This window comes from Oryctolagus cuniculus, chromosome 6 (assembly GCF_051225735.1).
Source record: "Oryctolagus cuniculus isolate XC-2025 breed Fujian yellow rabbit chromosome 6, ASM5122573v1, whole genome shotgun sequence".
Lineage (NCBI taxonomy): Eukaryota > Metazoa > Chordata > Mammalia > Lagomorpha > Leporidae > Oryctolagus > Oryctolagus cuniculus.
In genome coordinates, this window is record NC_142872.1 from 65,791,435 (window position 1) to 65,863,523 (window position 72,089).

The following is a 72,089-nucleotide window of genomic DNA, read 5'->3' on the forward strand; positions in this document are numbered from 1 at the left end:
AAACTCATACCCAGAATACATTTAGGAAATTGCTGTAAAGAAACCAAGAATCAGATGAGGCACCCAAAACAATGACAGAAACCCAGAATTGGAGCAAGCCAACAGCTTTGCCATGATTGAGAAAGACCATTACTCCCGTACCCTGGACTCCATATTCCAGCCTCAAAACCAAAGTTCACCTCAGAAAGTTCATTACAAACCATGAGAAATAAGAAAAATGTGAAAAAAAAAACAGAAAGAAATCCCATAATCCTTAATGATATTGGGCAAAATTTAGTGACAAGGAAACCGGCTGCTTCCACATTCATCCACCCCTCTCCACTGACTGGCTGTGGAATTCTGATTGAATTAAGCTGAGCACTGCACTCACACTCGATTTGGAGGGAATTAATATCTGCCACCTCAGCAAAAGGGTTCCATTTCATTTTCCAAAACACAAAAACCCCTCTTTGTCGTGTTGCCTGTACATTTCTAAGCATGTAACGCCAATACGTTGTGTTTTTTATATCATAATGGCTACTCTGTCTAAACTCTTGTTGTATTGCGTCAGAATACAAAATTTGTGAACGAAGAAGGCAAAGCAAACTCATACCCAGGATACATTTAGGAAATTGCCACTCAGGAAACCAAAAATCGGCTGAGGCCCCCAAAACAATGACAGAAACCAGAACTGGAGCAAGGCAACAGCTGTGCCCTGACTGCAAAAGACCATACCTCCCATGGCCTGAATTCCATATTCCAGCCTCAAAACCAAAGCTCACATCAGAAAGTTCATTACAAACCATGAGAAATAAGAAAAAATGTGAAAAAAAAGAAAAGAAATCCAAGATTCCTTAGTGCTACTGGGCTAAATTTTGTCACAAGGAAACCGGCTTCTTCTGGATTCATCCACCCCTCTGCACTGAGTGGCTGTGGAAATCTGATTGAATTCACCTGAAAACTGCACTCACATGATATGGAGGGAATGAATATCTGCCCCCTCAGCAAAAGGGTTCCATTTCATTATCCAAAACACAAAAACTACTCTTGGTCGTGTTGCCTGTACATTTCTAAGCATGAAATGCAAATTTCTTGTGTTTTTTATTTCATAATGGTTAATCTGTCTAAACTCTTGTTTGTATTGTGCCAGAATACAAAATTTAAGAAGGAAGAAGGGAAAACACAATGAGACACAGAAACAATTTAGGAAATTGCCACTCAAGAAACCAAAATTTTGATGAGGCACACAAAACAATGACAGAAAGCCAGAATTGGAGCAAGCCAACAGCTGGGCCCTGATGGAAAAAGACCATATCTCCCGTGGCCTGAATTCCATATTCCAGCTTCAAAACCAAAGCTCACAAACCATCAGAAATAAGACAAATGTGCAAAAAAAAAAAAAAAAAAAGAAATCCAAGCGTCCTTAGTGATATTGGGCTTGATTTAGTCACAAGGAAACCAGCTGCTTCCAGATTCATCCACCAATCCCCGCTGACTAGCTGTGAAAATCCGATTGATTAACCTGAAAACCACACTCACACTCAATTTGGAGGAAATTAATATCTGCCCCCTCAGCAAAAGGGTTCCATTTCATTTTCCAAAACACAAAAATCCTCTCGGTCGTGTTGCCTATAGATTTCTAAGCATGAAACACCAATGTGTTGTGTTTTTTATTTCATAATGGCTTCTCTGACTAAACTTTTGTTAGTATTTTGTCAGAATACAAAATTTGGAAAGGATTAAGACAAAAACAAACTCATACCCAGATACATTTAGGAAATTGCCAAGAAGAAACCAAAAATTGGCTGAGAACCCAAAACAATGACAGAAAGCCAGAACTGGAGCAAGCCAACAGCTGTACCTGATTGAAAAAGACCATTCCTCCCGTGCCCTGAACTCCATATTCTAGCTTCAATACCAAACCACACATCAGAAAGTTCATTTCAAACCATGAGAAATAAGACAAATGTGCAAAAAAAATATACAAGAGTCCTTAGTGATATTGGGCTTGATTTAGTCACAAGGAAACCGGCTGCTTCTGGAATCATCCACCCCTCCCAGCAGACTGGCTGTGGAATTCTGATTGAATTAACCTGAAAATGGCACTCTCACTGAATTTGGAGGGAATTAATATCTGCCCCCTCAGCCAAAGAGTTCCTTTTCACCTTCCAAAACACAAAAACTCCACTTGGTCATGTTGCCTGTAGATTTCCAAACTTGTAATGCCAATGTGTTGTGTTTTTTATTTCATAATGGCTACTCTGTCTAAACTCTTGTTGGTATTGCATCAGAATACAACATTTGGGAAGGAAGAAGGCAAAAACAAAGTCAGACCCAGAAGCAATTTAGGAAACTGCCACTCCGGAAACCAAAAATGAGCTGAGGCACCCAAAACCATGACAGACAGCCAGAATTGGAGCAAGCCAACAGCTTTGCCATGATTGAGAAAGACCATTACTCCCGTGCCCTGAACTCCATATTCCAGCCTCAAAACCAAAGATCACATCAGAAAGTTCATTACAAACCAAGAGAAATAAGACAAATGTGAAAAAAATCCAAGAGTCTTTACTGATATTGGGCTAAATTTAGTGACAAGGAATCTGGCTGCTTCCGAATTCATCCACACCTCCAAGCTGACCGGCTGTGGAATTCTGATTGAATTAACCTGAAACCGCACTCAAACTCAATTTGGAGGGAATAAATATCTGTCCCCTCAGCAAAAGGTTTCCATTCCTTTTTCCAAAACACAAAAACTCCTCTTGGTCGAGTTGCCTGTACATTTCTAAGCATGTAACGCCAATTTGTTGTGTTTTTTATTTCATAATGGCTACTCTGCCTAAACTCTTGTTTGTATTGTGTCAGAATACAAAATTTGGGAATGAAGAAGGCAAAGCAAACTCACACACAGAATACATTTAGGAAATTGCCTCAAAAGAAACCAGAAATGAGCTGAGGCACCCAAAACAATGACAGAAAGGAAACTGGAACAAGTCAACAGCTGTGCCCTGATTGAAAAAGACCACACCTCCTGTGGCCTGAATTCCATATTCCAGCCTCAAAACCAAAGCTCACATCACAAAGTTCATTGCAAACCAGGAGAAATAAAACAAATGTGCAAAAAAAATAAAAACAAAGAAATCCCAGAGTCTTTAGTGATACTGGGGTAAATTTAGTGACAAGGAAACCAGCTGCTTCCGGATTCATCCACCCCTCCCTGCTGACTGGCTGTGGAATTCTGAATGAATTCACCTGAAAACCGAAATCACACTCGATTTGAAGGGAATTAATATCTACCCCCTCAGAAAAAGGATTCTATTTCATTTTCCAAAACACAAAATCTTCTCTGGGTCATGTAGACTGTACATTTCTAAGCATGTCATGCAAATTTGTTGTGATTTTTATTTCATAATGGCTACTCTGTCTAAACTCTTGTTTGTATTTTGTCCGAATACAAAATTTGGGAATGAAGAAGGCAAAACAAACTCATACCCAGAATACATTTAGGAAATTGCCACAAAAGAAACCAAAAATCAGCTGAGGCACCCAAAACAATCACAGAAACCCAGAATTGGAGCAAGGCAACAGCTGTGCCCTGATTGAAAAACACCATACCTCCCATGGCCTGAATTCCATATTCCAGCCTCAAAACCAAAGCTCACATCAGAAAGTTCATTTCAAACCATGAGAAATAAGACAAATGTGTAAAAAAAACACACAAAGAAATGCAATATCCCTTAGTGCTACTGGGCTAAATTTTGTCACAAGGAAACCAGCTGCTGCTGGATTCATCCACCCCTCTCCGCTGACTGGCTGTGGAATCCTGATTGAATTCACCTGAAAACTGCACTCACACGAGTTGGATGGAGTTAATATCTGCCCCTCATCAAAAGGGTTCCATTTTATTATCCAGAACAGAAAAACTCCTCTTGGTCAGGTTGCCTGTACATTTCTAAGCATGTAACGCCAATTTGTTATTTTTATTTCATAATGGCTACTCTGGCTAAACTCTTGTTTATATTGTGTCAGAATACAAAATTTGGGAAGGAAGAAGGCAAAACAAACTCATCCCCAGAATACATTTAGGTAATTGCCACTCAAGAACCAAAAAATCAGCTGAGGCTCCCAAAACCATGACACAAAGCCAGAATTGGAGCAAGCCAACAGTTGTGCCCTGATTGAAAAGGAGCATTCCTCCCGTGCCCTGAACTCCACATTCCAGTCCCAAATCCAAAGCTTACATCAGAAAATATATTACAAACCATGATAAATAAGAAAAATATGAAAAAGCCCAAAAAATCCAAGAGTCCTTAGTGATATTTTTCTTGATTCAATCTCAAGGAAACCAGCTGCTTCCGGATTAATCCACCCCTCCCCACTGACTGGCTGTGGAATTCTGATTGAATTAACCTGAACATCGCACTCACACTCAATTTGGAGGGAATTAATATCTGCCAACTCAGCAAAAGGGTTCCATTTCATTTTCAAAAAAAAAAAAAACAAAAAAAAAATACTCCTTTAGGTCGTGTTGCCTGTATATTTCTAAGCATGAAAAGCCAATTTGTTGTGTTTTTTATTTCCTAATAGATACCCTGTCTAAATTCTTGTTTCTATTGTGATAGAATAAAATATTTGGGAGGGATAAGGCAAAAACAACTCAGACCCCGAAGCAATTTAGGAAATTGCCACTCAACAAACCAAAAATCATCTTAGGCACCCAAAACAATGACAGAAAGCCAGAATTGTAGCAAGCCAACAGCTGTGCACTGATTGTAAAAGACCATACCTCCCATGCCCTGAAATCCATTTTCCAGCCTCAAAACCAAAGCTCACATCAGAAACTTCATTACAAACCATGATAAGCAAGAAAAACGTGAAAAAGCCAAAGAAACCCAAGAGTCCTTAGTGATATTGGGCTTGATTGAGTCACAAGGAAACTGGTTGCTTCCGGATTCATCCACACCTCCAAGCTGACTGGCTGTGGAATTCTGATTGAATTAACCTGAAGATCGAACTCACACCCAATTTAGAGGGAATTAATGTCTGTCCCCTTAGCAAAAGGTTTGCATTTCTTTTTCCAAAACACAGAAACTCCTCTTGGTCATATTGCCTGTAGATTTCTTAGCATGAAATGCCAATTTGTTGTGTTTTTTTATTTTCTAATGGATACTCTGTCTAAACTCTTGTTTGTATTGCGTCAGAATACAAAATTTGGCAAGGAAGAAGGCAAAACCCACTCAGACCCAGAATACATTTAGGAAATTCCCACTCAAAAACCCAAAAATTGGCTGAGGCACCCAAAAGAGTGACAGAAAGCCAGAATTGGAGCAAGCCAATAGTTGTGCCATGATTGAAAAAGACCATTCCTCCCATGCCCTAAACTCCATATTCCAGCCTCAAATCCAAAGCTCACATCAGAAAATTCATTAGGAACCATGATAAATAAGAAAAATATGAAAAAGCCCAAGAAATCCAAGATATTGGGCTTGATTTTGTCACAAGGAAACCTGCTGCTTCCGGATTCATCCACACCTCACCGCTGACTAGCTGTGGAATTCTGATTGAATTAACCTGAAAACCGCACTCACACTCGATTTGGAGGGTATTAATATTTCCCCCCCTCAGCAAAAGGGTTCCATTCTGGTGGAATAGTGTCGCTCCCCCTCTTCGTGGAGGAGCAACACAGGACCCTGCGCTGTTCTTTCGTCTGCTCGGCCCTCCCCGGGTTTGCTGCTGGTTCTTCCCGGGTTGGCTACTATCCCTTCCACCTCCGTGGAAGGGCAGTTCCCCCTGGCCACATTCCCCACTTCCGCAGGGGAGCGGCACACCGCCGGCCGGCTCTCTGGGGGGCTGCACAGGTGTTCCTTCAGCTAGATGTTCCCCTTAGATGTTCCTCATGCATGCCGTCTCTCTCCTCCTTTATAGTCCTCCTCCGCCAATCCCAACTCGGCTGCCCACACGCCGAGTACGCTGCTCTCCAATCAGGAGCAAGTCCTACAGTTTATTGGTTGAACTGGAGGCAGCTGTGCGGAAGCTGTTTACTTCTCTCCCAGCGCCATATTGTGGGAGAGCAGATGCATAGAATAAGTCTTAATTCCAGTAACTCAGTCTAGTCCGGATTGCTCCCCACAGAATAGGAAAAACAAAATTGCTTGTGAGTGAGAAACCCTCAATCAGAGTCCTACACTTGGAACAGAATAAAATTTTCTAGTCCTTGTCCGAAGTTCACATGAAAAAATGAAGAGGTTAGTTAATTGACATAGTTTCTCCCAGCTCATATACACTATTGTTTGATAGTCTGTCTCTCTTTCATGTTCCAGGAAACCTATATGAGAAAAGCAACACTAAATTAGGATAATTTCCACTTCCAAATAGGAACTCAAATAATGAAATACTTTTCTTTTTTGATAAAACATGAGCCCACATTATTTTATTGCTTCCCAAACTTATCATCTGCTGGCACCAGGAAGAACATAGCCACAATCTCTTTACTGTGAAGGGAGAACTTCTGCTGGAAGTCTGGGACATTATGACAAGAGACAGAATTTAAAACCATCTTAGTCACAGAATACATTGGCCCTCCTGAAGTTCAACTAAGGGAATAAGGACAGAATTGCCTCCCAGCACTAGAGATGATTGGAACTCCAAATGTCACATTTGGCAACCTGAACCAGGATCTTTGTGTCATGCAAGGATTTTCTATCCCTGAGCAAATTGGAATGACAGAGAGGGGGTGCTATAATTTTCTACACTATTCAGCCACAGAACTTTCTTTTTTAAAAAGATTTGTTTATTTGAAAGGCAGAGTTACAAAGAGGCAGAGGCAGAGGAAGAGAACTTCCACCCATTGGTTTACTCCCCAAATGGCCACAACAGCTCAAGTTGGGCTGATCTCCCACATGGGTACATGTTTGCAAGCACTTGGGCCATCTTTTACTGCTTTCCCAGGCCACAGAAAGAGCTGGGTCAGAAGTAGAGCACCTGGGTCTCAAATGGGCACGCATAATGTATACCAGCACTGCAGGCATTGGCATTAACCACTACACCACAGCACCATCCCTAGAACTTTCTTTAAAATAATGAATGTAAGCAAATGAAAAGTCATTTTTGGTCCATATGGTCCTATAATACACTGAGGCTTCAAAAAGTTCATAGAAAAAAATAGATGGACTTATTTTGGTGCAAAAATTTTGAAATCCATACATAGCTTGTACTTCATTCTATTTGAGCACTACTGCTAGGTAAAATGATGCTGTTTCTGGTCAATAGCCAAAATATGCTTCCAGGTATCCCATGTGGGTGCAGCGACCCAAGCACTTGGGCAATGCTCTGCAACTTTCCCAGGCACATTAGCAGGGGGACAGATCAGAAATGGAATAACTGGGACTCAAATGGGGCACCCATATGAAATGTCAGCAATACAGGAGATGTCTTTACCTGCTACACCAAAATGTCAGCCCCCACTCTTTATATGTTTTATATTTCATCTCTAAATTGTTCATTATAAGTTTAAGCATGGGGTGGCACTGTGGTGTAGCAGGTAAAGCTGCTGCCTGCAGTGCTGGCATCCCATATGTGCACCAGTTCGAGTCCTAGCTGCTCCACTTACAATCCAGTTCATGGCTATAGCCTGGAAAATCAATAGAGGATAGCCCAAATTCTTGGGCCCCTGTATCTATGTGAGAGACCTGGAAGGAGTTCATGGCTCCTGGCCTTGGATAAGCACAGCTCCAGCTATTGCAGCCAATTGGGAAGTGAACCAGCAGATGGAAGACCCCCTGCCTCTGCCTCTGCTTCTCTCTCTGTGTAACTCTGACTTCCATATAAATGAATAAATCTTTTTTTTTGCTTTTTTTAACTTTTATTTAATGAATATAAATTTCCAAAGTACGGCTTATGGATTACAATGGCTTCCCCCCCATAATGTCCCTCCCACCCGCAACCCTCCCCTTTCCCATCCCCTTCCATTCACATGAGGATTCATTTTCAATTCTCTTTATATACAGAAGATCAGTTTAGCATACATTAAGTAAAGATTTCAACAGTTTTCTCCCACACAGAAACATAAAGTGAAAAATAATAGATTATTTTTTAAATGATGATGAAATCAGATCAGACCAATTGTCATGTTTAATCCCAGTGAGAGTCAAGTTGGGAATTGCTAATTTCTTCTTTTTTTTTTTTAACAGAAGATCAGTTTAGTATACATTAAGTAAAGATTTCAACAGTTTGCACCCCCAAAGAAACACAAAGTGAAATATACTGTTTGAGTACTCGTTATAGCATTAAGCCTCAATGTAGAGCACATTAAGGACAGAGATCCTACATGAATAAATCTTTTTAAAAAAACTAAGTTTAACCAAATGCAAAGTCCATAATTTCTAGTAATGTAAGATTTAAATTATAAAAGTGGCTTACTACTCATAAATGCATCCTGCATGATATAAGTACCCTTGTGATTTGGTGCTTACTAATGTAAGAGGAATTTTTTTCCACTTTGATTAGAAGTTTTCAAACTGGCTATATTGTCTATTGAGTTGAATTATTATACACTTTATGTCATTAATTGAAGACTTGCAAATCTGTCAATGGTCTTATTGTCCACAACATGTTCCACCACTAGGGATCCACTGAGATACATCCATAGCTTGATGCTTCATTACTCTTTAACAGAGCATTGAGTTCTCCATTCTAGTGATGTTTATGATTGGAACATGTTAATTACAGCTTGTTTTATCATCTTAAGATTATTTTTGTTTTAAGCAGAAGCACTTTGCCACCAGCTATCAATTAAAAATAAAGTATTTGGGGGAAAAAGTAATAAGTTTAGAGTGGAGGATTCTTAGGAAGTTTAACACTGTTAGCACAATTCCAGCAGAGTATGTAAGCAGCCTACAACTTGTTCTCTTCTGAATGAGATGAATTGCTAGAATTTTATAGCATAACCCAGAATCTTGAAATTCAGATAGACATCTACACCAATGAATACTGACTTACAGTTTAAGGTATATGTTAAGCACTTTCAGCTATAATACACACACACACACACACACACACACACACATATATATATATATATAGAGAGAGAGAGAGCATTTTTATGATCATCCTGATTCTAGGACATAAAACGGTTGATACACATTGCTATATGCAATAAAGACAAAACTGTATATTAAACTTTAATTTTTGGTTTTAAAAATTTGTTCTAAAAGTGAAGAAAGCTTCCAAATGATTCAACTAGCTACAATTATGATAATTTACACCCATGAAAATTAGTTTCCATCTCTGATTAATCTAAAATTAATAACTGTGGCTATAAAGCATTTTAACATAACTATCATTTTAATGCTGATAATATTAACCGAACAGGTGGTTATGGGGGTAAAACAAGAAAGGCTATAAAAAAAGTCTAAATTATGATAGTACTCCAATGAAGCCTTATAATATACTTACATAATTTTGATGATAGTATAACCTGCTATGTCCCTTTCTCTTGAGGAAAATGATCTTTGGCTATTAAACTATACTCTCTTGCCAAACTATTCCCCAGACAATGGACTTTCTAAAATCACTCAAATTGTGGCCACTCTGACTTCATCAACCTATGTCAATATAATATTATCATATCACATGTGCCTTAGAGAAAGAAGGGAGTTTGCCACCCAGAAATAGATTTCACTTTGGGATTTCACTGCATCTACTCTTCCTAACAGTAGCTTTCAAGGCTAAATAACCTTTTCATGCTAATGGCCCTAGCTACAGAAGTATAATCTTTTATTATTAATCAGAAGCGAGGCACAGGTGGTGTGGACACGCCCGCCATGGGCGGGGTCTTTGACATCTCCAACGCCGACCGCCTGGGCTTCTCCGAGGTGGAGCTGGTACAGATGGTGGTGGACGGTGTGAAGCTGCTCATTGAGATGGAGCAGCGGCTGGAGCAAGGCCAGGCCATCGATGACCTCATGCCTGCCCAGAAGTGAAGCCGGCCCGTGCCTGCCACCAGCCACACTTCCTGACTTATTGCCTGGGCAGCACCCACACACACCCCGAAGATCGCCCGGCGGCTGAGCCCTTAGCCTCGCTATAGAGACTTGTGTCGCCCCCGGTAGAGTCTATTTTTTTTTTTTGATGGATAAGATGTTGCTGATGCTGAAATAAACCAGAGTTTTGGCCTGCAAAAAAAAAAAAAAAAAAAAAAAAAAAAAAAAAAGAAAAGAAAAGAAAAATTGCTGTGTCTAAAAAGAAACAGTTGTAAGGCCTAGCCAATATGTATTATCAGGAGTGGCAGAGTGTGCATGAGACTGAGTCCTGAGGGTGGAAGAAAAATTTAGAAAAGGGAGGGTTTCTCAATGTGAGAACACTCATCAACGACAAAGGTTTTAACCCATTGTCAAAGATCCCAAAGGATGATGATAATACTAGTATGACATTTGAAAACTTAAACCAAAAACAGTCCATGCTAAGGGAGGTAGAAATAGCTGAATTTCTGTGATAAAGAAACAATCAAAATCTCACAGGAATTATGCTACAGTTAATAAACTTATACAGCTGAAAAAGTTATGAAATGACTATGTTTTCTACAAGAGGCCCAAAGACATTCCATTTACAAAAGAAATAAAATTGGTGTTGATGTGAAGGGCACTGTTACTGCTGAGAATCACAGAGGTGGATCTTTTCTGTGGGTCATTCCTCATGGTAGGGAATGTCATAAACACTGGGAACTCAGATAGCAACTTGAATGTTAAGATTCCAAAATAATAGCGACTATGGTAGAAAACAGTGCTCTAGTCCAAGGTAAGTTTTCAAAGAGTCTATTGGTTCCCCTAGCCCAACATGGTTAACCTCTGTGCTCTCAAATTGTAAAATGGAGGGAAAATACTTGGTAATGGGAAGGACACAACATTGGTTCCATGACCCACAATGTAAGAGCAGATACAAATGAAACCCTCTAACCATCCTTCCAACAACTATACCTAAGTCATAATCTATGTTACATTGCAGAAACAATGGATATTAGATACTATTAAATTATCAATTTTGAAAGTTGGTATACTGACACTGGATTTATGTTTTAAAGAGTATTATCTGTTTAAGTTCTTTCCTTAAAAATAAATGAGGCAAGAATCAGAGATTGTGAACTCCAACGTATCCAGATTTAATTCAACAGTTTAGATAGTTAAAATGAGACAGATACCGGAGATTGATATTAGACTATCACAAATTCAATGCATGCCAAGGATCAGAAATGGTAAATGAGAGGTGGGGAGGAACAATGCCAGATTTCATGAGAAAACATGTGTCCTGCATTAATAATGTTGACCATGAAATTATCCTAAGTCTGTCAGTGACCCAGCAGGGCTGATGCACTGCAATAATGAATTGAAGAGAGCCTGCCCTATAATTCAGTCTCCAATCAGGCCCCAATTATCTATGTCATGAGCCAGCAAAAGGTGACTGTCATCCAGAGGAGTGCCTGTGGGGTTTCAGACCCAGTATGCCAGTGGGCCTATCACAGGTGACTATCTGGTGACTATATGGGTGGATGAGCCTCATCAGTGTCAAGGAAGGTCCAGAGGAACCCATGAGATTTCCCTGAAATCCATCAACTTAGGAGCCCCTTCAGGACAGCATCAAGTAGAGAGTATTCTGCTTTTGTTGTGGATGGCCAGATTGGGTACCAGCTGGGGGATAATGGATAAAGGGAAATTAGGGAGAACATCACATGGTGGTACACTCAGTAGTGTGGCAGGAAGCTGCTGCTGTGAACGCTTCTTGGATGCTTGTGCTTGGGGATTTTCCAGGGCAGTTTGATAGTGAGAGCCTAATTTCAGGGGCTATTAGACATCAGAGCCAGATTTGGTATGACCTGAGAGTCAAATATATACTTATATTCAAAATCTAGTATTTCAATAGGTTATATTTTGAATATCTATTCTGTACAGTTGTCTCATTCAATAATAAGTGGTTTCTGTTTCCTTGTTGCAGGGCAGGCATTGTTCGTGGTTATGCCATTTGTGTGTAACATTAGCATTTTGTTTTGAAAAATCTGAAAGGACACTGCAGCTGTACTGATAGTGAATATCTGTGTGATTTCTCAACTGATTGTCCACCAACTGACTTTCAGGCCAGGCAGTAATTCTCAATATATTTGCAACAGTGAGACAAATATTGCAAACCAATTGGGAATTTTAGCCTTCTTTAGTGGAATGCAGCAATAACCAGGAATTAGGAGTGAAGTCAATGTGTATAAGGGAATGGAGACACAGGTGTCCTGACATGGGCTGTATGAATCAGCATATGAGGGGAGATAATGGCTACATGTAGAGGAGCTGGAGACTCATGAGGATTGGCATAAGATACAAGCACAGTAGGAGCCACTTGAGGAAAGACGTGGTGTAAACAAAAGTGCTGGAGACCCTGAAGCCAGCCCTTGTTGCAGGCACAAGGATAGGCTACTAAGAGCAGGCTTGGATGTCAAAGATTTTTAAATGCAAGATTACAAGGATGAACATCAGACCCAGCCACATAAAGTGGTAAAATTGCTGATAATATATGGTTTCAGGAGCAAGATCAGAGATACATAAAGTCTGGCATAGCTGGAAGGCACATAGGGCTTGAGACATCACGAGGCAAATAGTTGGCAGAGTGATGGAGGATTGGAAAACACAGAAAGAAATAGAGGAGATGGCATATAAATCAGTGCACAGATACATTTATAGGCTCAAGATATTATGTGAGAAGACAGATACCTAAACATCGTGACATCCTTCTTAAGATCTACGATGAACTATACAGCAATATAGGATAGTGAAAATAGAGAATATCATCAATATAGTAAGTCTGTACAACAGAAACAAAGAATAAAGGAAAAGTGTTTTTAAAACATATGAGCAGACGGTTGGCACAGTGGCGTATCAGGTAAAACTGCCGTCTGCAGCGTTGGCATCCAATATGCGTGCCAGTTCAAGTCCCAACTGCTCCACTTCCAATACAGCTCTCTTCTATGGCCTGGAAAAGCAGTAGAAGATGGCCCACATCCTTGGGCCCCTGAACCCACATGTGAGTGCCAGAAGAGTCTCCTGACTCCTGGTTTCAGGTTTGCCCAGCTCTGGTCATTTCAGCCATTTGGGGAGTAAATCTTGGATGGAATACATCTCTCTCTCTGCCTCTGCTTCTCTGTAACACTTCCTTTCAAATAAATTTATATTTTTTATAAAATGAGTAGAATTAATAAAGACTAGTATAATCTTAAGAAAAAGTAAAAATATGCAACACAGATAACCAGTGAAAGAAATCCAAACAGCACTGTTCTTGACCAAATTAATAAAGTTTAGCAACACAGTTAAAGAATATTCTGAAATTCATAGAAATAAGTTTTTTAAAAACTTAAACCCAGAGCCACCACGTTATGAAATAAATTCATGAAAAATCTTCAATAACATAGGAATCTGATATATAAACAAAATAAGTTGACTCAGTGTTTGAAAAATCAAAATAACCAATGAACAAATTTGAAAAGCAAAATTTCTGGCCTAGATTTGTAGAATTTCCCTCATATTCAAGGCAGTAAAACACTCCTCAATTTCCCAGATTCATAAAAAGTGATAATAAATATGGAATATGATTTAATTTCTTTTCTGAATGCAGTATTACATTGATGCCACTGTCAGATCAAGACATGAACTAAAAAGGAACTTAAAGAACATATCTCTATAAAAAGAGGTACAAATATTTTAAGCAACATATTAATATAGAGCACAATATGCAATCACAAGAGATCAATAAAAAAGCAAGATAGAGTCAAAGATGCCAAGGTGTTTAACATTTCAAAATAAATCATGTAAATAATTCATGTGGAAAAGAAACACAAAAACATCACATGGTAACTGCAATTAAAACATGAAAAGTTTTGAATAAAATGAAGCATCTAATCACAAACATAAACTGTGAGTAATGCAGTAAAAATAGTTATTACTTATTATAATTAAGATGGGCTGCAATGCACCTATAATATAAAGCATAATTGTCATAGAACACTGAAAGCTATTTCTCTCAGAATACAGCTGTACAAGCCACTCTCCTTTTATTTTCTGTCTTCAACAATGTCCTAGATGTGCAGTTAGGAAATTTAAAAAACAGAAAATTTTATGTATAAGGATATGCTTTTAAGCAGCAAAACCATCAATAAATGTTAATAAAACTATTATATAAGGAGATAATCCCATAAAATTCAAAACAAATAAAAACTGACCAGAGAATTATGCAGGATTACTGTGTATGAAATCAATATATAAACCAATGTGTTATGGCATGCCAGTAAGAATGAAACAGACAACAATATTAAATTACAGAATACAGAACTACAAGTGAATATCTGTAATAGAAACAAGAGAAAGAGAGGTCAATCTATGTAATGTATTTCTTAGTATCCTAAAATATTCCTGGAGCCAATTTTTTTTTAAAGTCAAATGACCTTAAAAAAGAGCCAAGAATATAAATAATATAAAGACGCAGAAATACTGGAAAGATTCAGCATTCTGTTACACATGAGACCATTATTGAAAGTCCAAGAGACACAAGATTTTAATAGGGTCCTGGAAAAAGAGGGAGGGACAGTGCTCTGATATCATGATCATCAGGGAGGTGAGAGCGGCCCCTGCTGTTGGGAGGATCAAGCTGCAAAGATGAGGCATTTTCAGACCTGAGACCAAGCAGAGTTCCTCTCTGCCCCCACCTGCCACAACCCCAAGCTATGGCCCTCATGCTAGGAGCATTTGGATTGGCTGTGTGTTCTCTGATGTTATGCATGCTCATTGTTAGGGCAGACTTTAAAATCAGGTGTTCAAAGGCAACACTGCTGAACCACACAGCACCTTCTTTTCTGGCATCCCAATGTTAGGCTTTCTGGGTTTGTTCCTGAGAGAGGCCTCAGGTGTTTCACCCATTGCTGCTCTGTGAACTTCCCTCACCACACTCAGGAGCCCTCGGGAGGATGCTGGGACTCGTTAGAAGCTGGAAAGTGGTGAGTGTCAGAGACCAGTATTCTACAGTCACAAGAGGTGAGCTGGGCCAGTAGCCCGGACCCTGGTGTCCTGTCCTATGTCTAAAGGAAAAGGGTTTGTGTGAACCCTGGGGCCACACAGCTTTCCAAATTGCTGGTTATTACAGAATCCACATGGAGAAATGAACTTCCACATGTGATCTGATATCCTTTGGTTGAGAAACGAGGTCACTAGTTTACAATTCAGTCCTGTCAGCACAGCTCTTCCTAGGGTCTTAGTCAGGTTTTGTTTGATGCTAATAACAGAATGGTACAGACTCAGTTATTTAGAAAGAAATGATATTTGTCTCATGGTTTGGGTCCAAGGTCGGAGGGCAGTATCTGTTGATGGTCATCTTGTTGGCAGAGGTTTGGGTGGCACAGAGACCATATGACCAAATAATGAAATTGCAGGAGGTTCAAATATGAAGTAGTTTCTACAGCACACACCTGAGAATAAGCAGTCACTCAATAATCACATGAATTGATCTAGCCCAATCACTTCATTGGGTTCCCACCTGTTCCCAATGATTAATCTCTCCTAATTGGGATTAAATGCCTTCACACCCTTGTGTGGAGAGTAAAATCTTTGTAAAGGCCAATCATTCTTCACTCCCCAACCCCAAGCTAACTGGTGTGAGAACCGAGAATCAAATAAACTGTTGAACACACAGTAGTTGCATTATGCATCCAAATTTGGTTTTGTCAAATGATAGCTTGTAGCATTTGAGAATATTTCAGAATATCAGATTCTGCTGGCTCTAAAATGGTTTATAAATTTGAGAGTTCATTTGTGACTGGTAAAAGAAAAAATTCTTTTCTCCTCAATTCCTGTACCTTTGATTTTAAGACTCAGATATTTCATGGGCAATATGAGTGGCTATGATTCTGTCTAATCCACAAATTTCAGGCCACAGCTAAGCTCATGCAAATAAGATAGCTTTAGAGGGGATCTCTGGATAACTTCATAATTTTGACTGGAGCCAGAAAATCAAATAGATGCTTTTCAATGGTATATGCCTGGGATGTGCTTACACTAAAATCTTAATCCATTATGTCTACTAACTCTATATAATGTCAGAATTGAACTGTTGGTAAGTCATAGGTGTTATAGATGTGTTGTTTGATGTTAAGCAAACAACACACATTTGCTGTTAGTGATCACGAAAATGACTGCACAGGTCACAGGCTTAAACTGATTTTAAGTGTTTGATTTCTGGTGAGAACTAATACCTTGGAGGAGGGAGCCAATGCAAACTGTTGGGAGGGAAAAGTAAAAAGTGTGGAACTCTCAGAATTACATGTTCTGGCTGCTGAGGTTTGTCTTAGTTCCTGAGAGTGAATCCCCTTAGTCTGCATCTCCTGAAAGTGATCCCCAAAGTCTGGGAACCTGAGTTTGGTGTCCCTTGATACTGTGGGATAAATACACTGTTTCCTTTTAAAAAAATTGCACTTAGTACACCAGTTTAGAAATTATGTGCCATGATTTCATGTTAGACATATATACTCTTGCATAGATCCCTAATATACAATAATAACACCTGAAAGGAAGACAATTGTTGACATCTTTGTTTTCTGCTAAATTTGAATAAAAATGTTAACATCCATAGAACAAATATTCAGGAAAATATAGGGGCCTTGGTCAGTTCAGGTATTTTCCCAATCTCTTCTACTTCTGCCCCCAAGAGGAAAGTCCTGGCTCTTTGATGTTTTTGTTAGCTTACTTTCTGTTTCTCAAAACCATGAGTTTTGCTAGCTTTGTTTGGTATTTGTGACAATAGCTTTCTTGATTTTTGTTCCTCATCTGCTAATTCTTGGCCTTTTTGGTTACATATGGCAAAATGCTGTCATGTTATAGATTGTGTATAGATTGTGCTTCTGTAGGAAATATTGATAGTTAAAATGGATTGTCTATCTTTGCTTCCATATATACTGATTTTTGTGCTTTTTCAACACTTGAAGTGACCTTATTTATTTTCTCTATCTAGTGTTAGCTGATGTATCTGCACAATGACATATGGATAACTATTAATTACCCCTGGTTGGGTATTCATACCATTGTATTTATTTGTTCTGATAAACACTGGGCAATCCTTGCAGTTTTGTAAGCATTTTTCTTAAATATTCGGATGCTCTATCTATGAATGCTGATATGAAACACTGTACTATCCTCATAGAAAATGATCTGCTCATCTCACTGTGTAACCCTTTTAAATTTTCTGACACAAATCCTGATTAACCTGAAGTGCATATTGCTTTTCCAGGCTTCAATGTAATGGTGTTATAATGGACCTTGTTTCTGCATATTTTCTATTTAATCACTTTATATCTTCTTTCTATTTTACTTTTGAAATCTGTACATATGTTTCTTAAGTTCACAAAAATGTAATGTATTTAGCACATAAAATTGGTTTGGAACACTATTTCTCTGGAAGCTCAGATATCTTATAAAAGAATGTTCTCAACTCTTTACTCCTACCATTTATATAATTTCTGTCATTATTTTTAATGATCAGAAACTGTAACAACACTGTTGATTTTTAAGTTTTTATTAAAATGATAATATTATCTGTTAGGTTACATTGGAATAAAGAATATAAATATTTTGCTATACCTCCATTTGCTTTCAGTCTTTACTTGGATGACTTCCAAGACTATGTTGCTCTTTATGTCTGATGAATTATTTTCTAATTTACTTGATAGAAAACAAGAGACAATGAATGAGAGAAAGAACTCCTATTCACAAGTTCACTTCACAAATGCTCACATCTTCCAGGGAGGGATCAGATCTAAACCTGAGAGCAGGTAATTCACTTCAGGTTTTCCATGTGGGTGGCACAAACCACATGTCTTGGGACATCATCATGACTTCCCAGGGTCTGCTTTAATTGGAAGCTGGAGTTAGGATCAGAATCAGGAAATGCACCCGGGTCCTCAATTGTGGAATTCAGTTTTATTAATCTTAACAGTTACCCTTAGCCTTTTTTAAACTGACATACATGGATCCAAGTTTGAACATCATGCCTGTAATTTGACAACAGTATTAAGAATGAATGAAACAGTATAAAGGGATGGGGTCATGAGCAGTGAGTTAAGCCATGACTTGGGATGCCTTCATCTCATATTTATCTTCCTCATTCAGGTCCTGGCCATTCCCCACTTCCAATCCAGATTCTTGCTACAATGTATCTGAGGGGCATTTGATGATGTCTTAAGTACTCATGTACCTTCTGCCTACATTGGAGATACAAAAGGTGTTCCTGACTCCTAGATTAAACTGGAACCAGTCCCAGGTTTTGCAAACATTGACAAGTGAACTAGTGGATGGAAGATCTATCCACTACTGTCCCTCCTCCTTTCAAGTAAATAAATACATATTAAAACCTTACAACTATTCTTCCATTTAGGTTCTAGTTAAGCTTTGCAACAATGGCATTCATAGAATATCAGAAAGTCATGCAAGGGATGAGCAGAAAATTCAATGGGAAAGGCAACCTTGATTTTTAAATTTTAAGATTATTTAAATAATCCTTAGCAGGACTGGAGATTATTGCCTTATTACTTTCTTATGCTTTGTAAATGATGTAGTTTGGTTAATCACATATTGCAGATAGTTCATTGATAGAATATAGAGATATTTCTGATTTTTAAAATTTTGCTCAGTCTTTGATTAACACTACTTGCATATTATTACAGCATACAGTGCAACATTTGTGTACGTGCACAACAGAATTTAATCAATCGAGAAAATGAGGGTTTTCCTTGCTTATTTTGTGTTTAAGCCCTACAAGCTCCTCCATTCCAATTTCCTGTACAGAGTATCTTATCAGGAACTAAAGTGACAACACTATATTATGGAACACTGCCACTGGTTCGTTCTTTCTAACTCTTTTTTTATATCTGTTATCCTACCACCCAGTATCTTCAGTAATGAATCTTCCCATCCTAATTAAAAACACTTATATTTATTTCCACCATTTCTTAGAAATCCATATATCAGAGAACATGTGAGATTTATTTCTTCCTATGCCAGTCTTACTTCACTTAAGGATCTCCAGTTCCGCCCATTTTGAAGCAAATAATATTTCAATCCTTTTTAATCACTGAATTAGGATTGGAAAACCTGTAACACTTTGATAGATTCCTGGGTTCATTCCAAATATTTACTACTATGAATACTGCTGTAGTCAAAACAGAAAGCAGAAATCTCTTGTGCATTCAGATTGAATTTTCTTCTGATACATACACAATGGTTGGAGAGGTTTATCCCTTCTCATTTTTTGAGGTATGGCCATACTAAGTCTTCATAATGCTAGGCTAACTTGCATTCTCATCAATATCTTATATTTTAAAATATTTATTTATTTGAAAGTCATAGTTACAGATAGAAAGAGAGAGAGAGAGAGATATTTCATCCACTGGTTCACTCCCCAAATGGCTGCAATGGCTAGAGCTGGGCCAAAACAAAGTCAGGAACCAGAAGCTTCCTCCTGGGTCTCCCATGTGGGAGCAGAGGCCTAAAGACTTGGGCCACCTTGCACTGATTTCCCAGGCCACAGATGAAAGCTGGATCAGAAGTGGAACAACTGGGACTCAAGTCCCCATATGGGATTTTGGCACTGCAGGTGGTGGCTTTAATTGTTACACAACAGTGCAGGCTCCAATAACTTATTAAAGTTTTCTTTCTTTCATACCCCACTAGCATTTGTTACTGAGGTGACACCTAGTGTATTTTGATTTGCATTTTCCTATATAATAATTACATTGCATGTTTTCCCATTTTTGTTGACCATGCGTATTTCTTCTTTATAGAAATGCCTTTTCAGATCCTTTCCCAATTCTTAGATATATTTGTGCATAATTTCAGCAGTTTCATATGTATTCTGAATTTCAGTTCTTCATGAAATGCAGAATTGGCAAATACTTTATCCCAGTCTACTGGGGTATTAAGATACTTTTATTCATATAAGGTGAACAAATTTCATGTATTCCATATACACAGACATAAGAGCATACATAATATTTCCCACCCTAACCTCCCTCTTGCCCATGCTCTGACCCTCTGTCCTACTTCCTCTCTTATTTTTCTTTTTATATCTATAATTGCATAATTTCAATTTATTTTATAATCACAAGCTGAACTCTGCACTAAATAAAGAATTGAATGGAACAAGTAGAAAAATCACTGGTTATCAAGAGTATAGACAAGGATTGTAAGCAATAAGCAAAACTCAACATTGCATTTTTGTGCTTTGTTTATTTGTGCTTTGTTCATTTGTTTATTTTGTGCTGGTTTATTTGACTGAGAATAATGGCCTCTATATGCATATATTTTGTTGTAAAAGACAAGATCTTATTATTTATATAGCTGAGTAGTTTTGCATAGTGTATATATACCACATTTTCTTTAACCATTATTCAGTTGATGAATCTCTAGGTTGATGTCAGATCTTAGCTATTGATCTGCAATAAACATAAGGTGCAGACAAGTCTTCTTGTCAAGTGGGATGGCTGTGTATACGGTAGAACAATTTTCAGGTTACTGAAAAATTACCAGACTGTGTTCCATAATGGTTGTACTCTTTTACAATTTAACCAGCAGTGGATTATAGTATTTTATCACCCATATATTTGCTAACATTTATTGTTTTATAATTTTTGAAAGATAGCCACTCTGATTGGGGTGAGGTTTCACCCTCATCATCCTTTTGATTTGCATTTTCTGATGGCTAATGATCCTGAGCATTTTTAAATGTTTCTGTTGACCATTTGAATGTCATCCTTCAAAAATGTCTGTTTTGTCCTTTGCTCATTGCTTGACAGGATTTTTGTTGCTTTTGTTGTTCTGCATTACTTGAACTCTTTGTAGATTCTGGATATTAGACCTTTAACCATTGCAAGATTTGCAAATGTTTTCTCCTGTTCTCTTGGATGCCTCTACAATATGTTGAGCAATTCCTTTGCAGTGCATAAGCATCTTAGCTTAATGCAATCCTATTTGTTTATTTTTGCTTTGATTGCCTATCAATCTGGGGTATTTAACAAGAATTCTGTGTGTATGCCAATGTCTCAAGGTTTTTATCAAGGACGTATTTTATCTAGTGCATTCCCACTTGGTCTGGGTGAATTATATTTCTAATGTGTTGTTATGTTTGATTAGCATGTATTTTGAGGATTTTTTGCATCTGTATTTATCAAATATATTGGTCTTAGTTTGCTTTGTACATATACCTGATTTTAGAATTAAAGTAATGCTGGTTTTATAGGAGTTAAGAGGGGTTTTATCTTCACTCTGATGATTGTCTTCTTTGTTGTGAATTATCTTCTTAGTTTGATATAAGGTTTCTCTATTAGTTTTTTTATTGCCTGTTCTTAGGGTATCTTATCAAGAAGCCATTGCTTATGTCAATGTCTTATAGTTTTCTCTATATTTTGTAAGTTTCAGTTCTTACATTTACATCCATGATTCACTTTCAGTTGACTTTGTATAGGAAAAGAGGGGTGGTCATCTGGGTTTAGTCATGTCCAAATGGATATCCCGTTGCCTCTGGACAATTTACTGAATAGACTATACCTTTTCCAGTGTATTTTTGTTAGCTGTGTAAAAGATCCATTGTCTGTATGTATCTGTATTTCTTTATGGGAGCCTCTATCCTCTTACACTGGTCTATTTAACAGTTTTTATGCCAGGGTTTATCATACATCTATGGTATGTATTGAATTCATTAGTTGAGATCCAAGACGTGTTCTGTTTCTCAAGAGCTACTTTTCTATGTGGAACATTTTTTAATATAGGTGAAGATATGAGGTTTAGGTTTATTTTTCTAGATACATGATGAATTCCATTGATTTTGATGGAAAGCATATTGTATCTGTAATTTAACTTGGATAATATGGAAATATTAGAAAGTATTTCAATCTATGAATATGAGTGGTCTTTTTGATCGCAGATTCTTTATCATGGCTTTAGAATTATTGCTGTAGAGCCATTTTACATCTCAAGTCAAATTTATCCAGGGTATTTTATTTCTTATTGTGAATTTAATTTCTTTAATTTATTTTTTCAGTGGGTTCACAATAGTATAGGTATATAAAACTTATTCTGATATTTTGTGCTTACTTTGTATCCTACAAATCTACCAGTTCAGGTGGCCTGTTGTTGAACTCATTGCATTTCCATGTAAATAGAATAAAATCATATGGAAAAAAAATAAGTAATTTCAATTTCCTCTTTTCTATATCTGTGTCTTTTATTTCCTTCCCTTTTCTTTTTGTTTTGCCTAGACCTTACATTGCAGTATTGAATATAAAAGTAAAAAATGTGCATCATATTATGGTTCCATTATAGGGTAAATGCTTTCATTTTGTTGGCATTCAATAGAATCTGGCTCAGGTTCCTCAAATGCAAGGGTTTTGTAATTGAAGTATATGCAATCTGTAAGTGTTCTGCTCAATTTACTTCTCATAAGTGAATGTATAATTTTATACAAAATGTTTTTTGCATCTAGTTTATTATACTGATGTTTATTTTTGATTGATGTGAATTATTGGAATTATGAATTACATTCATATTTTCCCTGTTCCTATATTACATCTGACTTGATTGTGATATCTTACCATTTTTTGGATTCCAAACTGGATTCAATTACTATCAAATTTTGCACCTGTATTTTAATATAAATTCTATTAGGATGACAGTGTTGCATTATATTCAGCGGGGACTCTGCTTTGTAAATTTTTATTTGAAAAAAGAGAATCAGAGATAAACAGAGATCTTGCATCTATCAGGACACGTTAGGAAAAACTGGCCTCATAAAATGAGTTTGGAAAGTTACCTCCCTAACAATTTGTATAATACTTTTCAAAAAATTGTTTTTTTTTGTAATTTTGTAGATTTTAGCAATGAAGACATTTGTGGCTGATCTTTCGTTTGAACACATTATTCCTCATTTAATGTTCTTTCTCAGTATTGCTCTATTCAGAGATGTTATTATTATTATAGAAAATTTTTATAGTTCCCTTAATTGAACTTGTTTATTTATTTATTTTTTAACTTTTATTTCATAAATATAAATGTCCAAAGTACAACTTTTGATTATAGCGGTTCCCCCTGATAACCTCCCTCCCACCCACAACCACCCAATCTCCCACTCCCTCTCCCATTCCATTCACATCAATATTCATTTTTTCAATTATTTTTATATACAGAAAATTTAGTATATGCTAAGGAAAGATTTCAACAGTTTGCACATACACAGAAACACAAGGTATAGAGTTCTGTTTTAGTAGTAGGTTTACCAGTAATTCACATAGTACAATACATTAAGGACAGAGATCCTACATGCGGAGTAAGTGCACAGTGACTCCTGTTGTTGACTTAACAATTGACAATCTAATTTATGATGTCAGTAATCACCCGCTGCCAAGGCTATGGAAGACCCCTGAGTTCACCAACTCTGAACTTATTTAGACAAGGCCATAGTGAAAGTGGAAGTTCACTCCTCCCTTCAGAGAAAGGTACCTCCTTCTTTGATGGCCCATTCTTTCCACTGGGATCTCACTCACAGAGATCTTTCATTTAGGTCTTTTTTTTTTTGCCAGAGTGTCTTGGCTTTCCATGCCTGAAATACTCTCATGGGCTTTTTATCCATATCTAAAACTTAAGGGCTGATTCTGAGGCCAGAGTTCTGTTTAGGACATCTGCCATTCTATGAGTCACTTCCCATTTGAGTTGTTCTCTCCTTTTTAATTCTATAAGTTAGTATTAGCAGATACTAGTCTTGTGTAGGTGATCCCTTTGACTCTCAATCCTATCATTATGATCAATTATGAATTGTAACTGATCACTTTGACTAGTGAGCTGGCATTGGTACATGCCACCTTAATGGGATTGAATTGGAATCCCCTGGCATGTTTCTAACTCTACCACTAGAGGTATGTCTGATGAGCATGGGCCATACTGTACATCTCCCCCCTTTCTTATTTCCTCTCTTATATTTAACAGAGATCACTTTTCAGTTAAATTTAAACACCTAATTACCGAGTTAAGCCAATGGCATTAAGTAGAACAAAAAATACTAAAAGGAACAAAATAGTAAGTTGTTCTTCAACAGTCAGGACAAGGGCTGATCAAGTCATTTTTTCTCATAGTGTATATTTCACTTCAAAAGGTTTCCTCTTAGGTGCTCAGTCAGTTGTCACCGATCAAGAACATATGATATTTGTCCCTTTGGGACTGGCTTATTTCACTCAGCATGATGTATTCCAGATTCCTCCATTTTGTTGCAAATGATCAGATTTAATTTTTTACTGCTGTATAGTATTCTATAGAGTGCATATCCCATAATTTCTTTATCCAGTCTTTTGTTGATGGGCATTTAGGTTGATTCCAGGTCTTAGCTATTGTGAATTGAGCTTCAATATACATTAAGATATAGACAGCTCTTTTATTTGCCAACTTAATTTCCTTTGGGTAAATTCCAAGGAATGGGATGGCTGGGTTGTATGGTAGGGTTATATTCAGGTTTCTGAGGAATCTCCAAACAGACGTCCATAATGGCTTTACCAGCTGGCCTCATATGATGAGTTTGGAAAAGTTACCTCTCTAACTTTTCAAAAGATTGGTGTTATACTTTTTTAATTTTGTAGATTTTATTTTGAAGATATTGGTTGCTGATCTTTCATTTGAACACATTATTCCTGATTGAATGTTCTTACTCAGTATTGCTCTATTCAGATATGTTAAGATTATAGAAAACTTTTATTTAATAAATATAAATTTCTAAAGTACAACTTTTGGATTATAGTGATTCTTTGCTCTATAACCACCCTTCCACCCACAAACTATCCCATCTGCTACTCCCTCTCCTATCCCATTCTTCATTAAGATTCATTTTAAATATCTTTATATGCAGAAGATCAACTCTATACTAAGTAAAGATTTCAACAGGTTGCACCCCCACAGAAAGACAAAGTATAAAGCATGGTTTGAGAACTAGTTATAGTGTTAATTCTCATAGTAAAAAACATTAAGTACACAGGTCCCAATATAGGGAGCAAGTGCACAGTGACTGCTGTTGATGATATAACAGTTCAAAATTTTATTTATGATGTCAGTAATCATCTGAGGCTCTTTTCATGAGCTGCCAAGGCTATGGAAGCCTCTTGAGTTCACAAAGTTCAACATTATTTATACAAGGTTATAATCAAACTGGAAGTTCTCTCCTCCCTTCAGAGAAAGGTACCTCATTCTTTAATGCCCACTTCTTTCTGCTGCAATCTCACTCACAGAGGTCTTTCTTTAAGGTCATTTTTGCCACAATGTCCTGTGTTTCCATGCCTGAACTACTCTCATGTGCTTTTTAACCAGATCCAAATGCCTTAAGGTGTGATTCTGAGGCCAGAGTTCTGTTTACAGCATTTGTCATTCTAAGAGTCTGCTCTGTGACCTGCTTCCCATCCTGGATTGTTCTCTCCTTTTTAATTCTGCAATTATTAGCAGACACTGGTCTTATTTGTGTGCTCCCTTGACACTTAATCCTCTTTATGATCAGTCATGGACTTAAACTGATCACTTCAATAAGTAAGGTGGCATTGGTACATGCCAATTTTTAGTATTTCGAGTCCCATGGCAAGTTTTAAGCTTTAGCCTTAGGGGTAAATACCTGGGAGCATGTACCAAACTGTATATCCCCTCCATCTCTTATTCAAACTCTTATTTTTATTACAATTTGATTTAAACACCTAAGAATAATTCTGTATTAAGTAAAAAGCTCAATCAATGGTATTCATGCCATCTCAGTAGTCCCAGTGATCAATTTCTGTTCACAATTGATCATAATGCTAGGACTAAGAAACAAAGGGATCACATAAACAAGAATAGTGTCTGCAAATACTAGCTGATAGAATCAAAAAGGGAGAGAATGATCCAACATGGGAAGTGAGATACACAGCAGACCCATAGAATGGCAAATGTCCTAAACAATACTCTGGCCTCAGAATCAGCCCTTAAGGCATGCAGATCTGGCTGAAAAGCCTATGAGAGTATTTCAGGCATGGAAAGCAAAGACACTCTGGGGAAAAAAAAAAAACCTAAATGAAAGATCTCCATGAGTGAGATCCCAGTGGGAAGAATGGGTCATCAAAGAAGGAGGTACCTTTCTCTGAAGGGAGGAGAGAACTTCCACTTTGACCATGGCCTTGTCTAAATATGATCAGAGCTGGTGAACTCAGGGGGCTTCCATAGCCTTGGCAGCTCATGACAAGACCCTAGGGTGATTACTGATGCCATAAACAAGAGGGTCAATTTGTTAAGTCAACAACATGAGTCACTGTGCACTTACTCCTCATGTAGGATCTCTGTCCTTAGTGTGCTGTACATTGAGATTTAATGCTATAACTAGTACTCAAACAGTATTTTTCACTTTATGTTTCTGTGTGGGAGCAAACTGTTGAAATCTTTACTTAATGTATGCTAAACTGATCTTCTGTATATAAAGAGAATCGAAAATGAATCTTGATGTGAATGGAAGGGAAGAGGGAGTGGGAAAGAGAAGGGTTGTGGGTGGGAGGGACGTTATGGGGGAAAGCCATTATAATCCATTAGCTATACTTTGGAAATTTATATTCATTAATTAAAAGTTTAAAAAAAAAGAAAAAGAAAATACTAAAATGAATAAAATAGTAAGGTGTTCCTTGACAGTCATCACAAAGGCTGATCAAGGCATTGCTTCTCATAGCATCAGTTTCACTTTTACAGTTTTCCTTTTAGATGCTCAGTTGTCACATATCAGGGAGAACATATGATATATGTCCCTTTGGAACTGGCTTATTTCACTCAGTATGATGTTTTCTAGATTCCTCCATTTTGTTGCAAATGACCAGATTTCATTTCTTTTACCACTGTGTAGTATTCTGTAGAATACATATCAATTAACTTCTTTATCCAGTCTTCTGTTGATGGGCATTTAGGTTGATTCCATATCTTAGCCATTCTGAATTGCACTGCAATAAACTTTGAGGTGTAGACAGCTCTTTTATTTGCCAATTTAATTCTCCTTGGGTAAATTCCAAAGAAGGGAATTGTTGGGTCATGTGGTAGGGATACATTCAGATTTCTGAGGTATCTCCAAACTGTATCCATAGTGGCTTTACCAGTCTGCATTCCCACCAAGAGTGGGTTATTGTGCCTTTGCCCCCACATCCTCACCATCATCTGTTGTTAGTTGATTTCTGTATGAAAGCCATTCTAACTGGAGTGAGGTGAAACCTCATTGTGGTTTTGATTTGCATTTCCCTGATAGCTAGTGATCCTGAACCTTTTTTCATGTGTCTGCTGGCCATTTGGATTTCCTCTTGAAAAATGTCTATTTAGGCTCTTGGCCCATCTCTTAAGTGGGTTATTTGTTTTGCTGTTGTGAAGTTTCTTGATCTCTTTGTAGATTCTGGTTATTTTTTAGAGGCAGAGTTAGACAGTGAGAGAGAGAGAGACAGAGAGAAAAGTCTTCCTTTTCTGTCGGTTCACCCCCAAAATGGCTGCTACACTGGTGTACTGTGGCGATACAAAGCAAGGAGCCAGATGCTTCCTCCTGGTCCCCCATGTGGGTGCAGGGCCCAACCACTTGGGACATCATTCACTGCCTTCCCAGGCCACAGCAGGGAGCTGGACTTGAAGAGGAGCAACTGGGACAGTACCTTTCACCCCAACCGGGACTATAACCCAGGGTGCCAGCTCCACAGGCAGAAGATTAGCCAAGTGAGCTGTGGTGCCTGCCAGATTTTTGTTATTAATCCTTTATCAGTTGCATAATTTGCAAAGATTTTCTCCCATTATTTCAGTTGCCTCTTCACTTTGCTGACTTTTTTTTTTTGCAGTACAGAAACTTTTCAATTTGATGTAATCCCTGTTGTTAATTTTGGTTTGACTGCATATGCCACTGGAGATTTTTCCAAGAAGTCTTGCCTGTGCCTATATCTTGCAGACTTTCTCCAGTGTTCTGTAATAATTTTATGGTGTTGGGTCATAGATTTAGATCTTTAATCCATGTTGAGTGGATTTTTGTGTAAGGTGTAACATAGGTATCTAGCTTCATACTTCTGCATGTGGAAATCCTGTTTTCCCAACAATATTTGTTAAAAGACTCTCCTTGCTCCAGGAATTGGTTTTAGCTCCTTGATCAAATATAAATTGGTTGTAGGTGTTTGGATTGATTTCTGGTGTTCCTATTCTGTTCTATTGCCTATCCATCTGTTTCTGTACAGTACCATGCTATTTTGATTATAACTGCCCTGTAGTATGTCTTGAAATCTGGTATTCTGATGCCTCCAGCTCTGTTTTTGTTGTATAAGACTCGTTCATCTATTTGAAGTCTCCTGTGCCTCAATATATCTTTCTATATGAATGTCAGCATCATTTTTTCTAGGTCTGATTAGAATGTGTTTGATATTTTCATTGGTATCACATTGAATCTGTAAATTGCTTTTGGAAGAATGGACATTTTGATGCTATTGATTCTTCCAATCAGTGAGCATGGAATATTTTTCCATTTTTGGTCCTCTTCTAGTTCTTTAAGATTTTGTAATTCTCATTACAGAAACATTTGACACCCTTGGTTAAGTTTTTTCCAAGTTATTTGTTTTTTTTTTTCTGGTAGCTGTTGTGAATGGAATTGACCTTAGAAGTTATTTCTCAGTACTGGCAGTGTCTGTATAAAAAGGCTGTTGATTTTTATGTATTGATTTTATATCCTGCTACTTTGCCAAATTCGTCTATGAGTTCCAATAGTCTCTTAGTGGGGTTCTTTGGATCCGTTAAATAAAGAGTCACGTTGTCTGCAAAGACGGATAGTTTGACATTTTCTTTCCCTTTTTGTACTCTTTTCAATTTATTTTTCTTGACTAATGGCTTGGCTAGAACTTCTAGTGCTATATTGAATAGCAATGGTGAGATTTGGCATCCCTGTCTGGAACTGGATCTCAGTGGAAATGCTTCCAACTATTCCCCATTCAATAGGTTGATGGCCATGGGTTTTTCATAAATTGCCTTAATTGTGTTGAGGAATGTTGCTTCTATACACAATTTGGTTAGAGTTTTCATCATGAAATGGTTTTGTAATTTATCAAATGCATTCTCTGCATCTATTGAGATGATATATGATTTTTCTTCTGCGGTTTGTTAATGTGGTGTATCACTTTGATTGATTTGTGAATGTGGAACCATCCCTGCATAGAAGGATAAATCCCACTTGGTCGGGTTGGATGATCTTTCTAATTTGTTGTTGGATTATTTTGGCTTGAATTTTGTTGAGTATTTTTTGTATGTTCTTTAGATAAATTGGTGTGTAATTCTCTTTCTCTGCTACATCTTTTTCAGGTTTAGGAATTAAGTGATACTGGCTTTGTAGAAAGCATTTGGGAGGATTCCCTCTCTTTCAATTGTTTTGAATAGCTTGAGAAGAATTGGAGTTATTTCTTCTGTAAATGTCTGATAGAATTCAGCAGTGAATCTCTCTTGTCCTGGGCTTTTCTCTGTTGGGAGGGCCTTTATTACTGATTCAATTTCTGACTTTGTTATGGGTCTTTTTGGTTTTCTATGTTTCTTGCTTCAATTTTTGTAGGTCATATATGTCCAGGAATCTATCCATTTCTGACAGATTTCCCTGATTGCTGGCATACAACTCTTTGTAGTAATTTACAATGACTCGTGTTATTTCTGTGGTATCTGTTGTTACATTTCCTTTTCAGGTCTAATTTTATTGATTTCTGTCTTCGCTCTCCTTTATTTGGTTAGTTGAGCCAATGGTGAGTCAATTTTGTTTATTTTTGTCAAAAAATCCTTTCAACATTTTGCTTCTCTTTTCTAATTTTTTGGATTCAATTTTGTTGATTTTCTCTCTAATCTTAATTATTTCTTTGTCCTACTAGATTTGGGTTTGGTTTGCTGCAGGTTTTCCAGATCTTTGAGATGCATTGATAGCTCATTTATTTGGTGCCTTTCCAATTTCTTGATGTAGGCACCTATTGCTATAAACTTTCCTCTTAACACTGCTTTTGCTGTATCCCATACGTTTTGATATGCTGTGTTGTTACCTTCATTTGCTTCCTGAGAGTTTTTGATTTCTCTTTTGATTTCTGCTATGACCCAGTGTTCATTCTGGAGCATGCTGACATTCTCCATGTGTTTACTTATGCTCTAGAGAATCCTGAGTTGCTGATTTCCAGCTTCATTCCATTGTGGTCTGAGATGTATGGTATGATTTTGATTTGTTTTAAATTTGCTGAGAGTTGCTTTATGGCCTAATATGTGGTCTATCCTAGAGAAAGTCCCATGCACTAGTGAGAAGAATGTGTATTCTGTAACATTAGGATGAATATTTCTGTACATTTCTCTTAGATCTGTTTGTTCTTAGTGTCAAGTAAATCTACTGTTTCCTTGTTGATTTCTGTCTGGTTGAGCTGTCCATTGCTAAAAGTGGAGCATTGAAGCCCCCCAATATTATTGTATTTTAGTCTAAGTCTCCCTTTAAGTTGCTTAACATATGTTTTAAATAAACTGGTGCCCTGTAATTAGGTGCATATACATTTATAATAGTTATATCTTCCTGTTGAATTGATACCTTAATAATTATATAGTACCTCTCTTTGTCTTTCTTAACATTTTTTGTGTTAAAGTCTATTTTTTCTGATATTAAGGTGGCTACATCAGCTCTTTTTTGGTTTCTTTTGGCATGAATATCTTTTTCCAACCTTTCACTTTCAGTCTGCATGCATCTTTGTTGGAAAGATGTGTTTCTTGTAAGCAGCAAATAGATGGGTTTTGTTTTTTATCCATTCAGCCAGTCTGTGTCTTTTATTTTAAACTTTTATTTAATGAATATAAATTTCTGAAGTACAGCTTATGGATTACAATGTTTCCCCCCCAAAAGGTTTCCTCCCACCTGCAACCCTCCTCTCCCCCATTCCCTCTCCCCTTTCATTCACATCAAGATTCATTTTCAATTATCATTTTATGCAGAAGATCAATTTAGCATATATTAACTAAAGATTTCAACAGTTTACACCCACACAGAAATACAATGTGTAAAATACTGTTTGAGCACTAGTTATAGCATTAAATAAAAATGTACAGCACATTTAGGACAGAGATCTGACGTGACGAGTAAGTGCACAGTGACTTCTGTTGTTGACTTAACAAATTGCAATTGTTGTTCATGGCATTAGTAATCACCCTAGGCTCTTGTCATGATTTGGCAAGGCTATGCAGGCCTTTTCAGTTTTCTGACTCTGATCATATTTAGACAAGGCCATGGTCAAAGTGGAAGTTCTCTCCTCCCTTCAGAGAAAGGTACCTCCTTCTTTGATGACCTGTTCTTTCCACTGGGATCTCTAGAGAGTTGAGGCCATTTACTTTCAATGCAGCTACTGATAAGTAGTGACTTTGCCCTGCCATGTTCCCAAAGATATTTCTAATATATAGTTTGAACTTCCTGTGATCCCTTACTGCAAGGTTTTCTTCCTTTACCCTCTTTCTGTTGATGATTGTGTTTCTGTGTTTCTGTTTGTAACAAATCTTCAGCATCGTTTGCAGGGATGGATGAGTGGTGACAAATTCATTCTGTTTGTTATGAAAGGCTTTTATTTCATCTTTATTCCCAAATGAGACCTTTGCAGGGTATAATATAATAGGATGACTGTATTTTCTCTTAGTCTTGGGCTATATCTTACCATTCATTCCCAGCTTACAGGGTTTCTGATTAGAAGTCTGATGTGAATCTAATTGGAGATCCTTGAAAGTAATCAGGCATTTCTCTTTCGCACATTTTAGAATCTTTTTCCTATACTTCACTGTGGTGAGTTTGATTACAATGTGTTTTGTTGATGATCTTTTCTGGTCATGTCTGTTGGAAGTTCGCTAGTATTTTGCTTAAAAATGGCCTTCTAACACTTTCTCTTTCTCCATAACTTCAGAATCTACTAGAACCCAAAATCTTGTTTTTTTGTATATTGTATCCTATAGATTCTCAACAATATGTTTTAGATTTCTAATTTTCTCTTGCAGACTTTAGCTAGACTGTATACTTTTCTTTCTTTTTTTTTTAAACTTTTATTTAATGCATATAATTTTCCAAAGTACGACTTATGGATTACAATGGCTTCCCCCCCATACCGTCCCTCCCACCCACAACCCTCCCCTTTCCCACTCCCTCTCCCCTTCCATTCACATCATGATTCATTTTCGATTATCTTAATATACAGAAGATCAGCTTAGTATACATTAAGTATGGATTTCAACAGTTTGCTCCCACATAGACTGTATACTTTTCTATGCTCTGTCTTCTAAGTCTGATATTCTCTCTTCTGCCTGATTTGGATTTTAAGGTTCTCAAATGCATTTTTTATTTGTTCTGTTGAATTCTTCATTTTTATTTTGTTTTCTCTTCAATATCTCAATTTCATGTTCTATTGAGTTTTTTAATTTCATTTTTATTCCTCCTTATAAATTAAATAGGCAAACAAAAAAGCTGTTTGCACATTAATGTTTATTGCAGCACAATTCACAATAGGTAAGACCTGGAACAAACCCAAATGCCCATCAACAGTAGACTGGATAAAGAAATTATGGGACATGTACTCTATAGAATACTATCCAGCAGTCAAAAACAATGAAATCTGGTCATTTACAACAAAATGGAGGAATCTGGAAAATATTATGCTGAGTGAATTAAGCCAGGCCCAAAGGGACAAATAGCATATGTTCTCCCTGATCGGCGACAACTAACTGAACACCAAAGGGGAAACCTGTTGAAGTGAAATGGACACTATGAGAAACAGTGACTTGATCAGCACTTGTCCTGACTGTTTATGTATAATGTAATACTTTATCCATATGAGCTTTTTTTTGTTCTAGTACTACTGGTTGAACTCTGTAATTAACACACAATTATTCTTAGGTGTTTAAATTTTAACTAAAAGGTGATCCCTGTTAAATATCAGAGTGGGATAAGAGAGGAAGGAGATGTACAATTTGGGACATGCTCAATCGGACTTGCCCCAAATGGTGGAGTTAGAAACGTGCCACGGGATTCCAATACAAGCCCATCAAGGTGACATGTACCAATGCCATCTCACTAGTCCAAGTGATCAACTTCAGTTCACAATTGATCACACTGATAGGCCTACAAATCAAAGGGATCACATGAACAAGAGTAGTGTCTGCTAATACTAGCTGACAGAATCAAAAAGGGAGAGAAAAATCCAACATGAGAAGCGGGATACACATCAGACTTATACAATGGCAGATGTCCTAAATAGCACTCTGGCCTCAAAATCAGCCCTTAAGGCATTCGGACCTGGCTGAAGAGCCCATGAGAGTATTTTAGACATGGAAAGCCAAGACACGCTGGGGAAAAAAAGAAGACCTAAATGAAAGATCTGCTCGAGTGAGATCCCAGTGGAAAGAACAGATCTTCAAAGAAGGAGGTACCTTTCTCTGAAGGGAGGAGAGAACTTCCACTTTGACTATGACCCTGTCAGTATAAGATTGAGGTCAGTGAACCCAAAATGCTTCCACAGCCTTGGCAACTCATGACTAGAGCCTAGGGAGATTACTGACACCTTAAACAAGAGTGTCAAACTGTCAAGTCAACAAGAGGAGTCACTGTGTACTTACTTCTCATGTGGGATCTGTGCTTAGTGTGTTGTCCAATGTGAAGTAATGCTATAACTAGTACTGAAACGGTATTTTTACACTTTGTGTTTTTGTGTGAGTGTAAACTGAAGAAATCTTTACTTAATATATACTGAATCGATCTTCTCTATGTAAAGATAATTGAAAATGAATCTTGATGTGAATGGAATAGGAGAGGGAGCGGGAGATGGGAGGGGTGTGAGTGGAAGGGAAATTACGGGGGAGAAGCCTATGCAATCCATAATCTGTATTTTGGTAATGTATATTTACTAAATAAAAATGAAAAAGGATTTTAATTTCATGAGAGATTTTCTTTCATGTTCTCCATGGATTTTAGTAGTCCATGCTTTTGCTTTTGATTACTTCTGTATAATCTTATCATCAATTTTTGGAATTCTATTTCTTGCATTTCTTCTATCTCGTCATCTTCATAATTTTGTATTGAAGTGTTCTGTTTTTTTTGGGAGCATGATGTTGTCTTCCTTATTCTTATCTCTTGGGTTGTTGCATTTGTTGTTCAGCATTTGTGGAGGTACTCGTTGGTTTCTTCTTTTTTTTCCCCCACTTTGGCAGCTTTTATCATTGTACTATGACTCTATATATAAGTGGCATGACTGCTTTCAGTGAATGTCTAGAGGCTTGTAGTGGATTTAGCCAGAGAGCTCTGTTCAGTTCTCTAGAGTTAAGGGCATGCCTAAGTTGAAACTCTCAGGTTTGACATGGTAAATCTTCACTCTCTTTTTTTAATCAGAAGGGAATTATTTCTGCTCAGCTGAGCTCTTCTCCTTGATGAAGTCCAGTGCCTGAGCACTAGCCAAAGTGGATATAATATTCCTCTGCTCTGTCCCAAGGACCGCACAAAGGATCTGTGCAATCCTCAGTATAAGTTAAGATTTTCCAGCAATGTCTCTCACCAGGTGTCCAGGACTTCTGGAGCTTGTGGTGTCCCACTGAGACTGCTCAAAGTCTCATCCACACCATGAGTTCTTCCACGCACACTCATTTTTTCCACAGTCCTGGTTCTGAACCTTCACACATACACAAGCTCCTAACCTCCTGTTATTTCTCCCCACTGGAATCAGTAATCTCCAGTCGGCTGATTGCCAGGCACAGAAATGAGCTGGTGCAGCTGTTATGTATGTCCAAATTGGTGCCTGCTCTATTGGCTTGTATGGCTTTGTAAGATGATCAGAGAGAAATGTATTCATACCCTCTTCTTTTTTCTCTCCTCTAGTTGGGCTGGTGCACTCTCCCTCACATAGCTTCAAACCTCACTTCCTCTAGGGTCTTCCTTCTGCTTTTTCACCAGAGTCTCAGGCTACTTCCGTCTTGTCTCACCTCACTTTGCAGCGATGGTGCTTAGGCTCTTGGATATTGGAGTCCTGAGTCATGGGTGCCCATGCCCTCCATGTAGTAAGAGTTTCCTCTGCCTTTTTTTCATAACTCTTCCCCAAGACTACCACTTTTTTAAAACAATTTCCCCTGGGCTCGAGAAATAAGCTCCCTCCCTATTCTGCTATCTTGTATCCACCACTGGCTTGCCAATAGGCTTCTTCTAAAGGGCATTTGTAGATTGGCAGCGACAGCAAGCAGAAAGTAAGGTCACTGTGTACTTCCTACCTCCTGCTACCAGGTGGCTTCCTCTATGACCAACATCCTGCATGTAGAGCATGTTGGCTGCAGCTAAAGTACAACATTCACAATGATCATTACCCAAAGCCGCAACCCCATGGGAGACCTGGATTCTCAGGTATGTTATATCTACTTGGCTCAGTTTTGGTAGGTTATATGTATCCACAAATAAGCAATTTTTAATTTTTTTTTCAGTTATCCTTGTTAATGTAAATTAGTGATGCCTATTATATCTGTGATATGCATTATAGTTTCCCCTTCTTTGATTTTATTTACTTGAACCTAGTTTTTATAACCTAGCAAAAGGATTGTTTCTTCTATTAAAAATAAAATCTTTATTTTGCTTATCTTTCATGTTAACATTCCATTTATGACCTATGCTATTAATTTCATCTTGTATTTGGCTTATTCTTGTTTTCTAGGACTCTTGAGATGGATACTTAGGTTGTTTATTGGAAATCTTTCTGTTTAGATGGCCATGGCAATGTCTGTGTATAGAAAGGCTATTGACTTCTGTGTGTTAATATTATATTCTGCTACTTTAACAAAGTTTTTTATGAATTCTAATCATCTACTAGTGGACTCTTTTGGCTTCCCTATATTGAGAACCATGTCATTTTCAAATAGGAATAATCTGAATTCCCACTTTTTAATTTGTATCCCTTTGATTTCCTCTTCTTATCAAATTATGAACTGAATTAATAGAAAAATACATGATGAGGCAACAGAGGTATATGATTAAATATTTTTAATGATGGATCTGAAATGACTAGTGTTTGTGGCACACATTATTTTGCAATGGGATTGGCCACTGCTTGCAATGCTGGCCTCCTCTATTGTAGTGTTACTTTGTGTATATTCTATTAATGAACCTGGGAAGGCAATGGAACATGACCCAAATGCTTTGGAATGTGCCTATATAGCAGATGTAAATAAAATTACTTGCTCCTGGCTCTGTCCTCACCAAAACCTGTTTATTTGAGCATCTTGGGAAGTGAGCCAAGAAAAAGATTCTTCATGTGTCTGTGTCTCTGTTTTTGTCTTTCATTTCTCTGCCTTTCAAATAATTAAATATTTAAAAAAGAAAAGGCTAAATTCAGTTAATAATCCTTGAGTTTATTTTTGTTAGCTAGACTCACTCTTTGCTCATCACTCCCTTTATTTATACCACTTGGACTATATAATCTTCTGTATTCAGGACAAATTAATCACTATAGCTTCCTTATTGACTCAGAAGAGTGAGACAAAGGAGTGGCTTATGATTAGCCAATTTTTGGTGAGTATGATGTTCACAATTTTTCTCATATTGGAGTTTCCCTTGGAAACTATATCTCCATTCCCAGAAGGAACAACTCCTGGTGGCAGAGGTGTGTGATGAACAAAGAGAGCAAATTCCAAGAAAGAACATGTAAACTCACAAAGTCCATGGTGCTGAGCTAGCTCATTAATCCCTGAAATTTCATTTTTATCTCAAGCAATATGAAATTGAGACCTATTTTTTCATCATGTACTAGTTTCTGAGCTCTTAGATGAGGGAACCTAGGCTTGGAAGCTCAGGTTTAAGGTTCCCACATTTGTAGAATATCACTTAGGACAATGGCAGTATAGAGAAAACACAGAAATTTGAACAGGGAAAATCATATCTGTTCAATAAAGGAAACCAGGGAGAGGTTGTGGGCCTAAAACCAATTCACTGTCTTACTCCCACTGAAGTTCACATTAGCCATGGCCATTCCCTGTTAGAGAAGAACAACAGTGGCAGTAGAGGCTCTATGTAATTCTTGTGTTGATATCTTGCATGATTTATAGAAGAAACTAGCAATCAGAGAAATTTAAGATCTGACTCTCAGAGCTATAAATAAAGATTTGATAGGTCATCAAATGAATGTATAGAGAAATGGATTTCAAGAGTTTTGAATTAATTCCCAGAGACTGAAACTTTTGTTTTGTGCAATGAATTTAAATGCACCCACAGTAAGACTCATTATTTTATTCTAGTAAATGTACTGTAGTAGTTTTCTGAATTCTGGAATATTACCCATGAATATCACACTAATTATTTGATTAGGTCACAACAAATATCTTTTGATGGATTAGATATAAGTTGCCATAGGAATATTAGCTTCTTGTTTAAGTATCTTAAAGTAGAATAGCATCATGTTTTCCATATTTTATAAATGTGTCTGTAACAAGCAGATGCGTGTTTAGAAATACAGTATAATTATCAGAATTGAAAACAAAGGGAAAGCAAATAATAATCATCATAAAACCTGTTCCCACATTTGAATTTATCCCTTTTTAACTTTTATAAATTTCTAAAGTACAGTTTATGGATTACAATGGCTTCCCCCCATAAATTCCCTCCCACCCACAACCCTCCCATCTCCTGCTGCCTCTCCCATTCCATTCACATCAAGATTCATTATCTTTATGTACAGATCAATTTAGTCTATATTACGTAAAGATTTCAACAGTTTACACCCACACAGAACAATTAAGTGTAAAATACTGTTTGAGTACTAATTATAGCATTAATTCACATTGAACAACACATAAAGGACAGAGATCTACATGAGGAGTAAATACACAGTGACTCCTGTTGTTAACAAATTGACACTCTTGTTTAAGGCATCAGTAATCTCCCTAGGCTCTAGTAATGAGTTGCCAAGGCTATGGAAGCATTTTGAGTTCACTGACTTTGATCTTATGTCAACAAGATCATAGTCAAAGTTGAAGTTCTCTCCTCCCTTCAGAGAAAGGTACCTCCTTCTTTGATTGCCCCAATCTTTCCACTGGGATCTCACTCACAGAGATCTTTCCTTTAGGTTTTATTTTGCCAGCGTGTCTTGGCTTTCCATGTCTAAAATACTCTCATGGGCTCTTCAGCCAGGTCCGAATGCCTTCAGGGCTGATTCTGAGGCCAGGGTGCTGTTTAGGACATCTGCCTTTCTATGAGTCTGCTGTATATCCCACTTCCCATGTTGGATTTTTCTCTCCCTTTTTATTTCTATCAGTTAGTATTAGCAGACACTACTTTTGTTTATGTGATCCCTTTGACTCGTAGGCCTATCAGTGTGATCAATTGTGAACTGAAATTGATCACTTGGACTAGTGAGATGGCATTGGTACATGTCACTTTGATGGGATTGAATTGGAATCCCGTGGCACGTTTCTAACTCCACCATTTGGGGCAAGTCCAATTGAGCATGTCCCAAATTGTACATCTCCTCCCTCTCTTATTCCCACTCTTACATTTAACAGAGATCACTTTTCAGTTGAATTTAAATACCTAGGAACAATTGTGTGTTAATTAAAGAGTTCAACCAATCAGGGAGAACATATGATATTTGCCCCTTTGGGACTTGCTTAATTCACTGAGCATGATGTTTTCCAGATTCCTCCATTTTGTTGCAAATGACCAGATTTCATTGTTTTTGACTGCTGTGTAGTATTCTATGGAGTACATGCCCCATAATTTCTTTATCCAGTCTACTGTTGATGGGCATTTGGGTTGATTCCAGGTTCTAGCTATTGTGAATTGAGCTGAAATAAGAATTCAGCTATTTTTAACACATGCCTTTCAAATATGAGTTTGAAACCCTAAAAATTTAACAACTAGAGTTCCACTTCGTTAATGTGTGTTTGAAGATGAATTCTTTTGCATCATTCATTTTGTCTTGAGAGTGAAGCGATTACTCAGGAAACATGCAAATAATTCTTCTTGTTTCTTTTATATCTCAAAGAAACATTTTCTTTAATGAGTACAAATCTCATCAGTACAAATTTAGGAATATAGTGATTCTTCTCACTATGCTGCCCTCCCTCCTCCTCTCTCACCTTACTCCTCCTCTCTTGCTCATTCCAAGTTCCATTATCCTTTAAGATACATTTTTATTTAACTTTATACATGGAAATCCAACTTTTACAAAGTAGATTTCAAGAATTTACACATACGAACAAACACACAAACCGAGAACTAGTTTTACAGTTAATTTTCATAATGCAATTCATTGCAGACAGAAGTCCTTTATGGAGAGTATGTGCAGAGTGACTCCTGTTGTTAATTTAACAAATAACAGTCTTATGTATGATATCAGTGATCACCCAAAACCCTTGTCATGAACTGCCTAGGTTATAGAAGCTACAAAGGCTAAAGTAGCCTTTGTATCCAAAATCTGTATCAGTATCTAGACAAGTCCACAAGCAAAGTTGAAGTACTCTCCACCTGTCAGACAAAAGTACATCCTTCTTTTATGGCCACTTCTTTCCACTGGGGTCTCTCTCACAGAGATCCTTTATGTAGAACATTTTGTACCACATTGTCTTGGCTTTTAATGCTTGAATTGCTCTCATGTGACTTTAACATGACCAGAATGCCTTATAGGCTGATTCTGAGGACAGAGTGTTATTTAATGTGATTCTAATTCTATGTGTCTGCTCTGTGTACTGCTTCCCATGTTGGAATATTCTCTCCTTTTTAATTCTGTTTATTTTTACCAGACATTTCATATTGTTTATATGATCCATTTAACATGTAATCCTATCTATATTATCAATTTAACACTTAATATGTTCACTTTAACAATTAAGATGACATTTTTTACTATGCAGTTTGATGGGATTTGAGGTCCCATACCAAGATTTTAAACTGTACCTTTAGAAGTAATCTGTAGGAAAGTATGCAGGACAATAGAGCTTCACAGTTACAAAATTCCTCCTGCCTGTGTTATTCCAAACATTATGCTTAATGAGATTTATTTTCAATTGACTTTATAAACCTCCACTGTGATACGGCCTTGACTAAACAAGTTCAGAGTTGGTGAACTCAAGGGGCTCCCATAGCCTAGACAGCTCATGGCAAGAGCCTCGGGTGATTGCTGACATCATAAATAAGAGTGCCAATTGTTAAATCAACCATGGAAGTCACTGGGTATATGCTCCCCATGTAGGATCTCTGCCCTTAATGTGCTTTACTATGAAATTTAAAGACAACATTACTACTTGAACAATACCCTATACATTGTGCAGTTGTATGAAGGCAGCCTATTAAACTCCCTGCTTAGTATATACTAAGTTGATTTCTGTATATGAAGGTAATTGAAAATGAAACTCGATGAAACCCAGGATGGGAAAAGGAGTGGGAGAGGGAAGGGTCACAAGAGAGAGGGAGGTTGGGGGAGAAGCCACAACAATACAAAAGTTGCACTTTGTAAATTCATTTATTAAATAAAAAATAAACATATGATTAACTCAATGTTAAAAAAGAGTTCAACAAATAGTATGACGTATAGAAAAAAAAAAACTCTCAACAGTCAAGACCAAAGCTGTTCAAGTCATTGTTTCTCAAAGTGTCAATCTCAGTTTTATGGATTTTCTTTTAGGTGCTCTGTTAGTTATCACAGATCAAGGAAAACATGTGGAATTAGTATATTGGGACTGTCTTATTTCACACAGTATGTTTTCCAGATTCATTCATTTTGTTACAAATGAATGGATTTCATTGTTTTTATCCATTGTGTAGTATACAATAGAGTATATATCCCATAATTTCCACATCCAGGCTTTAGTTGAAGGGCATTTAGGTCAATTCCATTTCTTAGCTATTGTGAATGCAGCTTTAAGAAACATTGAGGTACAGATAACATTTTCATTTGCTGATTTCATTTCCATTGGGTAAATTCCCAGGAGTGAAAAGCTGGGTCCTATGGTAGGTCTATATTCAAATTTCTGAGGTATCCCCAAATGGTCTTTCATAATGGCTTTACAAGTTTACATTCCCACCAGCAATGGGTTGGGGTACTTTTTGCCTCACATTCTAATCAGCATTTGCTGCTTGTTGATTTCTGTATGAAAGCAATTTTAATTGGAATGAGGTGAAACCTCACTGTGTTCTTTTTAAAGATTTATTGAATTTGTTTGAAAGACAGAGTTACAGAGAGAGGTAGAGACAGAGATAGAGGACTTACACCTGATGGTTCAATCCCCAGATGGCTGCAATGCCTACAGCTGGACAGATCCGAAGCAAAGGAACTTCCTCAAGGTCCCCCACATGGGAGAAGGTTACCAAGGATGGACTTCTCCAATTCTGGCTTTCTGTCATGGTTTTGGATGCTTCAGCCGATTTTTGGTTTCTTGAGTGGCATTTCTTAAATTGTTTCTGGGTCTGAGTTTGTTTTGCCTTCTTCCTTCCTAAATTTTGAATTCTGACACAATACAAACAAGCGTTTAGCCAGAATATCCATTTGGAAATAAAAAACACAACAAATTGGCATTTCATGCTTAGAAATCTACAGGCAACATGACCAAGATGAGTTTTTGTGTTTTGAAAAATGAAATGGAACCCTTTTCCATTTTTCGATATTTCTTTTAGTAAACATAACATTGGATGCATTTGCTGAACAGAAATATTGTATTTTCTCCAAAAACCACTTTGGCGGTGACTTTTTGGTTAAATTTCACCCAAAACCACAACAATTTGTCCAGAAAATCCTGCAAGAACGCAGAAATATCTGGTGGGTTATGGCTGTCTCAATCCCAGATCTTGCTACAGCCTCTGTGTTTGTTTGTGTTTTCTGGACATTCTCTATGGACTTTACGGTTTTGAATGCATTTTAGCATGTAAGTTTTTGTTTTCTACTGGGAAACGCTAATTGATTCCACCTGAAATCAAATCCTACACACATTCGAGTTTTCTAGGAATAAAGCTTCAGAAACCTGAGAAAACACAATATTTGTTTGTGTATTCTGGACATTCTCTACGGACTTTATGGTTTTGAATGCGTTTTTGCATGTAAGTTTTTGTTTTGTGCCGGCAAATTCTAATTGGTTCCACATGGACTTAAATCCTCTGCACATTCGAGTTTTCTAGGCAGAAAGCTTCAGCAACCTGAGAAAACACAATATTTGTTTTTGTAAACATGACATTGGATGCACTTGCCGAACAGAAAGATTGTGCTTTTCTCCAAAACCACTTTCACCGAGATTTTTTGGATGAATTTCACCCGAATTCCACAACAATTTGTCCGGATATGTTGGGATGAAAGCAGAAATATGTGGTGGGTTATGGCTATCTCAATCCCAGATCTTGCTACAGCCTCTGTGTTTGTTGGTGTTTTCAGGACACTCTCCACGGACTTTCGGTTTTGAATGCATTTTAGCATGACACTTTTTGTTTTGTGCCGGCACACGCTAATTGGTTCCACCTGGAGTCAATCCTCCACACATTCGAGTTTTCTAGGAAGAAAGCTTCAGAAACCTGAGAAAACATGATATTTCTTTCTGTAAACATAACATTGGATGCATTTGCTGGACAGAAAGATTATATTTTCTCCAAAAACCACTTTGACGGTGATTTTTTGGTTAAATTTCACCCGAAAACCACAACAATTTGTCCAGATACTCCTGCATGAATGCAGAAATATCTGGTGGGTTATGGCTATCTCAATCCCAGATCTTGCTACAGCCTCTGTGTGTGTTTGTGTTTTCTGGACATTCTCTACGGACTTTACGGTTTTGAATGCATTTAGCATGACACATTTTGTTTTCTGCCGGCAAACGCGAATTGGTTCCACTGGAGTCAAATCCTCCATACATTCGAGATTTCTAGGCAGAAAGCTTCAGAAACCTGAGAAAACACAATATTTGGCAATCTCAATCCAAGATCTTGCTACAGCCTCTGTGTTTGTTTGTGTTTTCTGGACATTCTCTGCGGACTTTATGGTTTTGAATGCGTTTTTGCATGTAAGTTTTTGGTTTGTGCCAGCAAATTCTAATTGGTTCCACATGGAGTTAAATCCTCTGCACATTTTAGCAAGACACTTTTTCTTTTCTGACAGCAAACGCTAATTGGTTACACCTGGAGTTAATCGTCCACTCATTCGAGATTTCTATTCAGAAAGGTTCAGAAACCCGAGAAAACACGATATTTCTTTTTGTAAACATAACATTGGATGCATTTGCTGAACAGAAATATTGTATTTTCTCCAAAATCCACTTTGACGGTGATTTCTTGGTTAAATTTCACCCGAAATCCACAACAATTTGTCCAGATACTCCTGGATGAAAACAAAAATATCTGGTGTGTTGTGGGTATCTCAATCCCAGATCTTGCTACAGCCTCTGTGTTTGTGTTTTCTGGACATTCTCAACGGACTTTAAGGTTATGAATGCATTTTGGCATGTACGTTTTTGTTTTCTGCCGGCAAACGCTAACTGGTTCCAGCTGGAGTCAAAACCGACACACCTTCAAGTTTTCTAGGCAGAAGGCTTCAGAAACCCAATTAAACATGATATTTGTTTTTGTAAATATGACATGGTATGCATTTGCTGAACAGAAAGATTGTACTTTTCTCCAAACCACTTTCACGGTGATTTTTTTGTTAAATTTCATCCAAAAACAACAACAATTTGTCCAGATTCTCCAGCATGAAAACTAAAATAACTGGTGTGTTGTGGCTATCTCAGTCCCAGATGGTGCTACAGCCTCTGTGTTTGTTTGTGTTTTCTGGAAATTTTCATCGGACATTACAGTTTTGAATGCATTTTAGCATGTAAGTTTTTGTTTTCTGCTGGCAAATGCGAATTGGTTCCACCTGGAGTCAAATCCTCCACACATTCGAGTTTTCTAGGAAGAAAGCTTCAGAAACCCGAGAAAATATGATATTTGTGTTTGTAAATATGACATGGGATTCATTTGCAAAACAAAAAGATTGTGCTTTTCTCCAAAACCACTTTCACTGTGATTTTTTGGATAAATTTCACCTGGATACTACAACATTTTGTCCAGATACACTGGATGAAAAGAAAACTATCTGGTGTGTTGTGGCTATCTCAATCCCAGATCTTGCTACAGCCTCTGTGTTTGTTTGTGTTTTCTGGGCATTTTCTACGTACTTTACAGTTTTGAATGCATTTTAGCATGGCACTTTTGCTTTTCTGCCGGCAAACGCTAATTGGTTCCACCTGGAGTCAAATCCTACACACATTCACGTTTTCCAGGCAGAAGGCTACATATACCTGAAAAACATGATATTTGTGTTTGTAAACATGACATGGGATGCATTTGCTAAACAGGAAGTTGTTGCTTTTCTCCAAAACCAATTTCACGGTGATATTTTTGGTTAAATTTCACCCAAAATCCACAACAATTTGTCCATATACTCCTGGATAGAAACAAAATATTGGTGTATTGTGGCTATCTCAATCCCAGATCGTGCTACAGCCTCTGTGTTTGTATGTGTTTTATGGACATTTTTTGTGGAGTTTACAGTTTGGAATGCATTTTAGCATGTAAGTTTTTGTTGCGTGCTGGCAAACGCTATTTGCTACCACATGGAGTCAAATCTTCCACACATTCGAGTTTTCTAGACAGAAAGCTCCATACACCGAGAAAACATGATATTTGTGTTTGTAAGCATGACATGGGATGCATTTGATGAACAGAAAGATTGTGCTTTTCACCAAAAACAGTTTCAGGGAGATTTTTTCGTTAAATTTCACCCGAAAACCACAACAATTTGTCCAGATACTCCTGCATGAAAACAAAAATATCTGATGTGTTGTGCCTATCTCAATCCCAGATCTTGCATAGCCTCTGTGTATGTTTGTGTTTTCCTGACATTTTCTGCGGACTTTACAGTTTTGAATGCATTTTAGCATGTAAGCTTTTGTTTTCTGCCGGCAAAAGCTAATTGGTTCCACATGGTGTCAAATCCTCCACACATTCGCGTTTTCCAGGCAGAATGCTTCAGAAACAAGATTAACCATGATATTTGTGTTTGTAAACATGACTTGGGATGCATTTCCCCAACATTAAGATTGTGCTTTTCTCCAAAACCACTTTCACGGTGTTTTTTGTTTAAATTTCACCAGAAAACCACAACAATTTGTCCAGATACTCCTGCATGAAAACAAAAATAACTGGTGTGTTTTGGCTATCTCAGTCCCAGATCATGCTACAGCCTCTATGTTTGTTTGTGTTTTCTGGACATTTTCTGTGGAGTTTACAGTTTGGAATGCATTTTAGCATGTAAGTTTTTGTTTTCTACTGGCAAACGCTAATTGGTTCCACCTGAAGTCAAATCCTACACACATTCGCGTTTTCCAGGGAGAAGGCTTTAGAAACACCATTAACTTTGATATTTGTGTTTGTAAACATGACATGGGATGCATTTTCCCAACAGAAAGATTGAGCTTTTCTCCGAAACCACTTTCACGGTGATTTTATGGTTAAATTTCACCCAAAATCCACAACAATTTGTCCAGATACTCTTGCATGAAAAAAAATATATCTGGTGTGTTGTGGCTATCTCAATTCCAGATCTTGCTACAGCCTCTGTGTTTGTGTTTTCTGGACATTCTCAACGGACTTTAAGGTTATGAATGCATAGTGGCATGTAAGTTTTTGTTTTCTGCCGGCAACTCTAACTGGTTCCAGCTGGAGTCAAAACCGACACTCCTTCAAGTTTTCTAGGCAGAAGGCTTCAGAAACCCAATTAAACATGATATTTGTGTTTGTAAATATGACATGGTATGCATTTGCTGAACAGAAAGATTGTCCTTTTCTCCAAAACCACTTTCATGGCAGATTTTTTGTTAAATTTCACCCGAAAACCACAACAATTTGTCCAGATACTCCTGCATGAAAACTAAAATATCTGGTGTGTTGTGCCTATCAAATCCCAGATCTTGCTACAGCCTCTGTGTTTGTTTGTGTTTTCTGGACATTTTCTTCAGACTTTACATTTTTGAATATGTTTTAGCATGTAAGATTTGTTTTTTGCAGGCAAAAGATAATTGGTTCCACATGGGTTCAAATCCTCCACACATTCACTTTTTCTAGGCAGAAAGATTCAGTAATCCGAGAAAACATGATATTTGTGTTTGTAAACATGACATGGGATGCATTTGCTGAACAGAAAGATTGTGCTTTTCTCCAAAACCACTTTGACGGTGGTTTTTTTGGTTAAATTTCACCCGAAAACCACAACAATTTGTCCAGTTTCTCCGGCATGAAAAATAAAATATCTGGTGTGTTGTGGCTATCTCAATCCCAGATCTTGCTACCGCCTCAATATTTGTTTGTGTTTTCTGAAAATTTTCTATGGACTTTACAGTTTTGAATGCATTTGAGCTCGTAAGTTTTTGTTTTCTGCCGGCAAACGCTAATTGGTTCCACATGGAGTGAAATCCTCCACACATTCGCGTTTTCTAGGACAAAGCCTTCAGAAACCCGATGAAACATGATAGTTGTTTGTAAACATGACATGGGATGCCTTTGCCGAACAGGAAGATTGTGCTTTTCTCCAAAACCACTTTCACGGTGATTTTTGGTTAAATTTCTCCCAAAACTCTCAACATTTTGTCCAGATACTACTGGATGAACGTAGAATTATCTAATGTATTTTGGCTAACTCAATCCCAGATCTAGCTACAGCCTCTTGTTTGTTTGTGTTTTCTGGACATTTTCTATGGACTTTAAGGTTTTGAATGCATTTTAGCATGTAAGTTTTTGTTTTTTGGTTGAAAATGCTAATTGGTTCCACCTGGAGTCAAATCCTACACACATTTGAGTTTTCTAGGCAGAAAGCTTCAGAAACCTGGAAAACATGATATTTGTTTTTGTAAACATGACATTGGATGCATTTTCTGCACAGAAAGATTGTGCTTTTCTCCAAACCACTTGGATGGTGAATTTTTTGTTAAATTTCACCCGAAAACCGCAATTTTCCAGATACACCAGCATGTATTTGAAAACAAAAATATCTGTTGTGTTGTGGCTATCTCAATCCCAGATCTTGCTACAGCCTCTGTGTGTGTTTGTGTTTTCTGGACATTCTCTATGAGCTTTAAGGTTTTGAATGCATTTTAGCATGACACTTTTCGTCTTCTGTAGGGAAACGCTAATTGGTTCCACCTGGAGTATTGTCCTACACACATTCAAGTGTTCTAGGCAGAAAGCTTCAGAAACCCGAGAGAACATGATATTTTTGTTTGTAAACATGACATTGGATGCATTTGCCAAACATAAGATTGTGCTTTTCTCCAAAACCACTTTCATGGCAGTTTTTTTTGTTAAATTTCACCCGGAAACCACAACAATTTGTCCAGATACTCCTGCATGAAAACTAAAATATCTGGTGTGTTGTGCCTATCAAATCCCAGATCTTGCTACAGCCTCTGTGTTTGTTTGTGTTTTCTGGACATTTTCTACGGACTTTACAGTATTGAATGCATTTTAGCATGTAAGTTTTTGTATACTGCCGGCCAACACTAATTGGTTCCACCTGGAGTATTATCCTACACACATTCAAGTGTTCTAGGCAGAAAGCTTCATATACCCAAGAAAACACGATATTTGTGTTTGTAAACATACATGAGATGCATTTGACGAGCAGAAACATTGTGCTTTTCTCCAAAACCAATTTCACGGTGATTTTTTTGTTAAATTTCATCCAAAACAACAACAATTTGTCCATATACTCCTGGATGAAAACAAAAGTATTGGTGTATTGTGGTTATCACAATCCCAGATCGTGCTACAGCCTCTGTGTTTGTATGTGTTTTATGGACATTCTCTACGGACTTCACGGTATTGAATGCATTTTAGCATGTAAGTTTTTGTTATCTGCTGGCAAACGCTAATTGCTACCACATGGAGTCAAATCCTCCACACATTCGAGTTTTCTAGACAGAAAGCTCCATACACCGAGAAAACATGATATTTGTGTTTGTAAGCATGACATGGGATGCATTTGATGAACAGAAAGATTGTGCTTTTCACCAAAACCAGTTTCAGGGAGATTTTTTCGTTAAATTTCACCCGAAAACCACAACAATTTGTCCAGATACTCCTGCATGAAAACAAAAATATCTGGTGTGTTGTGGCTATCTCAATCCCAGATCTTGCACAGCCTCTGTGTATGTTTGTGTTTTCCTGACATTTTCTGCGGACTTCACAGTTTTGAATGCATTTTAGCATGTAAGCTTTTGTTTTCTGCCGGCAAAAGCTAATTGGTTCCACATGGTGTCAAATCCTCCACACATTCGCGTTTTCCAGGCAGAATGCTTCAGAAACAAGATTAACCATGATATTTGTGTTTGTAAACATGACTTGGGATGCATTTCCCCAACATTAAGATTGTGCTTTTCTCCAAAACCACTTTCACGGTGTTTTTTGTTTAAATTTCACCAGAAAACCACAACAATTTGTCCAGATACTCCTGCATGAAAACAAAAATAACTGGTGTGTTTTGGCTATCTCAGTCCCAGATCATGCTACAGCCTCTATGTTTGTTTGTGTTTTCTGGACATTTTCTGTGGAGTTTACAGTTTGGAATGCATTTTAGCATGTAAGTTTTTGTTTTCTACTGGCAAACGCTAATTGGTTCCACCTGAAGTCAAATCCTACACACATTCGCGTTTTCCAGGGAGAAGGCTTTAGAAACACCATTAACTTTGATATTTGTGTTTGTAAACATGACATGGGATGCATTTTCCCAACAGAAAGATTGAGCTTTTCTCCGAAACCACTTTCACGGTGATTTTATGGTTAAATTTCACCCAAAATCCACAACAATTTGTCCAGATACTCTTGCATGAAAAAAAATATATCTGGTGTGTTGTGGCTATCTCAATTCCAGATCTTGCTACAGCCTCTGTGTTTGTGTTTTCTGGACATTCTCAACGGACTTTAAGGTTATGAATGCATAGTGGCATGTAAGTTTTTGTTTTCTGCCGGCAACTCTAACTGGTTCCAGCTGGAGTCAAAACCGACACTCCTTCAAGTTTTCTAGGCAGAAGGCTTCAGAAACCCAATTAAACATGATATTTGTGTTTGTAAATATGACATGGTATGCATTTGCTGAACAGAAAGATTGTCCTTTTCTCCAAAACCACTTTCATGGCAGATTTTTTGTTAAATTTCACCCGAAAACCACAACAATTTGTCCAGATACTCCTGCATGAAAACTAAAATATCTGGTGTGTTGTGCCTATCAAATCCCAGATCTTGCTACAGCCTCTGTGTTTGTTTGTGTTTTCTGGACATTTTCTTCAGACTTTACATTTTTGAATATGTTTTAGCATGTAAGATTTGTTTTTTGCAGGCAAAAGATAATTGGTTCCACATGGGTTCAAATCCTCCACACATTCACTTTTTCTAGGCAGAAAGATTCAGTAATCCGAGAAAACATGATATTTGTGTTTGTAAACATGACATGGGATGCATTTGCTGAACAGAAAGATTGTGCTTTTCTCCAAAACCACTTTGACGGTGGTTTTTTTGGTTAAATTTCACCCGAAAACCACAACAATTTGTCCAGTTTCTCCGGCATGAAAAATAAAATATCTGGTGTGTTGTGGCTATCTCAATCCCAGATCTTGCTACCGCCTCAATATTTGTTTGTGTTTTCTGAAAATTTTCTATGGACTTTACAGTTTTGAATGCATTTGAGCTCGTAAGTTTTTGTTTTCTGCCGGCAAACGCTAATTGGTTCCACATGGAGTGAAATCCTCCACACATTCGCGTTTTCTAGGACAAAGCCTTCAGAAACCCGATGAAACATGATAGTTGTTTGTAAACATGACATGGGATGCCTTTGCCGAACAGGAAGATTGTGCTTTTCTCCAAAACCACTTTCACGGTGATTTTTGGTTAAATTTCTCCCAAAACTCTCAACATTTTGTCCAGATACTACTGGATGAACGTAGAATTATCTAATGTATTTTGGCTAACTCAATCCCAGATCTAGCTACAGCCTCTTGTTTGTTTGTGTTTTCTGGACATTTTCTATGGACTTTAAGGTTTTGAATGCATTTTAGCATGTAAGTTTTTGTTTTTTGGTTGAAAATGCTAATTGGTTCCACCTGGAGTCAAATCCTACACACATTTGAGTTTTCTAGGCAGAAAGCTTCAGAAACCTGGAAAACATGATATTTGTTTTTGTAAACATGACATTGGATGCATTTTCTGCACAGAAAGATTGTGCTTTTCTCCAAACCACTTGGATGGTGAATTTTTTGTTAAATTTCACCCGAAAACCGCAATTTTCCAGATACACCAGCATGTATTTGAAAACAAAAATATCTGTTGTGTTGTGGCTATCTCAATCCCAGATCTTGCTACAGCCTCTGTGTGTGTTTGTGTTTTCTGGACATTCTCTATGAGCTTTAAGGTTTTGAATGCATTTTAGCATGACACTTTTCGTCTTCTGTAGGGAAACGCTAATTGGTTCCACCTGGAGTATTGTCCTACACACATTCAAGTGTTCTAGGCAGAAAGCTTCAGAAACCCGAGAGAACATGATATTTTTGTTTGTAAACATGACATTGGATGCATTTGCCAAACATAAGATTGTGCTTTTCTCCAAAACCACTTTCATGGCAGTTTTTTTTGTTAAATTTCACCCGGAAACCACAACAATTTGTCCAGATACTCCTGCATGAAAACTAAAATATCTGGTGTGTTGTGCCTATCAAATCCCAGATCTTGCTACAGCCTCTGTGTTTGTTTGTGTTTTCTGGACATTTTCTACGGACTTTACAGTATTGAATGCATTTTAGCATGTAAGTTTTTGTATACTGCCGGCCAACACTAATTGGTTCCACCTGGAGTATTATCCTACACACATTCAAGTGTTCTAGGCAGAAAGCTTCATATACCCAAGAAAACACGATATTTGTGTTTGTAAACATACATGAGATGCATTTGACGAGCAGAAACATTGTGCTTTTCTCCAAAACCAATTTCACGGTGATTTTTTTGTTAAATTTCATCCAAAACAACAACAATTTGTCCATATACTCCTGGATGAAAACAAAAGTATTGGTGTATTGTGGTTATCACAATCCCAGATCGTGCTACAGCCTCTGTGTTTGTATGTGTTTTATGGACATTCTCTACGGACTTCACGGTATTGAATGCATTTTAGCATGTAAGTTTTTGTTATCTGCTGGCAAACGCTAATTGCTACCACATGGAGTCAAATCCTCCACACATTCGAGTTTTCTAGACAGAAAGCTCCATACACCGAGAAAACATGATATTTGTGTTTGTAAGCATGACATGGGATGCATTTGATGAACAGAAAGATTGTGCTTTTCACCAAAACCAGTTTCAGGGAGATTTTTTCGTTAAATTTCACCCGAAAACCACAACAATTTGTCCAGATACTCCTGCATGAAAACAAAAATATCTGGTGTGTTGTGGCTATCTCAATCCCAGATCTTGCACAGCCTCTGTGTATGTTTGTGTTTTCCTGACATTTTCTGCGGACTTCACAGTTTTGAATGCATTTTAGCATGTAAGCTTTTGTTTTCTGCCGGCAAAAGCTAATTGGTTCCACATGGTGTCAAATCCTCCACACATTCGCGTTTTCCAGGCAGAATGCTTCAGAAACAAGATTAACCATGATATTTGTGTTTGTAAACATGACTTGGGATGCATTTCCCCAACATTAAGATTGTGCTTTTCTCCAAAACCACTTTCACGGTGATTTTTGTTTAAATTTCACCAGAAAACCACAACAATTTGTCCAGATACTCCTGCATGAAAATAAAAATATCTGGTGTGTTGTGGTTATCTCAGTCCCAGATCGTGCTACAGCCTCTATGTTTGTTTGTGTTTTCTGGACATTTTCTGTGGAGTTTACAGTTTGGAATGCATTTTAGCATGTAAGTTTTTGTTTTCTACTGGCAAACGCTAATTGGTTCCACCTGAAGTCAAATCCTACACACATTCGCGTTTTCCAGGGAGAAGGCTTTAGAAACACCATTAACTTTGATATTTGTGTTTGTAAACATGACATGGGATGCATTTTCCCAACAGAAAGATTGAGCTTTTCTCCGAAACCACTTTCACGGTGATTTTATGGTTAAATTTCACCCAAAATCCACAACAATTTGTCCAGATACTCTTGCATGAAAAAAAATATATCTGGTGTGTTGTGGCTATCTCAATTCCAGATCTTGCTACAGCCTCTGTGTTTGTGTTTTCTGGACATTCTCAATGGACTTTAAGGTTATGAATGCATAGTGGCATGTAAGTTTTTGTTTTCTGCCGGCAACTCTAACTGGTTCCAGCTGGAGTCAAAACCGACACTCCTTCAAGTTTTCTAGGCAGAAGGCTTCAGAAACCCAATTAAACATGATATTTGTGTTTGTAAATATGACATGGTATGCATTTGCTGAACAGAAAGATTGTCCTTTTCTCCAAAACCACTTTCATGGCAGATTTTTTGTTAAATTTCACCCGAAAACCACAACAATTTGTCCAGATACTCCTGCATGAAAACTAAAATATCTGGTGTGTTGTGCCTATCAAATCCCAGATCTTGCTACAGCCTCTGTGTTTGTTTGTGTTTTCTGGACATTTTCTTCAGACTTTACATTTTTGAATATGTTTTAGCATGTAAGATTTGTTTTTTGCAGGCAAAAGATAATTGGTTCCACATGGGTTCAAATCCTCCACACATTCACTTTTTCTAGGCAGAAAGATTCAGTAATCCGAGAAAACATGATATTTGTGTTTGTAAACATGACATGGGATGCATTTGCTGAACAGAAAGATTGTGCTTTTCTCCAAAACCACTTTGACGGTGGTTTTTTTGGTTAAATTTCACCCGAAAACCACAACAATTTGTCCAGTTTCTCCGGCATGAAAAATAAAATATCTGGTGTGTTGTGGCTATCTCAATCCCAGATCTTGCTACCGCCTCAATATTTGTTTGTGTTTTCTGAAAATTTTCTATGGACTTTACAGTTTTGAATGCATTTGAGCTCGTAAGTTTTTGTTTTCTGCCGGCAAACGCTAATTGGTTCCACATGGAGTGAAATCCTCCACACATTCGCGTTTTCTAGGACAAAGCCTTCAGAAACCCGATGAAACATGATAGTTGTTTGTAAACATGACATGGGATGCCTTTGCCGAACAGGAAGATTGTGCTTTTCTCCAAAACCACTTTCACGGTGATTTTTGGTTAAATTTCTCCCAAAACTCTCAACATTTTGTCCAGATACTACTGGATGAACGTAGAATTATCTAATGTATTTTGGCTAACTCAATCCCAGATCTAGCTACAGCCTCTTGTTTGTTTGTGTTTTCTGGACATTTTCTATGGACTTTAAGGTTTTGAATGCATTTTAGCATGTAAGTTTTTGTTTTTTGGTTGAAAATGCTAATTGGTTCCACCTGGAGTCAAATCCTACACACATTTGAGTTTTCTAGGCAGAAAGCTTCAGAAACCTGGAAAACATGATATTTGTTTTTGTAAACATGACATTGGATGCATTTTCTGCACAGAAAGATTGTGCTTTTCTCCAAACCACTTGGATGGTGAATTTTTTGTTAAATTTCACCCGAAAACCGCAATTTTCCAGATACACCAGCATGTATTTGAAAACAAAAATATCTGTTGTGTTGTGGCTATCTCAATCCCAGATCTTGCTACAGCCTCTGTGTGTGTTTGTGTTTTCTGGACATTCTCTATGAGCTTTAAGGTTTTGAATGCATTTTAGCATGACACTTTTCGTCTTCTGTAGGGAAACGCTAATTGGTTCCACCTGGAGTATTGTCCTACACACATTCAAGTGTTCTAGGCAGAAAGCTTCAGAAACCCGAGAGAACATGATATTTTTGTTTGTAAACATGACATTGGATGCATTTGCCAAACATAAGATTGTGCTTTTCTCCAAAACCACTTTCATGGCAGTTTTTTTTGTTAAATTTCACCCGGAAACCACAACAATTTGTCCAGATACTCCTGCATGAAAACTAAAATATCTGGTGTGTTGTGCCTATCAAATCCCAGATCTTGCTACAGCCTCTGTGTTTGTTTGTGTTTTCTGGACATTTTCTACGGACTTTACAGTATTGAATGCATTTTAGCATGTAAGTTTTTGTATACTGCCGGCCAACACTAATTGGTTCCACCTGGAGTATTATCCTACACACATTCAAGTGTTCTAGGCAGAAAGCTTCATATACCCAAGAAAACACGATATTTGTGTTTGTAAACATACATGAGATGCATTTGACGAGCAGAAACATTGTGCTTTTCTCCAAAACCAATTTCACGGTGATTTTTTTGTTAAATTTCATCCAAAACAACAACAATTTGTCCATATACTCCTGGATGAAAACAAAAGTATTGGTGTATTGTGGTTATCACAATCCCAGATCGTGCTACAGCCTCTGTGTTTGTATGTGTTTTATGGACATTCTCTACGGACTTCACGGTATTGAATGCATTTTAGCATGTAAGTTTTTGTTATCTGCTGGCAAACGCTAATTGCTACCACATGGAGTCAAATCCTCCACACATTCGAGTTTTCTAGACAGAAAGCTCCATACACCGAGAAAACATGATATTTGTGTTTGTAAGCATGACATGGGATGCATTTGATGAACAGAAAGATTGTGCTTTTCACCAAAACCAGTTTCAGGGAGATTTTTTCGTTAAATTTCACCCGAAAACCACAACAATTTGTCCAGATACTCCTGCATGAAAACAAAAATATCTGGTGTGTTGTGGCTATCTCAATCCCAGATCTTGCACAGCCTCTGTGTATGTTTGTGTTTTCCTGACATTTTCTGCGGACTTCACAGTTTTGAATGCATTTTAGCATGTAAGCTTTTGTTTTCTGCCGGCAAAAGCTAATTGGTTCCACATGGTGTCAAATCCTCCACACATTCGCGTTTTCCAGGCAGAATGCTTCAGAAACAAGATTAACCATGATATTTGTGTTTGTAAACATGACTTGGGATGCATTTCCCCAACATTAAGATTGTGCTTTTCTCCAAAACCACTTTCACGGTGATTTTTGTTTAAATTTCACCAGAAAACCACAACAATTTGTCCAGATACTCCTGCATGAAAATAAAAATATCTGGTGTGTTGTGGTTATCTCAGTCCCAGATCGTGCTACAGCCTCTATGTTTGTTTGTGTTTTCTGGACATTTTCTGTGGAGTTTACAGTTTGGAATGCATTTTAGCATGTAAGTTTTTGTTTTCTACTGGCAAACGCTAATTGGTTCCACCTGAAGTCAAATCCTACACACATTCGCGTTTTCCAGGGAGAAGGCTTTAGAAACACCATTAACTTTGATATTTGTGTTTGTAAACATGACATGGGATGCATTTTCCCAACAGAAAGATTGAGCTTTTCTCCGAAACCACTTTCACGGTGATTTTATGGTTAAATTTCACCCAAAATCCACAACAATTTGTCCAGATACTCTTGCATGAAAAAAAATATATCTGGTGTGTTGTGGCTATCTCAATTCCAGATCTTGCTACAGCCTCTGTGTTTGTGTTTTCTGGACATTCTCAATGGACTTTAAGGTTATGAATGCATAGTGGCATGTAAGTTTTTGTTTTCTGCCGGCAACTCTAACTGGTTCCAGCTGGAGTCAAAACCGACACTCCTTCAAGTTTTCTAGGCAGAAGGCTTCAGAAACCCAATTAAACATGATATTTGTGTTTGTAAATATGACATGGTATGCATTTGCTGAACAGAAAGATTGTCCTTTTCTCCAAAACCACTTTCATGGCAGATTTTTTGTTAAATTTCACCCGAAAACCACAACAATTTGTCCAGATACTCCTGCATGAAAACTAAAATATCTGGTGTGTTGTGCCTATCAAATCCCAGATCTTGCTACAGCCTCTGTGTTTGTTTGTGTTTTCTGGACATTTTCTTCAGACTTTACATTTTTGAATATGTTTTAGCATGTAAGATTTGTTTTTTGCAGGCAAAAGATAATTGGTTCCACATGGGTTCAAATCCTCCACACATTCACTTTTTCTAGGCAGAAAGATTCAGTAATCCGAGAAAACATGATATTTGTGTTTGTAAACATGACATGGGATGCATTTGCTGAACAGAAAGATTGTGCTTTTCTCCAAAACCACTTTGACGGTGGTTTTTTTGGTTAAATTTCACCCGAAAACCACAACAATTTGTCCAGTTTCTCCGGCATGAAAAATAAAATATCTGGTGTGTTGTGGCTATCTCAATCCCAGATCTTGCTACCGCCTCAATATTTGTTTGTGTTTTCTGAAAATTTTCTATGGACTTTACAGTTTTGAATGCATTTGAGCTCGTAAGTTTTTGTTTTCTGCCGGCAAACGCTAATTGGTTCCACATGGAGTGAAATCCTCCACACATTCGCGTTTTCTAGGACAAAGCCTTCAGAAACCCGATGAAACATGATAGTTGTTTGTAAACATGACATGGGATGCCTTTGCCGAACAGGAAGATTGTGCTTTTCTCCAAAACCACTTTCACGGTGATTTTTGGTTAAATTTCTCCCAAAACTCTCAACATTTTGTCCAGATACTACTGGATGAACGTAGAATTATCTAATGTATTTTGGCTAACTCAATCCCAGATCTAGCTACAGCCTCTTGTTTGTTTGTGTTTTCTGGACATTTTCTATGGACTTTAAGGTTTTGAATGCATTTTAGCATGTAAGTTTTTGTTTTTTGGTTGAAAATGCTAATTGGTTCCACCTGGAGTCAAATCCTACACACATTTGAGTTTTCTAGGCAGAAAGCTTCAGAAACCTGGAAAACATGATATTTGTTTTTGTAAACATGACATTGGATGCATTTTCTGCACAGAAAGATTGTGCTTTTCTCCAAACCACTTGGATGGTGAATTTTTTGTTAAATTTCACCCGAAAACCGCAATTTTCCAGATACACCAGCATGTATTTGAAAACAAAAATATCTGTTGTGTTGTGGCTATCTCAATCCCAGATCTTGCTACAGCCTCTGTGTGTGTTTGTGTTTTCTGGACATTCTCTATGAGCTTTAAGGTTTTGAATGCATTTTAGCATGACACTTTTCGTCTTCTGTAGGGAAACGCTAATTGGTTCCACCTGGAGTATTGTCCTACACACATTCAAGTGTTCTAGGCAGAAAGCTTCAGAAACCCGAGAGAACATGATATTTTTGTTTGTAAACATGACATTGGATGCATTTGCCAAACATAAGATTGTGCTTTTCTCCAAAACCACTTTCATGGCAGTTTTTTTTGTTAAATTTCACCCGGAAACCACAACAATTTGTCCAGATACTCCTGCATGAAAACTAAAATATCTGGTGTGTTGTGCCTATCAAATCCCAGATCTTGCTACAGCCTCTGTGTTTGTTTGTGTTTTCTGGACATTTTCTACGGACTTTACAGTATTGAATGCATTTTAGCATGTAAGTTTTTGTATACTGCCGGCCAACACTAATTGGTTCCACCTGGAGTATTATCCTACACACATTCAAGTGTTCTAGGCAGAAAGCTTCATATACCCAAGAAAACACGATATTTGTGTTTGTAAACATACATGAGATGCATTTGACGAGCAGAAACATTGTGCTTTTCTCCAAAACCAATTTCACGGTGATTTTTTTGTTAAATTTCATCCAAAACAACAACAATTTGTCCATATACTCCTGGATGAAAACAAAAGTATTGGTGTATTGTGGTTATCACAATCCCAGATCGTGCTACAGCCTCTGTGTTTGTATGTGTTTTATGGACATTCTCTACGGACTTCACGGTATTGAATGCATTTTAGCATGTAAGTTTTTGTTATCTGCTGGCAAACGCTAATTGCTACCACATGGAGTCAAATCCTCCACACATTCGAGTTTTCTAGACAGAAAGCTCCATACACCGAGAAAACATGATATTTGTGTTTGTAAGCATGACATGGGATGCATTTGATGAACAGAAAGATTGTGCTTTTCACCAAAACCAGTTTCAGGGAGATTTTTTCGTTAAATTTCACCCGAAAACCACAACAATTTGTCCAGATACTCCTGCATGAAAACAAAAATATCTGGTGTGTTGTGGCTATCTCAATCCCAGATCTTGCACAGCCTCTGTGTATGTTTGTGTTTTCCTGACATTTTCTGCGGACTTCACAGTTTTGAATGCATTTTAGCATGTAAGCTTTTGTTTTCTGCCGGCAAAAGCTAATTGGTTCCACATGGTGTCAAATCCTCCACACATTCGCGTTTTCCAGGCAGAATGCTTCAGAAACAAGATTAACCATGATATTTGTGTTTGTAAACATGACTTGGGATGCATTTCCCCAACATTAAGATTGTGCTTTTCTCCAAAACCACTTTCACGGTGATTTTTGTTTAAATTTCACCAGAAAACCACAACAATTTGTCCAGATACTCCTGCATGAAAATAAAAATATCTGGTGTGTTGTGGTTATCTCAGTCCCAGATCGTGCTACAGCCTCTATGTTTGTTTGTGTTTTCTGGACATTTTCTGTGGAGTTTACAGTTTGGAATGCATTTTAGCATGTAAGTTTTTGTTTTCTACTGGCAAACGCTAATTGGTTCCACCTGAAGTCAAATCCTACACACATTCGCGTTTTCCAGGGAGAAGGCTTTAGAAACACCATTAACTTTGATATTTGTGTTTGTAAACATGACATGGGATGCATTTTCCCAACAGAAAGATTGAGCTTTTCTCCGAAACCACTTTCACGGTGATTTTATGGTTAAATTTCACCCAAAATCCACAACAATTTGTCCAGATACTCTTGCATGAAAAAAAATATATCTGGTGTGTTGTGGCTATCTCAATTCCAGATCTTGCTACAGCCTCTGTGTTTGTGTTTTCTGGACATTCTCAACGGACTTTAAGGTTATGAATGCATAGTGGCATGTAAGTTTTTGTTTTCTGCCGGCAACTCTAACTGGTTCCAGCTGGAGTCAAAACCGACACTCCTTCAAGTTTTCTAGGCAGAAGGCTTCAGAAACCCAATTAAACATGATATTTGTGTTTGTAAATATGACATGGTATGCATTTGCTGAACAGAAAGATTGTCCTTTTCTCCAAAACCACTTTCATGGCAGATTTTTTGTTAAATTTCACCCGAAAACCACAACAATTTGTCCAGATACTCCTGCATGAAAACTAAAATATCTGGTGTGTTGTGCCTATCAAATCCCAGATCTTGCTACAGCCTCTGTGTTTGTTTGTGTTTTCTGGACATTTTCTTCAGACTTTACATTTTTGAATATGTTTTAGCATGTAAGATTTGTTTTTTGCAGGCAAAAAATAATTGGTTCCACATGGGTTCAAATCCTCCACACATTCACTTTTTCTAGGCAGAAAGATTCAGTAATCCGAGAAAACATGATATTTGTGTTTGTAAACATGACATGGGATGCATTTGCTGAACAGAAAGATTGTGCTTTTCTCCAAAACCACTTTGACGGTGGTTTTTTTGGTTAAATTTCACCCGAAAACCACAACAATTTGTCCAGTTTCTCCGGCATGAAAAATAAAATATCTGGTGTGTTGTGGCTATCTCAATCCCAGATCTTGCTACCGCCTCAATATTTGTTTGTGTTTTCTGAAAATTTTCTATGGACTTTACAGTTTTGAATGCATTTGAGCTCGTAAGTTTTTGTTTTCTGCCGGCAAACGCTAATTGGTTCCACATGGAGTGAAATCCTCCACACATTCGCGTTTTCTAGGACAAAGCCTTCAGAAACCCGATGAAACATGATAGTTGTTTGTAAACATGACATGGGATGCCTTTGCCGAACAGGAAGATTGTGCTTTTCTCCAAAACCACTTTCACGGTGATTTTGGTTAAATTTCCCCCAAAACTCTCAACATTTTGTCCAGATACTACTGGATGAACGTAGAATTATCTAATGTATTTTGGCTAACTCAATCCCAGATCTAGCTACAGCCTCTTGTTTGTTTGTGTTTTCTGGACATTTTCTATGGACTTTAAGGTTTTGAATGCATTTTAGCATGTAAGTTTTTGTTTTTTGGTTGAAAATGCTAATTGGTTCCACCTGGAGTCAAATCCTACACACATTTGAGTTTTCTAGGCAGAAAGCTTCAGAAACCTGGAAAACATGATATTTGTTTTTGTAAACATGACATTGGATGCATTTTCTGCACAGAAAGATTGTGCTTTTCTCCAAACCACTTGGATGGTGAATTTTTTGTTAAATTTCACCCGAAAACCGCAATTTTCCAGATACACCAGCATGTATTTGAAAACAAAAATATCTGTTGTGTTGTGGCTATCTCAATCCCAGATCTTGCTACAGCCTCTGTGTGTGTTTGTGTTTTCTGGACATTCTCTATGAGCTTTAAGGTTTTGAATGCATTTTAGCATGACACTTTTCGTCTTCTGTAGGGAAACGCTAATTGGTTCCACCTGGAGTATTGTCCTACACACATTCAAGTGTTCTAGGCAGAAAGCTTCAGAAACCCGAGAGAACATGATATTTTTGTTTGTAAACATGACATTGGATGCATTTGCCAAACATAAGATTGTGCTTTTCTCCAAAACCACTTTCATGGCAGTTTTTTTTGTTAAATTTCACCCGGAAACCACAACAATTTGTCCAGATACTCCTGCATGAAAACTAAAATATCTGGTGTGTTGTGCCTATCAAATCCCAGATCTTGCTACAGCCTCTGTGTTTGTTTGTGTTTTCTGGACATTTTCTACGGACTTTACAGTATTGAATGCATTTTAGCATGTAAGTTTTTGTATACTGCCGGCCAACACTAATTGGTTCCACCTGGAGTATTATCCTACACACATTCAAGTGTTCTAGGCAGAAAGCTTCATATACCCAAGAAAACACGATATTTGTGTTTGTAAACATACATGAGATGCATTTGACGAGCAGAAACATTGTGCTTTTCTCCAAAACCAATTTCACGGTGATTTTTTTGTTAAATTTCATCCAAAACAACAACAATTTGTCCATATACTCCTGGATGAAAACAAAAGTATTGGTGTATTGTGGTTATCACAATCCCAGATCGTGCTACAGCCTCTGTGTTTGTATGTGTTTTATGGACATTCTCTACGGACTTCACGGTATTGAATGCATTTTAGCATGTAAGTTTTTGTTATCTGCTGGCAAACGCTAATTGCTACCACATGGAGTCAAATCCTCCACACATTCGAGTTTTCTAGACAGAAAGCTCCATACACCGAGAAAACATGATATTTGTGTTTGTAAGCATGACATGGGATGCATTTGATGAACAGAAAGATTGTGCTTTTCACCAAAACCAGTTTCAGGGAGATTTTTTCGTTAAATTTCACCCGAAAACCACAACAATTTGTCCAGATACTCCTGCATGAAAACAAAAATATCTGGTGTGTTGTGGCTATCTCAATCCCAGATCTTGCACAGCCTCTGTGTATGTTTGTGTTTTCCTGACATTTTCTGCGGACTTCACAGTTTTGAATGCATTTTAGCATGTAAGCTTTTGTTTTCTGCCGGCAAAAGCTAATTGGTTCCACATGGTGTCAAATCCTCCACACATTCGCGTTTTCCAGGCAGAATGCTTCAGAAACAAGATTAACCATGATATTTGTGTTTGTAAACATGACTTGGGATGCATTTCCCCAACATTAAGATTGTGCTTTTCTCCAAAACCACTTTCACGGTGATTTTTGTTTAAATTTCACCAGAAAACCACAACAATTTGTCCAGATACTCCTGCATGAAAATAAAAATATCTGGTGTGTTGTGGTTATCTCAGTCCCAGATCGTGCTACAGCCTCTATGTTTGTTTGTGTTTTCTGGACATTTTCTGTGGAGTTTACAGTTTGGAATGCATTTTAGCATGTAAGTTTTTGTTTTCTACTGGCAAACGCTAATTGGTTCCACCTGAAGTCAAATCCTACACACATTCGCGTTTTCCAGGGAGAAGGCTTTAGAAACACCATTAACTTTGATATTTGTGTTTGTAAACATGACATGGGATGCATTTTCCCAACAGAAAGATTGAGCTTTTCTCCGAAACCACTTTCACGGTGATTTTATGGTTAAATTTCACCCAAAATCCACAACAATTTGTCCAGATACTCTTGCATGAAAAAAAATATATCTGGTGTGTTGTGGCTATCTCAATTCCAGATCTTGCTACAGCCTCTGTGTTTGTGTTTTCTGGACATTCTCAACGGACTTTAAGGTTATGAATGCATAGTGGCATGTAAGTTTTTGTTTTCTGCCGGCAACTCTAACTGGTTCCAGCTGGAGTCAAAACCGACACTCCTTCAAGTTTTCTAGGCAGAAGGCTTCAGAAACCCAATTAAACATGATATTTGTGTTTGTAAATATGACATGGTATGCATTTGCTGAACAGAAAGATTGTCCTTTTCTCCAAAACCACTTTCATGGCAGATTTTTTGTTAAATTTCACCCGAAAACCACAACAATTTGTCCAGATACTCCTGCATGAAAACTAAAATATCTGGTGTGTTGTGCCTATCAAATCCCAGATCTTGCTACAGCCTCTGTGTTTGTTTGTGTTTTCTGGACATTTTCTTCAGACTTTACATTTTTGAATATGTTTTAGCATGTAAGATTTGTTTTTTGCAGGCAAAAAATAATTGGTTCCACATGGGTTCAAATCCTCCACACATTCACTTTTTCTAGGCAGAAAGATTCAGTAATCCGAGAAAACATGATATTTGTGTTTGTAAACATGACATGGGATGCATTTGCTGAACAGAAAGATTGTGCTTTTCTCCAAAACCACTTTGACGGTGGTTTTTTTGGTTAAATTTCACCCGAAAACCACAACAATTTGTCCAGTTTCTCCGGCATGAAAAATAAAATATCTGGTGTGTTGTGGCTATCTCAATCCCAGATCTTGCTACCGCCTCAATATTTGTTTGTGTTTTCTGAAAATTTTCTATGGACTTTACAGTTTTGAATGCATTTGAGCTCGTAAGTTTTTGTTTTCTGCCGGCAAACGCTAATTGGTTCCACATGGAGTGAAATCCTCCACACATTCGCGTTTTCTAGGACAAAGCCTTCAGAAACCCGATGAAACATGATAGTTGTTTGTAAACATGACATGGGATGCCTTTGCCGAACAGGAAGATTGTGCTTTTCTCCAAAACCACTTTCACGGTGATTTTTGGTTAAATTTCTCCCAAAACTCTCAACATTTTGTCCAGATACTACTGGATGAACGTAGAATTATCTAATGTATTTTGGCTAACTCAATCCCAGATCTAGCTACAGCCTCTTGTTTGTTTGTGTTTTCTGGACATTTTCTATGGACTTTAAGGTTTTGAATGCATTTTAGCATGTAAGTTTTTGTTTTTTGGTTGAAAATGCTAATTGGTTCCACCTGGAGTCAAATCCTACACACATTTGAGTTTTCTAGGCAGAAAGCTTCAGAAACCTGGAAAACATGATATTTGTTTTTGTAAACATGACATTGGATGCATTTTCTGCACAGAAAGATTGTGCTTTTCTCCAAACCACTTGGATGGTGAATTTTTTGTTAAATTTCACCCGAAAACCGCAATTTTCCAGATACACCAGCATGTATTTGAAAACAAAAATATCTGTTGTGTTGTGGCTATCTCAATCCCAGATCTTGCTACAGCCTCTGTGTGTGTTTGTGTTTTCTGGACATTCTCTATGAGCTTTAAGGTTTTGAATGCATTTTAGCATGACACTTTTCGTCTTCTGTAGGGAAACGCTAATTGGTTCCACCTGGAGTATTGTCCTACACACATTCAAGTGTTCTAGGCAGAAAGCTTCAGAAACCCGAGAGAACATGATATTTTTGTTTGTAAACATGACATTGGATGCATTTGCCAAACATAAGATTGTGCTTTTCTCCAAAACCACTTTCATGGCAGTTTTTTTTGTTAAATTTCACCCGGAAACCACAACAATTTGTCCAGATACTCCTGCATGAAAACTAAAATATCTGGTGTGTTGTGCCTATCAAATCCCAGATCTTGCTACAGCCTCTGTGTTTGTTTGTGTTTTCTGGACATTTTCTACGGACTTTACAGTATTGAATGCATTTTAGCATGTAAGTTTTTGTATACTGCCGGCCAACACTAATTGGTTCCACCTGGAGTATTATCCTACACACATTCAAGTGTTCTAGGCAGAAAGCTTCATATACCCAAGAAAACACGATATTTGTGTTTGTAAACATACATGAGATGCATTTGACGAGCAGAAACATTGTGCTTTTCTCCAAAACCAATTTCACGGTGATTTTTTTGTTAAATTTCATCCAAAACAACAACAATTTGTCCATATACTCCTGGATGAAAACAAAAGTATTGGTGTATTGTGGTTATCACAATCCCAGATCGTGCTACAGCCTCTGTGTTTGTATGTGTTTTATGGACATTCTCTACGGACTTCACGGTATTGAATGCATTTTAGCATGTAAGTTTTTGTTATCTGCTGGCAAACGCTAATTGCTACCACATGGAGTCAAATCCTCCACACATTCGAGTTTTCTAGACAGAAAGCTCCATACACCGAGAAAACATGATATTTGTGTTTGTAAGCATGACATGGGATGCATTTGATGAACAGAAAGATTGTGCTTTTCACCAAAACCAGTTTCAGGGAGATTTTTTCGTTAAATTTCACCCGAAAACCACAACAATTTGTCCAGATACTCCTGCATGAAAACAAAAATATCTGGTGTGTTGTGGCTATCTCAATCCCAGATCTTGCACAGCCTCTGTGTATGTTTGTGTTTTCCTGACATTTTCTGCGGACTTCACAGTTTTGAATGCATTTTAGCATGTAAGCTTTTGTTTTCTGCCGGCAAAAGCTAATTGGTTCCACATGGTGTCAAATCCTCCACACATTCGCGTTTTCCAGGCAGAATGCTTCAGAAACAAGATTAACCATGATATTTGTGTTTGTAAACATGACTTGGGATGCATTTCCCCAACATTAAGATTGTGCTTTTCTCCAAAACCACTTTCACGGTGATTTTTGTTTAAATTTCACCAGAAAACCACAACAATTTGTCCAGATACTCCTGCATGAAAATAAAAATATCTGGTGTGTTGTGGTTATCTCAGTCCCAGATCGTGCTACAGCCTCTATGTTTGTTTGTGTTTTCTGGACATTTTCTACAGAGTTTACAGTTTGGAATGCATTTTAGGATGTAAGTTTTTGTTTTCTACAGGCAAACGCTAATTGGTTCCACCTGAAGTCAAATCCTACACACATTCGCGTTTTCCAGGGAGAAGGCTTCAGAAACACCATTAACTTTGATATTTGTGTTTGTAAACATGACATGGGATGCATTTTCCCAACAGAAAGATTGAGCTTTTCTCCAAAACCACTTTCACGGTGACTTTTTGGGTAAATTTCACCCAAAATCCAGAAAAATTTGTCCAGATACTCCTGCATGAAAAAAAAATATCTGGTGTGTTGTGGCTATCTCAATCCCAGATCATGCTAAAATCTCTGTGTTTGTTTGTGTTTTCTGGACATTCTCAACAGACTTGAAGGTTATGAATGCATTTTGGCATGTAAGTTTATGTTTTCTGCAGGCAACTCTAACTGGTTCCAGCTGGAGTCAAAACCGACACACCTTCAAATTTTCTAGGCAGAAGGCTTCAGAAACCTAATTAAACATGATATTTGTGTTTGTAAATATGACATGGTATGCATTTGCTGAACAGAAAGATTGTGCTTTTCTCCAAAACCACTTTCATGGCAGTTTTTTTGTTAAATTTCACCAGAAAACCACAACAATTTTTCCAGATACTCCTGCATGAAAACTAAAATATCTGGTGTGTTGTGCCTATCAAATCCCAGATCTTGCTACAGCCTCTTGTTTGTTTGTGTTTTCTGGACATTTTCTACGGACTTTACGGTTTAGAATGCATTTTAGCATGGCAGTTTATGTTTTCTGCCGGCAAATTCTAATTGGTTCCACCTGGAGTCAAATACTCCATACATTCGAGTTTTCTATTCAGAAAGCTTCACAAACCCGAGAAAACATGATATTTCTTTTTGTAAACATGACATTGGATGCACTTGCTAAACAGAAAGATTGTGCTTTTCTCCAAAACCACTTTCACCGTGATTTTTTGGATAAATTTCACCCAAATTCCACAACAATTTGTCGAGATACTCCTCCATGAACACACAAATATCTGGTGGGTTATGGCTATCTCAATCCCAGATCTTGCTACAGCATCTGTGTTTGTGTTTTCTGGACATTCTCCACGGACCTTGTGGTTTTGAATGCATTTTAGCATGACACATTTTGTTTTCTGCCAGCACACGCTAATTGGTTCCACCTGGAGTCCATCCTCCACACATTCGAGTTTTCTATTCAGAAAGCTTCGGAAACCCGAGAAAACATGATATTTCTTCTTGTAAACATAAGATTGGATGCCTTTGCTGAACACAAAGATTCTATTTTCTCCAAAAACCACTTTCACGGTGATTTTTGGTTAAATTTCACCCAAAAACCACAACAATTTGTCCAGATCCTCCTGCATGAACGCAGAAATATCTGGTGGGTTATGGTTATCTCAATCCCAGATCTTGCTACAGCCTCTGTGTTTGTTTGTGTTTTCTGGACATTCTCTACGGACTTTACATTTTTGAATGCATTTTTGCTTATAAGATTTTCTTTTGTGCCGGCAAATTCTAATTGGTTCCACATGGAGTTAAATCCTCTGCACATTCAAGTTTTCTATTCAGAAAGCTTCAGCAACTTGAGAAAACACAATATTTGTTTTTGTAAACATGACATTGGATCCACTTGCAGAACAGAAAGATTGTGCTTTTCTCCAAAAACCACTTTGACGGTGATTTTTTGGTTAAATTTCATCCGAAAACCACAACAATTTGTCCGGATATGTTGGGATGAACGCAGAAATATCTGGTGCGTTGTGGCTATCTCAATCCCAGATCTTGCTGCAGCCTCTGTGTTTGTTTGTGTTTTCTGGACATTCTCTACAGACTTTACGGTTTTGAATTCATTTAGCATGACACTTTTTGCTTTCTCTGGCAAACGCGAATTGGTTCCACCTGGAGTCATATCCTCCTTACATTCGAGTTTTCTAAGCAGAAAGCTTCAGAAACCTGCTAAAACACAATATTTGTTTTTAAACATGACATTATATGCATTTGCTGAATAGAAAGATTGTGCTTTTCTCCAAAACCACTTTGACGGTGGTTTTTTGGTTGAATTTCACCCGAAAACCACAACAATTTGTACAGATAATCCTGGATGCAAGCAAAAAGATCTGGTGTGTTGTGGCTATCTTAATCCCAGATCTTGCTACAGCCTCTGTGTGTGTTTGTGTTTTCTGGACATTCTCTACGAACTTTACGGATTTGAATGAGTTTTTGCATGTAAGTTTTTGTTTGGTGCTGGCATATTCTAATTGGTTCCACATGGAGTTAAATCCTCTGCACATTCGAGTTTTCTAGGCAGAAAGCTTCAGCAACCTGAGAAAATACAATATTTGATTTTGTAACATGACATTGGAGGCACTTGCAGAACAGAAAGATTGTGCTTTTCTCCAAAACCACTTTCACCGTGATTTTTTGGATAAATTTCACCCGAATTCCACAACAATTTGTCCAGAAAATCCTGCATGAACGCAGAAATATCTGGTGGGTTATGGCTATCTCAATCCCAGATCTTGCTACAGCCTATGTGTTTGTTTGTGTTTTCTGGACATTCTCTGCAGTCTTTACGGTTTAGAATGCATTTTAGCATGACACTTTTTGTTTTCTGCCGGCAAACGCTAATTGGTTCCACCTGGTGTCATTCCTCCACACATTCGAGTTTTCTATTCAGCAAGCTTCAGAAACCCGAGAAAACTTGATATTTCTTTTTGTAAACATAAGATTGGATGCATTTGCTGGACTGAAAGATTGTATTTTCTCCCAAAACCACTTTGACGGCGATTTTTTGGTTAAATTTCAATCAAAACCCACAACAATTTGTCCAGATATTCCTGCATGAACGCAGAAATATCTGGTGGGTTATGGCTGTCTCAATCCGAGATCTTGCTACAGCCTCTGTGTTTTTTTTGTGTTTTCTGGACATTCTCTACATACATTACGGTTTAGAATGCATTTTACCATGACAATTTTTGTTTTCTGCCGACGAACGCTAACTGGTTCCACCTGGAGTCAATCCTCCACACATTCGAGTTTTCTATTCAGAAAGCTTCAGAAACCCGAGAAAACATGATATTTCTTTTTGTAAACATAACATTAGATGCATTTGCTGAACAGAAAGATTGTGCTTTACTCCAAATACACTTTCACCGTGATTTTTTGGATAAATTTCACCCGATTTCCACAACAATTTGTCCGGATATGTTGGGATGAATGCAGAAATATCTGGTGTGTTGTGGCTATCTGAATCCGAGATCTTGCTGCAGCCTTTGTGTTTGTTTGTGTTTTCTGGACATTCTCTATGGACTTTACGGTTTTGAATGCGTTTTTGCATGTAACTTTTTGTTTTCTGCCGGCAAATTCTAATTGGTTCCACATGAAGTTAAATACTCTGCACATTCGAGTTTTCTATTCAGAAAGCTTCAGAAACCTGAGAAAACACAGTATTTGTTTTTGTAAACATGACATTGGATGCATTTGCCGAACAGAAAGATTGTGCTTTTCTCCAAAACCACTTTCACGGTAATTTTTGGTTAAATTTCACTCGAAATTCACAACAATTTGTCCAGATACTCCTGCATGAACGCAGAAATATCTGGTGTGTTGTGGCTATCTCAATCCCAGAACTTGCTACAGCCTCCGTGTTTGTTTGTGTTTTCTGGACATTCTCTACGGACTTTAAGGTTTAGAATGCATTTCAGCATGACAATTTTTGTTTTCTGCCGGCAAACGCTAATTGGTTCCACCTGCGGTCAATCCTCCACACATTCGAGTTTTCTATTCAGAAAGCTTGAGAAACCCGAGAAAACATGATATTTCTTTTTGTAAACATAACATTTAATGCATTTGCTGAACAGAAAGATTGTATTTTCTCCAAAAACCACTTTGACTGTGAATTTTTGTAAAATTTCACCCAAAAACCACAACAATTTCTCCAGATACTCCTGCATGAACGCAGAAATATATGGTGGTTTATGGGTATCTGAATCCCAGATCTTGCTACAGCCTCTGTGTTTGTTTTTGTTTTCTGGACATTCTCAACAGAATTTATGGTTTTGAATGCATTTTAGCATGACACTTTTTGTTTTCTGCCGGGAAACGCTAATTGGTTCCACCTGGATTCACATCCTCCATACATTCGAGTTTTCTAGGCAGAAAGCTTCAGCAACCTCAGAAAACACAATATTTGTTTTTGTAAGGTGACATTGGATGCATTTGCCGAACAGAAAGATTGTGCTTTTTTCCAAAACCACTTTCACCGTGTTTTTTGGGATAAATTTCACCCAAAAACCACAACAATTTGTCCAGATACCCTTGGATGCAAACAAAAAGATCTGGTGTGCTGTGGCTATCTCAATCCCAAATCTTCCTACAGCCTCTGTGTTTGTTTGTGCTTTTACTGGATATTCTCTACGGACTTTAGAGTTTTGAATGCATTTTAGCATGACGCTTTTTGTTTTCTGCCAGCAAACGCTAATTGGTTCCACCAGGAGTTGAATCCTCTGCACATTCGAGTTTTCTAGGCATAAACGTTCAGAAACCTGAGAAAACACAATATTTCTTTTAGTAAACATGACATTGGATGCATTTGCCAAACAGAAAGATTGTCCTTTTCTCCAACACCACTTTGACGGTGGTTTTTTGGTTAAATTTCACCCAAAAAACACAACAATTTTTCCAGATACTCCTGCATGAAAACAAAACTATCTGGTGTGTTGTGGGTTTCTCAATCCCAGATCTTGCTACAGCCTTTGTGTTTGTTTGTGTTTTCTGGACATTCTCTATGGACTTTACGGTTTTGAATGCATTTTAGCATGTAAGTTTTTTGTTTTCCGCTGGCAAACGCTAATTGGTTCCACCTGGAGTCAATCCTCCACACATTCGAGTTTTCTAGGCAGAAAGCTTCAGAAACCCGAGAAAACATGATATTTCTTTCTGTAAACATGACATTGGAAGCATTTGCTGAACAGAAAGATTGTATTTTCTCCAAAAACCACTTTGACGGTGATTTTTTGGTTAAATTTCACCCAAAAACCACAACAATTTGTCCAGATACTCCTGATGAACCCAGAAACATCTGGTGGGTTATGGCTATCTTAATCCCAGATCTTCCTACAGCCTCTGTGCTTGTTTGTGTTTTCTGGACATTCTCTACGGACTTTACGGTTTTGAATGCATTTCAGTATCACACTTTTTGTTTTCTCCCAGCAAACGCTAATTGGTTCCACCTGGAGTCAAATCCTCCATACATTTGAGTTTTCCAGGCAGAAAACTTCAGCAACCTGAGAAAACACAATATTTGTTTTTCTAAACATGACATTGGATGCATTTCCTGAACAGAAAGATTGTGCTTTTCTCCAACACCCCTTTGACGGTGGTTTTTTGGTTAAATTTCACCCGAAAACCACAATAATTTGTCCAGATATTCCTGGATGAAAACAAAACTATCTGGTGTGTTGTGGCTATCTCCATCCCATATCTTGCTACAGCCTCTGTGTGTGTTTGTGTTTTCTGGACTTTCTCTATGGACTTTACGGTTTTGAATGCGTTTTTGCATATAAGTTTTTGTTTTGTGCCGGCGAATTCTAATTGGTTCCACATGGAGTTAAATCCTCTGCACATTCGAATTTTCTAGGCAGAAAGCTTCAGAAACCTGATAAAACACAATATTTGTTTTTGTAAACATGACATTGGATGCACTTGCCGAACAGAAAGATTCTGCATTTCTCCAAAACCACTTTCACCATGATTTTTTGGATAAATTTCACCCAAATTCCACAATTTGTCCAGATACTCCTGCATGAACGCAGAAATATCTGGTGGGTTATGGCTATCTCAATCGCAGATCTTGCTACAACCTCTGTGTTTGTTTGTGTTTTCTGGACATTCTCTACATACTTTACGGTTTAGAATGCATTTTAGCATGACACTTTTTGTTTTCTCCCAGCAAACGGTAACTGGTTCCACGTGGAGTCAAGTCCTCCATACATTCGAATTTTCTAGGCAGAAAGCTTCAGTAACCTGAGAAAATACAATATTTGTTTTAGTAAACATGACATTGGATGCACTTGCCAAACGGAAAGATTGGGTTTTTCTCCAAAGCCACTTTGAGGGTGGTTTTTTGTTACATTTCACCCGAAAACCACAGCAATTTTTCCAGATACTCCTGGATGCAAACAAAACTATCTGGTGTGTTGTGGCTATCTCAATCCCAGATCTTGCTACAGCCTCTGTGTGTGTTTGTGTTTTCTGGACATTCTCTACGGACTTTACGGTTTTGAATGCGTTTTTGCATGTAAGTTTTTGTTTTGTGCCGGCAAATTGTAATTGGTTCCACATGGAATTAAATCTTCTGCACATTCGAATTTTCTAGGCAGAAAGCTTCAGAAACCTGAGAAAACACAATATTTGTTTTTGTAAACATGACATTGGATGCACTGGCCGAACAGAAAGATTGTGCTTTTCTCCAAAACCACTTTCACTGTGATTTTTTGAATAAATTTCACCCGAATTCCACAACAATTTTTCCAGATACTGCTGCATGAACACAGAAATATCTGGTGGGTTATGGCTATCTCAATCCCAGATCTTGCTACAGCCTCTGTGTTTGTTTGTGTTTTATGGACATTCTCTATGGACTTTACGGTTTTGAATGCATTTTAGCATGACACTTTTTGTTTTCTGCCAGCAAACGCTAATTGGTTCCACCTGGAGTTGAATCCTCTGCACATTCGAGTTTTCTAGGCAGAAAGCTTCGGAAACCTGAGAAAACACAATATTTGTTTTTGTAAACATGACATTGGATGCA

At 37.6% G+C, this 72,089-nt stretch overlaps 1 long non-coding RNA gene across 1 annotated transcript; it reads left to right on the forward strand.

Annotated features, from left to right (window-relative positions):
- The first annotated feature begins 14,662 nt into the window (after positions 1 to 14,662).
- Positions 14,663 to 41,616, forward strand: LOC149126176 (uncharacterized). The gene is made up of 3 exons (XR_016234909.1): positions 14,663 to 14,998; positions 35,335 to 35,451; positions 41,321 to 41,616. It is a non-coding gene; the product is annotated as an uncharacterized LOC149126176 (long non-coding RNA).
- The last annotated feature ends 30,473 nt before the right edge of the window (positions 41,617 to 72,089 follow it).